We start from the raw sequence: 72,089 nt of genomic DNA on the forward strand, positions 1-72,089 counted from the left end.
GCAACTCGATCTTGGAGTTTTTCTACGTCACCTATCTTCAGATCTTTTGAACAAATGCCCCTAAAGAAATTACTTAATTCAATCAATGGCTTAAGTACATTCACTGGCAGGAGATTCCGCAAGGCAATAGGAAGGAGTTGTTGCATTAAAATATGGCAGTCATGACTCTTCAACCCATGCATTGTGCGTTGCTTCAGATCAACACAACTTGAGATATTTGAAGCATATCCGTCTGGAACTTTCACATCTTTTAACACTTGTAAGAGGATGTCTTTTTGTGTGTTACTCAATGTGAAACATGCAGGAGGAAGATAATATTTTCCATTAGCCTTTTTCTTAGGATGCAAAGCTTTTCGGATCCCCATCTCTTGTAAATCTAAACGGGAGTTTAAATTATCTTTTCCTTTTCCATCAACATTCAATAATGTCCAAAATATATTGTCAAAGACATTCTTTTCAATATGCATCGTATCAAGATTATGACGAATCATATTGTCTTTCCAGTATTCCAACTCAAAAAATATGCTCTTTTTGTTCCATATATTTTGCACCAAATTATCAACATCATCCCATTTCCTTTTACGAGATTTGGCCAATAGATCTTTACCAAACTTGTTTTTAACATTATTCAATTGCTTAAGAATCTCAATTCCCGTCAACCGTTTAGGTGCTCCATCTAACTCCACAAGGCCATTGAATGCCACTTTATCTTTTCAAAACTTGTGTCCATGAGATAACCATCGTCTATGAGACATGAAGCAATATTTTCGCCCATTTTTCAACCTTGTATGTTTAGTTTTGGTAAGACAACATGGACAAGCATATCTAGTTTTCACACCATATCCTGATAAGTTACCTAACCCTGGAAAATCACTAATTGTCCAAAGCAATGTTGCACGCATTTGAAACATGTGATTGTTTGATATGTCATAAGTGGCAACACCAACCCTCAATTCTTTTAACTCATCAACTAAGGGTTGTAGATAGACATCAATATCATTACCTGGTGCACGAGGACCATCAATAATAGTTGATAATATCATATATGGTTGTTTCATGCACAACCATGGTGGCAAATTATATGGAATCAAGATAACAGGCCATGTGCTATGTGAGATAGACATAGACTTAAATGGACTAAAGCCATCTGAAGCCAATCCAAGTCTAACATTTCGAGGATCTCGAGCAAAATCTGTATGTGCTTCATCAAATTTCCTCCAAGCAATACTGTCTGCAGGATGTCGCATTACTCCATCTCTAGTGCGACCTTCAGCATGCCATCTCATTTGAGTAGATGTTTTAGCTGACATAAATAGTCTTCGAAGTCGTGGTATTAATGGAAAATATCTAAACACCTTTGATGGAATTTTTGATGTTTCTGAACTAGAATTAACTGATGCCCCTTTGAACTGTTTGTATCTTGGAGCTTTGCAAAACTTACAAGACGTTCTATCTTTCGTCTCATTCCAATAAATCATACAATCATTTGGACATGCATGTATCTTTTTATATTCAAGTCCTAAATCTTTAATAATCTTCTTTGAATCATAAAAGGACTTGGGCAATGTTTCACCTTCTGGAAGCACATCTTTTAACAACTCTAATAGCATGGAAAATGATTTGTTACTCCATCCATTGAGACACGTTAAGTGTAATAGACGAACAAGGAACGAAAGTAGTGAATACTTGCTTCCAGGATATAACTCACGTTCAGCTTCTTTCAGTAAGCGAAAGAATTCTTCAGTCTTCTTATCAAAACCCATGTTATGTTGATTTGACCCATCAAATCCTTTAGCACTAGTGTCCATATCAACAAAAGATGTAGGAGGAATTCCAAATGCTTCATGTAACATGTCTTGCATCTCATCACCTTTATCTAACTGATTGACCAATTTTGATGAAAATAGCTCCTCACCATGATAAATCCAACTAGTGTAACTAGTTAGAAATCCATCAACCACAATATGTTCAACAATCAAATCTTTTTGAACAAATTTCATATTACGACACTTTCGACATGGACACAATATTGCAGATGCATCTGGCCTATCTAATGATGCAAAATGAAGAAACTCTTTGGCTCCATTCTTATATAAAGGATCAAGCCTATTCAATATATTTATCCAACTTTTATCCATTAAGTATATAACCTATACATATAGCAAACAAGAATTATACCCTCATACTATTAAAGACTAATATCTCCATACTATTAAAGAAAACAACAAAACACATACTAACCTGCAAAGTCCACACAAAGAGTCCTGAAATTGATATCAATGTTCTTCCACTACGGTTGCTTTCTTTGTAATCTTCAAACTGCAAATCAATAGTTAAATTTCAACAAATCACTATAATGTATGAAGGCTAGTCATGTGAAATTATCAGTACTTGAGGTAATATACTCACCTCAAGTAAATCAAGTAGTAAAAGAGAAGAGGAAGAGAGACAAAAGGTGAATCTAACGGAACAATGAAGACAAAGGTAATGGTACACCATTACAGGTTCTTCTCCAAGACTTATACATGATGCATCTAAATTGCTGGATAAAAGAAGTCAACTAGGCAGAGTGACCAAGCTGACTTAACAAATAAGACGTCTTGCATTATATGTTGGAATTTACTTGGTTCTTGTTGTTTCAATATATAAACGACAAAGCTTTTAAAAACTGAAATGAAACAAATAATGTCATACCATAACTAGGTATCACTTTTCCTAGGTTTGTTGGGAGTACAATACTTACCTGCAATTATAGGTTTGTTGTTCATACAAGAAACTGTTCATATGACTGTCAAACTAAAACTTTCACATTCTTCCTAGATTTGCTGAAGTCTAATATAGAATATGCCAGAAGAGAGATTCAATTATTGTTTTGTTTAAACTGTAGCCAATAGCCTTGTGGTGTTCATTTTTGCATATTGGAGTGAACATCAAGTTTCTATTGCCCCTTTAATAATTCGACAGATCATGTATTCCTATGTAACTATATGAATATCAATTATTGTCATTTTTGCAGAGAATTCCCAATTGAGCATGGGATGACATTGCAGTTCATTTACAGCAGCAAGCAGTTCAAGACAAAGGAGGTTTGGCAGCTGGAACTGCAACTACCAACGTACATCGTAACGCGTATTTCAAGAAGACAATGAAGGCAATGCAAACCCCTTAGGAAAGATAACCATTAGCTTAATGGCATCCTAATATCTTACTCTTCGGATGCCATTAAGAAAAGATAACCATTCTTAAAGCATGTCTCTAGCACACATAGCAGCAAATGGAAAAGAACAGAATACCTTAATGTAATTTCTAAGTTATAAACATGAAAAGAAACTACTTAATAAACATGAATGTTTTTCAGTGAACTTCAACACTAGGTTCCTATTGATATGATTTTTATGTTAATCTAGTTCTAAATTTAATAGAATAGGCAAAAAATAATAATTTTTCTTGACACTAGTAAACTTATAGCCATTAAGTAACACAAAGAAGAAAAACAATTTGACACCAAGCTAATTCAAGGACCTATTCAAAACTGAATACATGAAGAGTATACAAACTATAAAGGAAGCAGACTGTATATGGTACCAAAAATCTCTACAACGTCGAGTTTTAGAACACTGAATCTAAATCCGCGATATCAACAAGAAACTAATTTTTCGGCATATAACAAAAAGCAACTATAGCTATTAATTTGGACAGAGAACTAAAGAAAAACAAGATAATATTAATGCAGAAGTAAGACGAGCAGTAAAGATTAAACATATGCTCGACAAGTGAGTAGTTCTTTTTCTGATATTGTTAGCTTCCTTAACCCTTTACATGTTGATGCTAATGGTAGCCATCAAGATCACAACACGTGAAAATTAATATCCAGAACCAAAAGAAAACATGAAAGCTTTAAAAATAATACGAAAAGAGAGGAGTCGAGAAGAGCAGTTTCTGAACTCCAGTGGTTTTTCTTTCTTTGCTTTTCACATGCAAAGGCTGCTTATGATAGAGCATCGAACAATTTAACCAGTACGTTAGGATTACCTGTGATGGAGATGGCTACCATGAATTTCTTTTCTTGAGCAATGTGTTGAAAGCCTGAGGCGATCTGACTTTAAGCAGGATTATGGTTTTTTTTTTTTTTAAAAGTTTCTTATTACTAATAGGAGGGAATATTTTATCGTAGTAGAAAAATTAGAGGGAAAAGTTAATAGCATGAAAAATTAGAGAAAAAAGTTAATAAATTTTCTTTTATTTTAATAAACTTAAGATGAAAATTTTATTTTTAAGCCAATTATTTCAACTTAAACTATAAACTTTCACTTAGAAGCTGGAAAAAATATATAAAATCCAATTACTATAACTCAAACTATAAAGTTGCTCTAGGACTACATAAAATCCACTTACTTCCACTTAAACTTATGATTATGGGCTCACACTAAGCTATATATATATATAGGATGGCAATATTGAGCAGTAACATCAAGTAAATGACTAAGATAAAGAACATATTGAAATCAGGATAGAGAATTTTATATTTAGACAAAGATAGGAGGGGGCTAATTATCAACTTAATACCACAATTAATAAGGACAATTAAGCTTCAGAATCCATGCTCAACTAGATCACTGTAACATGCAAAATATACTAAAGATGTAGTACAAATGATAATCACGAAGAACAGGATTCATATAGGGAAAGAAACTACACATGTTGAATACTAAATTGGACACATATATAAGAAAATATTAACATAAGGAATCTGATTTAATACCAGACATATCAAAGGCTTCATTACAACACCATCAAGAATACTATAGAAGTGTACTGCCAACACTCTCATACTCTAACAAAATAATGAGCAACATATGACAGCAGAGGACATGTATAATACATTTCTCTCCTAAAACAAGATATGAACAGTTGTTTGAACATTCTTTAAAGAATACAAACTCAAAATTCAACTTATATTCAAAATCTGTTGAATGTTCAACTGCATAACTCATTCGGCACCCTCTAAACACAACGAAAGCATGAATACTATTTCAACAATATAAGAACAGAACAATATCATGATGAACCAGTGAAACAAGCTAAACCATGAGGCAGGCATAGTGACCATGAGTTATGAAGAGTACAATGCGAACAGAGAAATAATTTCAAAATAGACACTAAGTGATATTAGAAACGAAACTTACAGTACCAATCTCAATGAAAATAAGATGAAGATTAAGAATGAAAGTTAGACTTAAACACATCACGCAAGAGAATCTTAGAACCAATCAAATAACACATCATTATCAAACATTTAGTGCAAACTGAATCAAGAAAAGAGCTAAGAGTGCTTTACCTCGTTATGAGCAGTGACTGAGACAATGACAAGCTGAAATAAGCTATTCCACTACAACCGACTTCACTGGTGACCTCGAACTCAAATGAACCTTGGCTAGTGATGGACGGAAAGAGCGAAACTAACACCATGGCTTGCGCTGACGAACAATGACAGCAGGCATAACCTTCTTCCTGAGAACTGGCTTACCCTTCTTCACAGTAGCCATTACCATATCTCCAACACAAGTTGAAGGCAACCTGTTAAGCCTTCCCTTGATCCCTTTCACGGAAATGATGTACAGGTTCTTCGCACCAGTGTTATCGGCGCTGTTCACCGTCGCTGCCACCGGCAGACCCACTGACATTCTAAACTTGTTCCTGGCGGAACCTCATTGTCCTCGTTTCGACATCCCAGACAATGTTGTTCTTCACGACCCTAAAAAATTTGAAGCCCTATAGTCGAGATTGAGAGAGATGACAGTTAGAAAAGGAAAGAAGCAGGGCAGTGGTGAGAGTACGCAACCAATCAGAGTTCAACCAAAGAGAAATAAAGCTATATCTCAGTAATGATGAAGGCCTTTATTTGGAATATTAGATTACTGAAGTCACAACAAGCTTTTCAAAGGGTTCAAATGTTGCATAAGGTTCACCACTTCACTTTTGTTGCATTAATTGAGCCTTTTATGTTACAATTGTATATGCTAAGTGTGATGCTATGCAAAGGTTGAACTTGTGGAAGGATCTATATCAGGTTGCAGATGGTATAGATAGGCCTTGGTTGATTGGGGGTGATTTTAATATAGTTTTAAACGAGGAAGAAAAGATAGGAGGGTTACCCGTCTTAGATACTTCCAAGGGTAATCCTGGTCCTAGTTCTACTACTTTTTGTGTGAGAGATTATAATGGTACTCTAGTAGGGGCTAAGGGTGTGAAGTTGGTTGATTCTTCTAACTTGATGGCTGAGGCAATTGCAATTAGAGAGGGTCTGCAATACTGTTTAGACAAACATTTTCAACAAATTATTATTGAGGCTGACTCTTTGTCAATGGTTAATATTCTTAATGGAGAGTGGGAGTCACCTTGGAGCGTGACAATGGAGGTCAACTCCATCAATAGAATCAGAAATTCTATATCAGTAAGAGTACAACACTCCTTCAGGAAGGGAAATACTTTTGCTGATTTTTTTGCTAACCTAGTTTTTGTTTTTGCAGGTAATTATGAGTTCAATTCTTTCCATGAAGTCCCAACAACAGCCAAGAAATAATAAATTTAGAAAAATGTAACACTCCATACATAAGAATCAAGCAGACAGATTCGCCAGGTACTAATTTGATTATCTAGTTCACAAAGTACTACACAACAATACGATATACAGGTACCGATAAGAAGCATGAAGGAGTTTACAATTGATGCTTAACTTTAGCAAACTTTTAATGTTTGAAGCTATTTCGGTTGGTTAACCGTACCACGCACCTGGTGAGAGCATAGGGGTGTCCAAAGTGGTACGAAATCAAGACTCCGAAGTTCTTAGTGGTGTATTCGATTGTTGATAGCTCCTATCTGCATCCTCCACAGATCCAATCCAAATTTTTTGCAAACCCATAAATCATATAAGCAACAATGAGTTAGTTTTCCAATTCAAAGGTCTAAATTTAGATGGTGGTATTTAACTCTTTGTGGGATTCAACCCATCAAAGATTAGACTAGAGAAAAGGAGTTCTAGTTCATATATAATGCTTTTCAAGTCTTACCTGGAGCATTTTATAACAGCACCCAAGAGCAGCATTTTCTCAGATTGGGTGGTCTCCATAGATTCCGATCTCCGGAGTCAAGTTTGAGTGTGGAAACAGCTGAAATGGTGGAGATACGACATTGAAAAGTTGATATCCGGCGAGCGACTGGTGCTTGGAGATCATCAATGGCGGTGGCATAGAGATGGAAGAAGATGACTTTCCATTTCCTTCTTTAGTTGCCTAATTTGGTTTTGCCTTTCTCTTTCAACTTTTTGTTTTGTTTTATTTTGTTTTGATGATATATTCTCTTTTTGATTTAAATAAATGAGGTTTAAAGGGCCTCACTTTTAATTATAAAAAGAAGGGAAGAAGTGTGATTTTTTTATTTTTAAATGGGGTAGTTTCTTTTTTATTTTTTCTAAATTTATTTTAAATTAGTAATATAAAAAAAAACTGATTATCAAAAAAATTATAAAATAATTTTAAAATTGTGGATCTTCATACGTTAAATGGGGTTTTTTTTTTCATTTTTTAAAATATATTAAATTATATCCATATAGCAAACCTTACTTAATAATATAAAGAAAAAACTTCTAATCCAAAATAAATAAATTAAAAGAACCCACAACTATTAAATAATTAATTTAAAATTTGAATTTCAAATATTAACTAATCTTATCCCTAAAAAAACGTCTAAACTTACATTTTAAAATACCAATAATATTTTATTTGAATTAGTTTTGATTTTTTTAAAAAAAATCAAAAAATTACGAAACGGAATCGACAAATTATAAACATATTTTTTATAAATATATAACATAATATATAATCATTAGGAATAATTCTAAATATCTTACATATGATTTTATGACAAAATTTATTTTTTAAAAAATTATTTTATAAAAAACAAAAAAATATCAAAAAAAAAAATTTCAAACATGTATGTATTCCTTGTTTCTTTCACTAATCTTCTTTGTTTGTGCAGTGCAATCATCAATCAGATTCCATCATCACGTAGAATACATGATTAATTAAATAAAAGTATGATAAGAAATAAATAGAGTTGTGAAAGCAAGAAACTAAATTTTTATCTATATTAAAAGATGAGTAATAGAAGGACATAAGTGAACAAATATTTTTTAAAAAAACACATGACAAAATGTTAACACAATAACACTACATATGAACAAGAAAATGAAAAGGTAGTAAATAAAAATTTCAATGTAAATCGATAAATATTTAAATTTGATATAAGAAATTGTTTAGAAATATGAAAAATATCATGCTTATACTAATAAGATCATGTAATTGATATCATACTATATATAATGGAAATAATAATAAAAATAATAATCAATGAGAAGCTATCTAGCAATATTTTAAAATAAAAATAAAATACAAAATTTTCATGTGGATATTTTAGTTTTAAAGGTAATACTCAAATAATTATATCTAAGAGAATAAATTCAGAATCACAATTTAGTAATGATATTATTTGAGTTACAAATGAAATACAAAATGAAAAAAGTTTTACCAAATACCAAATACCTAACTGAAATTTAAAATTTTGATATTTGATATCTACTTTTAACTACCAATTTTCGAGTTACTGAATTCGAAATTTAGAAATTTCGAACCTCCACCCCAACACTGATTATACAATATAGCTTGCCAAAAGTTAGGATTGGCAAAACTAAGCCCATTCGCCCAACCCGTTTAAGTTTGGATGGGTTATTGATCCGCTTATTTATTAGGTTAACTCATTTCAATCCATTAAAATTTAGGTGATATGTAACAAATATTGAATCAACAGAAATCTTGTCAAAATATCCTTAAAGAACTTTTTTAAAAAATTGATATGTTATATATAGCCATTATAAAGAAAAATAACAATTTTATTAGGTACTAAAATATTGTAAAAAGAACAATAAAATAAGTAAATCATAGTAAAATTTGGGTTGGATTGAGTTTTGACCCGTTCTATAACTCATTACCGGACTTGACTCAAGCAAATTTGATTTGGGTTGGGTCTTGACCCGTTTGTTATCTTTACCCATTAAAAGATTCTACAATTGGGACTCGCCTGTACAACCTTAATTATTTGTTGTTTTTATGATAAATATATTTTTCTATTAAAAATTTACATTCAAAGGTTTCTGCTCAATCAGTTTAGCTAAGTCGCTTATTTTCAATTCTCCATTCTTATGCGTTTTTCTGATTTATGACTTGGAATTTCACCCATGGTAACCTTAAGTCTCCTTGTTTGGTGGGAAAAAGTGTTGGGACTTTTGATGTTTTTGGGAAATGGAGATCAAAAAAGGTTTTTTCTTGGCCTTTGAGGAAGAGGTGGTGCGGGTTATCGTCAGGTAGGTCAGGAGCGATGAGTCCGCCGAGAAGTGGGTCACCCATCACCTCTTTGCTTCGGACACTACTACATTTTAGGCCTAAGGTCACACTAAATCTGGACAACACTTGTAAAGTGTTGCCTAAAATATTTTTTGGTACGCTTTTAAAGCGTTGCCTTAATTTTTAGTTTTTGGCCACGATAACAATAGCAACACTTTTAAAGCATGCTCTTTAGTGGTATTGGCTACATTTATCAGTGTTGTCATATCATGATATAATTGGTGATACTTATTTACACATATGACTACACTTTTAAAGTGTGCTATTTTTATAATTCTAAAAACAACATTTTACAAGTGTAGCATTATAGTTTTTTCTAAAATTATCACTAAAATATTGTATTCCCTCCAATATATTTAACACTCCCTCCAATTTCTAATTGGCCAAAAAAAGAATTCATAAAGAAATAAAAAAGCTCACCACTATACGTTCTTGCCCCAGATCAAAATAGAAGCTGCTAAACCCTATTTCCCTCTCCTTCACATTTCCACCCATAAATTGTATCTTTGTCGAGAAAAAAGTTACAATTGTAAAAAAAATCCGTACAGAAAAAAGAAATCTTCAGCTTCTTCAAGAAGAAGACATGGATTGAAATGGCTAACAGAGACGCAGTTCCAAAAATTTTACCCAAAGGTGAGGAAAAAGATCCTCTTTTTCGACACCCCAAATTCTCAATTACTAGTTGTTTGTTGTTGGTTTTTCATTTTCTTGGATTAGTATTGAAAGAATTTATTTGGGGTTTATGTTAATGCAGTGAATCTTGATTGATCATGATGAGTACCAATCTTTCTTGGGTGTTTTTCATCAGTTTAATACATGTTCATATGAGCTGATTGTTTAGATTCTTGATCACTGCTAATGAATTTCTGGAGAGTTGTTAAAGCTGTATTTCCCCCTTCTTTCTACAGATCTTGTTGTTACTGTACGTTTCTCTCTTCTTTGATGACGGATGGTAATTTCCGTACTTCTTCTAGGCCTTCATTTGGGAAACTGAAGAAACAGTTCGAAGAACTCCGACATCGTTTGGAGGAGTTGGGGAGTCTATGGTAGCGGATATGGGTTGTGGTGAAATATTTATCTGAAAGCTTGTAAATATCTCCAAAATTGTCTATTTTCACACCGATTGAGTGATGTTGCTGGTGAGGTGAGCACATGAGGAACTTCACACTTCAAAGATTGTAAATATCACACAACTTTAACAATTTTGAACTCAAACCATTTGAAAGGGCTAAGATAAAATTTCATGGAAAATGGGGTGTCTAAGCTTCAAAGGGATGTTTCCTTTGCAATCTCATGAAATAGCACTAGAAAGTTTGAGTTAAAGTTTCATTGGATTCTAATTTCATTTACTTCGAAAGTCCTCGTGAGAATCCTTGGTGGTGGAATTATCTCCAGCAACTCGAGTTCAAGTTCGCTGCCCAAAAGGAGGTAGAATACTTTTAACTTTAGTTCGTTTAATTTATGTTAGTTTTGAGTTTGCATTGTTCATCACCTTATTGGTTATTATGTGTTAAGATTGAGTGGTGTGGTAACAAAGTTTGCATTTATCGTGTGGGAAGTTTAGTCTACATGAAAGAGCTCTTAATTCTTTTGCTTGAGTGCTAGTTGATCATCTTTCCTCTATTCTGCTTCCAATGCCTACATTCATCTGTTCGCATCTCATATTTAAGTTATATGACTATTCATCTCATTGAATGTCACTGTTCGACCCTTGAGATAAGCTTATGTTTTAGAGTCGTTTGATGGATATTTTATACTGCCTTGCTTCAAGCAGTTGGTTGGAAAGTTGTGTTGATCGAGTGCTATAGTTTTTGAAGAGCTACTTGCTGAAGAACACGATTTCACAATTTCTTGTTGAAGACGCTTCACAGATGAACACGCCTCACTAAAATGCTTCATCACATTGAAAGGATTTTGATGGAATAGGGTTTATCAGGTAAGAAATTCTATAGTCAAAATTTTAGCTTTAGAGTTTTGATATTCTTGTGTATGGGTGTTTGTGGGAAGTTGATAAATACGTGTCTGCATTTGTTGAAAGCATATGGTTTGATTCTTTTCAACTTTTTCTTCCTGAAAGCAATTTTTCTTGGACTTATTTAGTTGGGTATTGAATTATTGTCTTAACACGTGTACTGTCATTAACTTGAAGCAAGCAACGTATACCATTTCATATGCAAAACAACAATAATCGAGTCTCTATGTCCTCTGTTTCAGATCCATCTTTCCCACTCTTCCTCCATGCAAAGAATCATCAATTGCTTCAAACTCTTGCAACCATGGTATTCGATTCTTCAAAAATTGGGATAAAATTTACATGAATAACATAGAAAAGTAAGAACGACAAGCATAAGAAAAGATATAAGTTTGAGTTCACACATGTAGTCTATTTATATTCTTCAACATCTGGTACATCTATTTATTCGTCAGAGATTTCTAAAGAAGGAACTTTCTTTTCTACAATCTTGACTTCTCTAATTTCAAAATTCCTGGAAAAGTTGAGGCATTTAATATCAGATGGTAATAGACTTTAATGAAGAAGTGATTATTCAAGTTACTAACTTAAATCAAACTAAATTTAGAGAGTGAAATTTTAGTATGGGCTAGTAGACATGCTATGTTCCCTATGTTTCATCTCAAATCTATATTAAGTGAGCTTATTATTTGATATACTGATGATATATAATGTCTTGGGTCCTATTCAGATTTGGAATGAAACGTGGCTGGCTGGATTCTTTTTCCAACCATGCAACCACGAGTTATTTGTCAAGCACACTCTTAACATGGAAATGGCCATCGTCATGGCAAGGGTATGATTGCAATAACTTCTTCTGTTTCCAGTTATGGTTACCTTTTGATCCACTTCATTGCCTTGTAAATTTACATGAAGCTGGCGTGGACTGGATCATTCATCTTGATACTGATGAGCTAATGCATCCAGTTGGAACTAGTGAGTATTCTTTACGGAGACTTCTGGCAGATATACCTGAAGATGTTGACATGGTCGTATTTCCTAACTATGTAAGTCATATTTGAGATTGCTCTAGGTTGTCTTCTAACTCTGTCTAAGCATGTAATTACATGCACGAATAGTCAAAAAACATGCATTTACTTCGTTTTCATATTCTGCTGTCTTTTTTCTTGTTAATATCTTCTCTAATGATGACAAATATTTCAGGAGAGCAGTGTTGAGAGAGATGATGTGAAGGAACCTTTTAGTGAAGTAAGATATCTTTTCACTGTAACCTTTTTTCTTATCTTTCAAGTTCTAGAGTTAAATTCAATCATTTGTCTAGGAATAGGTTTAGATTTTCTTGAAATAAATTTGGATAATTCTATTACCCAATACTTGAGAATGGAGCAACAGCTAGTAGTCAAAGAGTCATCTCTTTCCACACGAATGAAAATGAAGGTTGCGTTGGAGTTAGACACTATGGAGGCAAGAAAGTAAAATTGTATCTTGCAAATATAAGTAGCTTGAGTGTTAGACCTTACTCTTTGTTTGTAGCAGCCAGAATTTCTTCGAGAAAGTTTGCGTAGTTTGTAATTTATTTTAATTATGCAACTAAAGTTCTTTTAGACTATTTACCAGTAATACATATGTATCATGTGGTAGGTCTCGATGTTCAAGAAGAATTATGACCATCTCACAAAAGAAATGTACTTTGGAAACTACAAGGAAGCAACTCGTGGTAATCCTAACTACTTTTTGACTTATGAAAATGGTAAATCAGCTGCTCGAGTTCAAGGTCATCTGCGTTCTAATGGTGCTCATAGATGGCACAACTACATGAAAAGCCCAAAGTATGCTTGTTCTGCATGTTACTTGTTTTCCTTTTATCTCTATTTCGTTTCTTATTTATTCCCAGTCCTTCAAAAGGTATTTTGCGTGGTTCCTTCGATTTTATGCTTGTCTTGGTGTCTTCAGTAGAGTGTCTTGGTTTTGTTGGAGTTGAGTTTCCTCTTTTTCCATGCTTTGTTTGGTGCGACTGCTATCCTGATTTACTGGACCCCTCTTTGGAGTAGAGTGTATTGATCTTGTGTGATTGCGACTGCTACCTGTCTTGGTGGCTGCAGTAGAGTGTATTGATCTTGTGTGATTGTGGCTCTGTTTTGCTAGAATTTGCTGTGTCATCTTCCCCTTTTTCCACCTTGATTTCAGCTTGATTGTTGGTACCCTGCCCCATAGGGGAAGTAAAAGCAAAAAAAGATATCTACTTTGACGTTTATGAGAATTTCACCAATTCCAGTTCTGCCTGGGTTCCCAAGAGAATATCTTGGGATATTTCTCTATCTAAATTTGTAGGAATTCTAGGAGCTCTAAGATAGATTAAAGCTTCATCTGAAAGTTCCATGCTACACCAAAAGTAAAACAAAGTTGAATTGTTGCAGCTGAATTGTTGAGCTCTAAGATAGATTAAATTAGAATTCTAGGAGCTCTAAGTTGCTTTTGTAACTCTGTTGCAGCTGAATTGATTTTCTTGTTGAATTGTTGGGCGTCTTATGAACCGCAATGGTATCTACTGCTACGTCGATTTATTGGGGGATGTAGAATTTAACACTCCTTAGCTGTAAAGTGGGACACTCTTTTAGGACTCGAGTACTTGCACTGAATTATCTCAGGATCAATCTCTGAGATTAGTCCTAGTAGAAGTGTCTGCTGAAATAAAATGTGAAATAGCTCTGCATTTTCCTATGTAGTAAGATAAAGATTTCTAGTTATGAGTATTTAATCATTTGGAGGTCAATCATCAGTAATTTCAGCTCATTTGGAAAGAAAATAACATAACAATTACATTTAATCTTAGACTTGGCAGCAACTCATATACACTATACCCATGAAGATACCCTTCTCACTTGTTTTAGAGAAGACTGCAATATTGCTTCCCTTTCATATTACCACTCTCTCAACTTCCACTTGCCAGTACTAGATAACCAAATAAATTTATTATAGTGATTTTTTTGTGATCGAAGTGACTTGATTGTATAAATATCTTTTACGATGTTAAGTAAATGTGCTGGTAAACTGAGTCTAAGGTGTGTGTGGTATTCCACACTTTTTCCTTTAGGATGATGGAGGCAAAAAAAGTAGTCAGAGACATGACGTTCAGGTCTCTTTTTTGGGTTATAGTAACTTTATACTTTTATTATACAAGACCCTTCACTCCAATAGAACTTCTAACTTTTATAACTGCTGCAATTTGATTTGTTGTACATGGTTTGTTTTGATTGTTAATTTCTTTTTAAATGTATAGGGAAATGGAGGCGATCAAATTTGAAGGTTCGCCACAAGTCAATTTGATCTCATTGAAGTGGAAGTGGAAGTGGAAGATGAGCTTCGTCCTAATGGTGCTCATAGATGGCACAACTACATGAAAAGCCCAAAGCATTCTTGTTCTGCATGTTACTTGTTTTTCTTTTATTTCTATTTCGTTTCTTATTTATTCCTAGTCCTCCAAAAGGTATTTTGTGTGGTTCTTTCTATGCTTGTCTTGGTGTCTTCAGTAGAGTGCCTGGGTTTCCAAGAGAATATTTTGGGATTTTTCTCTATCTAAATCTGTAGGAATTCTAGGAGCTCTAAGATAGATTAAAGCTTCATCTGAAAGTTCCATGCTACACCAAAAGTAAAACAAAGTTGAATTGTTGCAGCTGAATTGTTGAGCTCTAAGATTGAAGTAGAATTCTAGGAGCTCTAAGATTGGAGCTCTAAGTTGCTTTTGAAACTCTGTTGCAGCTGAATTCTTTTTGCTTGTTGAATTGTTGGGCATCTGTATTGATCTTTGAATTACACATCCACTTTCATGAAATCTGAATAATGTTCTAGCTGCTGGGAGGAATCTGGAACCTGCAATCTGAAATTGTAATATGTAATCTGCAATAACCTGAAATCTGTAATCTGCAATAATACTTTGATTCTATGCTTGTCTGGGTGTTTGCAGTAGAGCGTCTTGGGTTATTGTAACTTTATACTTTTTCCTTTAGGAAGATGGAGGAAAAAAAGAAGCAAAAAGAGACATGAAGTTCATGTCTCTTTTTTGGGTTATAGTAACTTTATACTTTTATTATACAAGACCCTTCACTCCAACAAAACTTCCAACTTCTATAACTGCTACAATTTGATTTGTTGTACATGGTTTGTTTTGATTGTTAGTTTCTTTTTAAATGTGTAGGGAAATGGAGGTGATCAAATTTGAAGGATCGCCACAAGTCAATTTGATCTCATTGAAGTGGAAGTGGATAGTGAAGAGTTTTTGAACTATTGTAAAAATTTGAATACATTATATTTGATTTTGTGAAATATATTCATTGCTAGAATATATGTTGAACTATTGTAAGAGTACTTTTTGAACTATTGTGTACACATATTTAGAATATTGCTTTATAAGTATGTGTATGTACACAGGACATACTATCTTTTGAAGTTTATTGCAAATCTATATATTTGAATTACTTATTAGCTAATTTAATGTTTGAGATTATTTATTGCAAAACAATATTAGTGTTTTTTAATTAGAAATTGTGGCATATAAATATTTTATAGCCAAAATAATATATTACCACACTTAAAAGTGTAGCCAAAGGACTGTAAATTGTGGTATGCACATGGGCAAGGACTACACTTCAAAGTGTTGTCATACATAAGATAGAAAAGGCAACACTTTAAAATCGTGGGCAATAAGGAAGCAAAGGCCACACTTGGCTTAGCTTATGGATTATAAATTTTAGCATGTACATAAGAAAACTTACACTTAATGAGTGTTGTTGTAGATGAGATATAAAAGGCGACACTTTTAAAGTGTGACCAATAACAGCAGTTCAGGTACTTTAATGGTCGGGTTTTAATTTATATATAGTGACTCTGGTAGTCGGCGAATGCCAACTGCTGCAGTCGACAAGTATTTTTCGACACTTAGTCTGCCGACTACTCAAAAGTAGTTGGAAAACTACATTTTCCGACCAATTTTGAAGTCGGCAAACAACGAAATTCTAGTAGTGTAATATATTCGATATTTGTTTTAAATGTCGCTATTTTAGCAACACTTTTGCTAAAAGTCACTAAAATCAATGACATTTTACAACAAATGTCACTATTTTAGTGACATTTTTTCTAAATGTCACTAAAATCAATGACATTTTGCAGTAAATGTCATAACATATTCGACGTTTTTATTAAATGTCACTATTTAAGCGATATTTTTTTAAAATGTCACTAAAACCATGACATTTTGTAATAAATGTCGTATTATATTCGACATTTGTAGCAAATGTCATCATTTAAATGACATTTTTGCTAAATGTCGCTAAAAACAACGACATTTTTCAATAAATGTCATTATTTTAGTGACATTTTACAACAAATGTCACTATTTTAGTGACATTTTTTCTAAATGTCACTAAAATCAATGACATTTTGCAGTAAATGTCATAACATATTCGACATTTATATTAAATGTCACTATTTAAGCGATATTTTTTCTAAATGTCACTAAAACCAATGACATTTTGTAATAAATGTCATATTATATTCGACATTTGTAGCAAATGTCATCATTTAAATGACATTTTCGCTAAATGTCGCTAAAAACAACGACATTTTGCAATAAATGTCACTAAAATCAATGACATTTTGCAGTAAATGTCATAATATATTCAACATTTATATTAAATGTCACTATTTAAGTGATATTTTTTCTAAATGTCACTAAAACCAATGACATTTTGTAATAAATGTCATATTATATTCGACATTTGTAGCAAAATGTCATCATTTAAATGACATTTTCGCTAAATGTCGCCAAAAACAACGACATTTTGCAAGAAATGTCATTATCATAGTGACATTTTGGACCAAATGTCATTATATTTACGATATTTGATACCAAATGTCATTATTTTTACGACATTTGACATCAAATGTCATTGTTTTATGACGTTTTGTTTGTAAATGTAGTGAAATTCTTTATTTTCCGACATTCGTTTCAAATGTCACCAAATTAATGTCGTCGTATGTACATTTTCTTGTAGTGAGGGCCCAGGCTCAACAAGTGTATTTCATAGCCAACCCAAATCCATCTCCCTCACCATGGCCTCATATTGTGTGTTGGGAACCTCTGGCACCTCGAGCACATCATTAATGGGTGTTTAGGGGGATGCAACTCCTCGAATGCGGATAGTAGGGTGAGGGTCATCCCAACAGATGGTAGGTAGGATGACATAGAACTCCCTCATCCATGTGGAACGCGCAGCAGGGGAAGCCTCTATTAGTAGGGCCCATCCAAACTCCACTAGCCGGGCATAAAAAGCGGGTGCTTTCTCTTCTAGGGTCAACAAGTGAAAACCCCTCTGGCATAGGAATTTGGTGTTCTGGTGGTCATGATGCCTCTCCCGACTTGCAGCATCGGGAAATCGGACGAAAAACAAGTTTTCCTCATTTATCCCAGTCATAGTAGACAAGCCTGCAAAATTTATGAAAGGTACACGTTAGGACTCTATGGAATTAGTAAACACCTGGCTAAGGAAAAAAGAAAGATTTATAACTAAAGTGGCAAGGGGCTACTGCCCCACTGAATCCCGCCACAGCGGCCCAAATCCTGCCAGAGCTGGATGAAGGAGGCCACCACAACAAGATAAAGGCCGCCAGAGTGGCCTTCATCTAGGAAGAACTCCAGGCGCGATCATGGCGCCCTTCGCCCCATAAACCTCATTTTCATAGAATTTCAGCAGATCAGAGTCTATAAAGTACCATAGTACCTATATATGCAATTATTTTAGCAAAATAACCCCTAAATGATGTCCAAATTCGAGTTTTACATCAAGAAAACCTTTCAACTTCCCCCGCCCATTTCTGTGTTGTTTCAACCGTATTTTCATAAAATTCTTACGCTCAGAATGTTGTAGAGATGTTGTGAACGTAAGGGAAGTTTCCATGCTACGTTTTACTAACAAATCAAGCATCCTATGTTCAAAAATGTTGAATAACTACCCCAAAGCCCTTCTAATCTATTGTCTAATGTCATGCAACCGTAGTTAAGTAAGTATTGAAGTAAAAAGTGTATGGAATGATAACATTACCTTGAAATCAATGTTCGGAGTGAAGTGATTTAGAGGGTTTTGAGAATTTTTGAATGAGAAAGGGAGGAAATGGGGAAACCATTCCCCTTTCCCCCCTTTACTGTCACGCCCCAAAGCTACCCCAGGACATGGACACGGGATCTAGGATCACGAGTGACCCCAAGCTAACCCTGCTGGCATATCACAATCATACTAAAGTAAACTGAAGTAAAAAAATACTGTGCGAAAGCTAAATCATCATGTAAGCCAAAATGATGGGGAATTCCCATTACTATCTGAATAAATAAACTGTGCGTTTAATGAAACTGAAAAGTCAAACTCAAAAGTTAAAACTGAATCTAACTATATCTAAAAACAAAACTCTAACTGACTAGAAGTGCTGGGACATGCCCCCAGCTAAATCTAGCAAAACTGAAACTAAAGACTAAAAATAGAAAGGAAACATGTTTGTCGTCCTCGGAGAATGAGGGCTCATCATTGATGCTACTAAGCTAAAGAACGGGAACTGATCTATGCGTGATATGGAAGCTGAGGACCTGAACCTACATCATGAGAAGATGTAGCTTAGAGTATGTGTCAATACTTGAAAGGTACTGAGCATGCAAGATAGAGTAAAGCTGAACAATAAGCATACTTGAAAGGTACTGAGCATGCAAGATAGAGTAAAGCTGAACAATAAGCATAACTGAACCAAAGCATATATCTCAGGAATAAAAACAGATAAGCATGATACTAAACTAAGAATGCTGAACATGAAGAATTATTCATAAAACCTAATGAAATGAGTATGCATGAACAAATGTATGCCATGATTCAACACTTGATGGTATGATTATGAATATGTACATTATGAGTGTGAATATGATTGTGGTGGTATTGTTTGGATCGGGTGTCACGTTTCAACACATACATTGGATCGGGTGTCACGTTTTGACACACACATTGGATCGGGTGTCACGTTTTGGCACACTAATTGGGATCGGGTGTTACGTTCTGGCACACTAACAGTTTGGGTATGGGTTCCATGAGAGGACCATCTGTGATAGTTGTGTTATGTCATGTCTACTTGATATGGAAGTTAGGACATAATATGATGCCCTGAATGATAGTTGATCTATGCTTTCTATAGATGTATGTTAATAAGTTGTGTTGGATCGTTAAATATATCTCGTTACTGCATGAACTATAATGGTCAGGTCAAATCAAAAGGTGGTATAGTAAGTGGAGGCTGAGTTTCCAGGGTTGCTATATATTCATACTTTAGGAAGGTGGTTTGTATCCCTAAGTTGAGAATTGGGGTGGTGTTATGTCTTAATTAAATGGTAGGTATTACCTGGGGAGGGGATTGGTATTGAAACGGCTAACAAGCCTTGATAGCACGTGCTATGGAGTTAAGGGTTAAGTGGTGATATGGAGAATTAAGTGTACGTCGCGAGTGGTTTTCCTAACTAGTAGTGGTTGTATTCGGGAACTCTTCTAAGAGGTAAAATGTTTAAGTTACAATGAATAAAGGAATGAGTAAAAGTGTTAGAGCCAAGTGTACTAGTATATGCTGAATTATTCAGGAATGGAAAGGATAGGAGGATGTGAAGGTGGAGGAATGAATAGTCTTATTGCATGTTTCCTACTAGTCGTTTTTTTATATTATGTGTTGGGCATTGGGTTGTCCGATGATGCCTACCATTAAGTGTGGTTCTACTGATACTACTCTTGCTATGCCTTTTTGGCATTGTCTAGTTGCAAGGTCAGTGATGTTTCATAGGTGAAGACGAAGACAATCTCTAATAGCTTCTATTTTTCCTTCCATGTGGTGGGAGCTGCGTCATTTGTTATTATGTTATATGCATTGTAAATCTTTAAAGCTCTTGTACCTCTTTAGACTAGATCCCTGAGGGTGGCAATTACTTTACAAGTCTTAACTCGAATTGTTGGCAAAGCTCTTTAAGTTATAAAAATCTTATGAATGTTATTTATTCTCCAATTTTCTTAGTCTTTCACATGTTTTAAACTATTTGGAAATTGAGGGTTCTCCTACTTAGGTGTTAGAGTAGGTGCCCGCATGGCCTAGTGGGTTGGGTTATGACAATAGGATTTCTCATTGATTAGATGTAGTTGAGATAGTTAAAATCAGGAAGAGAGCGAATATACAATTTAAAAGAACTTAGACGGAAAAATCAACAGAAAAAGGTCGGGGGTAGGCGACCCTGGCACACTGAGTGGTGTGGGTTGCTAACCCCTAAACTACAGAGTACCATATCTGGTGCACTGCTGGTGTGGCGCACCATCCCCCCCGGTGCATCGGTGGCGCATCGCCCCAAGCCTTGCCCAGAAAACCCGACGACTTCTCCTCTTCAATTTTTGGCCCTAATTTGCCGAGAATCAATTGATTTCTCTCAAAATCTTTTAGTTTCATATAACTGATATACCGTGAGTTTACGGTATTCTTAATATATTTCACATAAGAGTTGTGTGTGTCTAGAACCATTTTGTATTGGTATTAATGTGTTTTTATCGTGTTTGCAGGAAATTAGTTCGGACGTGGGAGTTAGGAGATAGCTGAAGAAATGTTGTAGAAAAAGCCACCTACAGACGTGACTTACGGATTGTAGGTCCAGTCACGGTCCGTAGGTGAAGGGCGTAGATCGATGGGCAAGGCCTGGAGGAAAATCAGGGAATTCTTGACTAAGTGTTGAACCACAGTTACAAGTGACGGACCGTAGATCGACCTACGGTCCGTCTTGCAGTTCCGTCAAATACTTCAGAGAAGGTGGTTCCAATACCTGATTTCAGAAGTCTAAGTATGAAACTACGAAGGATGATCTACGGACCGTGAATGGAGTCACGGTCTGTCCTGCTGATCCGTCGATTGTGGTTGAGAGATTGGAGATTTGTGAAGTTGAAAATTGCCTAAGTCCCAAACCACGGAAGGGACCTACAGACCGTAGGTCAGTCCACGGTCCGTAGGTCAGTCTCGTCAATTACAACCGCGTCCAAAAACTTTATTTCATTATTTCATTTCGTTTTTAGTTGGGACTTGTTTTTCTATATATAGGGCATGTAAACATCATTTTTGGGGGTTAGACCTTACTACTTTTATTCTAGTTTTTGGCTTTGAGAATTAACTTGCAATATTAGCAATTCTTGATTTCCTAAGTTAGTTTTGAAGATTTTGACTTTGAAATTCAAGTTGAGATTCTGGGTTTATTCTTCTCATTACGTGAGTTCATGATTTCTTCTTCTAAAACTATGAATTGTGTTCTTGCTATTATGGGTAACTAAATCCACAACTAGGGTTGTGGGAGCCATGAATGATTAACAAAGTATGAATAGTAACTAAGTAATTATTGAATAGTGTTATTGCATGCATTCATAATTCTTTCGTTTAGAAGTCTTGTTAGCGGTTGCAAACGGTAGAACTCGCATTAGTGCTAATTGCCGGACCAAGGAGGTAGTTAATAAGAAAAGAATTATCAACATAGATTTAGTGTGATACTATCTAATAGTCTAATGTCAATTGGTGCGAGGGTGAAAACTAAGCAATACATTGATGTGATGTCTAATATGAGGAAAATGTAAGGGTTAGTAATTTATACACACGTAGCCGGACCAAGGTGCGGGGTGAAATTCTCTAGTTACCGGAGCAAGAAATTAGAGATACCTAACCTATCACTTTGCATGTAATACACTAGGAAAGGATTATTATTACTAGGATTACTGCGTTATGAACTTATGGGGAACAGGTACACCCTAGTTACTTTATCTCATTGATAACAACAAAGTTCGAATCCTGCTCACTTGTTACTTAACTACAATCAATCATTTGTTTCACAAATCCCCCTCCCCCCCTTTACTTGTTTCTGAAATACATTGGCTAAACGATTATAATTGTAAGTTGAATTTAAGTCTAAACTATATACCTCGTGGGATCGACCCCAACCTCCAAGTTGGGTTCTTTACTTGATAACGATCACTTATACTTCTTTAGGGAGGTGTAATTTGAGCATATCAAATTTTGGCACCGCTGCCGGGGATTAAGGCTTTTAGATTAAGTTTAACTACATTATTGAACTTTAGTCAAATATTTCCTAATTTTACTTTTTTCTTTTGTTTTTGTTTCTCTCAGAATCCTACTCTAGTGTATACCAAGTACACGGAGTCAAGGTGAACCACTTTCTCCTTATGATCCAAAATTGAACAGAACTTTGCGAAGAATGAATAATCAAGGAGTCCAGTCAATCTTATCGGAGGATATTTAGGTGATGGGGTTGAGTTGCATCCTTCGAGGGTTGGTGATTAGAATACTCAAGTTCAAGGTGAGAATCTACTGGGAGATGCATTGAGGGTACATGACCTACCAGGACCAAGACTGCGTGATAACTATACAGTCAACTTTAATGCCGCAGAATCTGAAGGACCACTTGTTCTACACCCTCTACCTTCGGGCATACATTCGTGGTGACTAGCAGTTTGATGTAGATGCTTACAACGAGGGGTTTTTTCTTTGGTTTGGTATCGGAGGATCCATATGCGCACATAGCCAAGCTGAGGAGTGTTTGCAAAAGTTGTGTAGGTCGACTGGACTTGGACATGAATGTAATTGGATTGAGAGTATTCCCTCTATCATTGACTGGCGATGTTTCTGTGTGGTTTACTAAGCTTCCATATAACTCAATCTACACATGGGACCAAATAACTGATGTGTTCCTGGCAAAATATTTTCCAGTGTCAAAGAGGCTGAACCACAAAGATAAACTCAACAACTTCGTAGCACTACCTGGAGAGTCTGTGAGTAGTTCTTGGGACATGTTCACTACTTTCATAAGAGGTGTCCCGAATCATCGTATTGATGATGAATCGCTGAAGGAATACTTCTACCGAGGTCAGGATGACAATAGTAAAGTAGTGCTTGATACTATCACTGGAGGTTCATATGGTGAGTGCACTTTTGAGCAGATTGCAGTGAAACCGGAGAAGATTTCCCAGAACAATAAAGCTTGGAGCACTAGAAGGTCGGATACAGGGAGAAACATGTTTGCAGTTCAAACTACAACTAATAAATCTGCCGATTAGATTCATGAGGAAATGGCTCAGATGAGGACCGAACTTGGGTTGGTGTTGAAGCATGTGAGTGGAGGTACTGAAAAGGTAAATGCTGTCAATTATTTGACTAGAAATCCACCACCGGTTGAGGAGTGTTACTATGAACAGGATACCTATGCGGTGAATAATCAGACGGGGGGTTTCCGTGCCAATGCCTAAGGTTCCAATACGGATAATTGGCGCCAAGGTCAAGGAAACCAAGGTCAGAACTATGGCAACTACAATCGAGAGGGTCAATATATCTGGGATAGGAACACAATCGTGAGAACAATACAACCGGAACAACTATGGCAACAAAATCGACCGAGTTGGGCCTTATGTCCCTCCTCAAAATTGGGAATCTGGTAATAGGGAAACTGGAGGTAATATGTAACGTATTGAGGATATGATGCAGAAGATGATGAAGAGGTTTGATTCTACTGATGAGAATGTGAAGGAGATGTGAAATGACTTGTCTGGTATTGGTAAAAAATTTGATGCCCATGCAGTGTCAATCAAGCATCTTGAGAAACAGATGACTCAGTTGTCTACTACAGTAAACCCACATCAACCTGGCACACTTCCTAGCAACACCATCCATAATCCCAAGAATGATGGGCATTGTATGACAGTCACTACTCGAGGGGGTAAGCAAGCCATTGATCTATCTATGCCATCTGGGGTTGAAGTTGAGGCTAGTAAAAATGATGATGTGATTGAGGTAAATGAAGAGCCCGAGAATGCAACAGAGAAGGAAGTGGAGATAACTCAGAAAGTTGTTCCCATGCCTAGACCTCCACCTCCTTTCCCACAGAGGTTAGTGAAGAAGACTGAAGAAGGCAAATACAATAGGTTTATTAGTATGTTGAAGCATCTTTCCATCAATGTGCCGTTGATAAAAGCTTTGGAGCAAATGCCTGGGTATGCAAAGTTTATGAAGGACTTGGAAACTAAAAGCGGGACGTGAGTTTTGAAGATGATGATAAGTTGCAACATTGTAGTGCTATTGCTACAAGGTCCCTTGTGCAGAATAAGGAGGAACCTGGGGCTTTCACTATTCTTTGCACCATTGGGTTGCTACATTTTGCAAAGGCGTTGTGCGATTTGGGTGCTAGTATCAATCTGATGCCATTGGCTATTTGCAAGAAGTTGGGGTTAGTGGATCCAAAACCGACTGGGATGCGACTGCTTATGGCCGATAGAACTGTGAAGAAGCCCATTGGTGTGCTCCAAGATGTATTAGTGAAAGTGAAGTCTTTTATCTTTCCGGTGGATTTTGTGATACTTGATTGTGATGTTGACTTTGAGGTTCCCATTATCCTTGGGAGACCATTCCTAGCCACTGGGCGTGCCTTGGTTGATATGGAGAAAGGGCAGATGAAGTTCCAATTGAACAATGAAGAGGCAACTTTCAATATCTCTAGGTCCATGAAGCAGAGTAGTGAGCTCAAATCGGTATCTATGGTGACACATATTGTAGAGAGTGGTTCTGAGGTGTCTGTTGAAGAAAGGTTGGGTGTTGATGCACTAGCAGTGGTAATGATGAACTTTGAGAGTGATGGTATTGAAGACTATGATGAATTGGTCACCGCACTTGATAAATTTGAATTCCATTCAAAACCAAAGAGATTGGAGTTAGACATGAAGAATCGCGACTCTCCACCTGCTAGACCATCTATTGAAGAGGCTAAAAAATTGGAGCTTAAGGCTCTACCATCACATTTGAGGTATGTATTCTTGGAAAGAGATGGTACTTTACCGGTCATCATTGCAACATATTTGAATGTGACACAAGTTGAGGCATTGGTGTCCGTGTTGAAGAGGTTCAAGCGAGCTATTGGGTGGACTATTGCGGACATTATTGGGATTCCTCTTGGTATTTGTTTTCATAAAATTCAACTCATACCGGATCACAAGCCTAGTATTGAGCACCAGAGAAGACTAAATCTGCCTATGCAAGAGGTAGTTAAGAAGGAAATCATCAAGTGGTTAGATGTTGAAGTTATTTATCCCATTGCAGATTGTAGTTGGGTGTGTCCTGTTCAGTGTGTGCCAAAGAAATGTGGGATTACTGTGGTGCCTAATGAGAGAAACGAGCTTGTCCCGATGCGGCCCGTGACTGGATGGATATTCTGCATGGACTACCAAAAATTAAATACTTGGATAGAAAATGACCACTTTCCTATGCCATTCATGGATCAGATGTTGGACCAACTTGCGGGTAAAGGTTGGTATTGTTTCCTTGATGGGTATTCCGGCTATAATAAGATTTCTATAGCTCCGGAAGAACAAGAGAAGGCCACCTTCACTTTCCCTTATGGGACTTTCGCCTTCAAACAAATGCCATTTGGGTTGTGTAATGCTCCTGCGACCTTCCAACATTGTATGATGTCGATATTTTTTGATATGGTAGAGGACACTATTGAGGTATTTATGGAGGATTTCTCTGTGTTAGGTGACTCTTTTGATCGTTGTTTGGACCATTTGGCTAAGGTGCTTAAAAGGAGTGAAGAGTGCAATCTTGTGCTCAATTGGGAGAAGTGCCACTTCATGGTGAAATAAGGGATAGTTCTGGGTCATCAGATTTCTTAGAAGGGTATTGAGGTTGATAGAGCAAAAGTTGAGGTAATAGAAAAGCTTCCACCACCTATCTATGTTAAAGGTGTTAGAAGTTTTCTTGGGCATGCAGGTTTCTATAGGAGGTTCATCAAGGATTTCTTCAAAATTTCACATCCATTGTGCAAATTGCTCGAAAAGGAGTATAAGTTTGATTTTGATGATGCGTGTCTAAGAGCATTTGGGGAGTTAAAGGGGAAGTTATTACTGCACCTATCATTATTTCAACGGATTGGGGACAACCGTTTGAGGTAATGTGTGATGCGAGTGAAGTGGCGCTTGGTGTGGTATTGGGACAGAGGTGAGAGAAAATTCTTCATCCTATTTACTATGCTAGCAAAGCTCTAAATATGTCTCAAAAGAACTATACAATGACTAAATAGGAGCTTCTAACAGTGGTTTTCGCATTCGAGAAATTTCGATCCTACTTGCTTGGTACTAAGGTCATAGTGCATAATGACCATCTGCATTGAGGTAGTTGATGGCTAAGAAGGATGCAAAACCGAGGTTGATTAGATGGATGTTGTTGCTACAAGAGTTCGACTTTGTGGTTAAAGATAGAAAAGGGACAAAAAATCAGGTTGCCGATCACTTGTCCAGATTGGAGGAAGAAGCTATGCTCAAGCTTGGTGATAGGGCTGAAATCAATGATGCTTTTCTAGATGAACATGTATTGGCTTCTTCTCATGATCTGATTCCTTGGTTCGCAGACTTTGCTAACTATTTGGCAAGTGATCTGGTGCCATCAGATTTGTCTTTTCACCAAAGGAAAAAGTTTATGCATGATGTGAAGAAGTTCTTTTGGGATGAGCCTTACTTGTATCGTAATTATGCTGATGGGATTATTAGTCGCTGTGTGCCTGAAGTTGAGATGTTGAGTATAATAAAGGCGTGCCATGCATCGCCTATTGGTGGCATCATAGTGGTATTCAGACTGCGCATAAAATTTTGCAGTGTGGGTATTACTGGCCTACCATCCACCAAGATGCTCATGATTTCGCCTAGTCTTGTGACCGTTGCCAAAGAGAAGGAGGAATTTCAAAGAGGCAAGAACTTCCTATGAATCCTATATTGGTGATAGAGTTGGTTGATGTATGGGGCATTGATTTTATGGGTCCATTTGTGAGTTCACATGGGATAAAGTATATTCTTGTTGCGGTTGATTATGTGTCGCAGTGGGTGGATGCAATTGCGCTTCCCAACAATGAAGGTAAAAGTGTCACCGCATTCTTGAAAAAGAATATCTTCCCCAGATTTGGTACACCTAGGGCGATTATCAACAATGGAGGTTCCCATTTTTTTAATAAGTTGTTCAAGGCGTTACTTGAGAAATATAGCGTCCGCCATAATGTAACCACTCATTACCATCCGCAATCTAGTGGGCAAGTTGAAGTGTCCAACAGAGAGATCAAGCAGATTTTGGCAAAGACTGTGAATGCTAATAGAATGGATTGGCCAAGGAAGCTTGATGATGCTCTATAGGCCTATCGCACCGCATTCAAGACTCCCATAGGTATGTTCCCCTACCAACTTGTTTATGGGAAGTCTTGCCATTTGCCGGTAGAGCTAGAGCATAAGGCTATGCGGGCACTAAAGAAGCTAAATTTGGATTAGGGCGCCGCGTCGAATCAGAGAATGAGTGACTTAAATGTTCTTGATGAGTTTCGCCTAAGAGCTTATGAAAGTTCAGCCTTGTATAGGGAGAAGATGAAGAAGCATCATGATTAAAGGATTGAAAAGCGGGAATTTGTTGTGGGTTATCTTGTGCTTCTATTCAACTCTAGGTTGTGCTTGTTTCCGGGCAAGCTCAAGTCCAAGTGGACCGGGCCATTCTTAGTCACGCAAGTACTCCCACATGGAGCGGTCGAGCTTAAGAACAGTGAGGGAACAAGGTTCAAGGTAAACGGGCAAAGAATCAAGGTCTATCTGAGAAACATGAAAAGTGTGCAAGAAGTTGTTGATGCCTACTATCTTGATGAAGTTTGAGTAATCAAGAGGTCTGCGTCATGGCGCGATGTTAAATCAAGCGTTTCTTGGGAGGCAACCCAAGATGTACAATCTTGCCAACTACAGGTTTTCTTTTTGGTTTAGTAGTTTTCTTTGTTTATTTGCTTTTCTGTATTTCTTTAGATAGGTGCTTTATTTTTTTGGTTAATGTTGGCTAGATATAACATAAGGTCCGTGTCTAAAATGTGTCCAGAAAATGTAAAAAGAAAGGCCTAATGGTTGCTACTTGTGCAGGGATGAAAAGCACAATCTGCAGAAAATGTCTGGTGCAGAGGTCTACGGAGACCATCGATGGTCCGTAAGTCCAACTACAGACCGTAAATGGTAGCCGTAGACCCCAGGTAAGTTTTCCAAATTTTTTCTAAGTGTGTAAGTGACCTACGGACCCCATCTACGGGTCATAGGTCAACCCACGGACCGTAGACGGGGTCTCGTGGGTCCAAACCCTAGTTCTACCTGACCTGACCCGAACCTCTTTTAAATAAAACCCCCCATTGTTTAAACATTCCCCCCATTACCAAATTTCACCCAAACCATTTTTTGTAAGGTCTCCTCTCCCAAAACACTCCATATTACCACCATATCTCATTAATCACCCCACCTTTATTCCCCCATATTCCCAATTCACTATCCTTTCTCCCAAATTCCTTCATTTCCCATTTCCTAGAGGTTCCGGTGCAAAAAGGCTAAGTAGAAGTTGTTGGACGTCTAGAGTCATCACACCATCACCCATTTCCTTTGCTTGTAAGGTAATCAACTTTCCAGTCACTTTGAATTCCGGTTCATTGTTGTTATAGAAAGTCAGGAAGTGGATCTTGACCTTGGGTTGTTGATTGTATGATATTGTATGTTAAACTGAAATTAGAAATACCCTTGGGACGATAGATTGTGATTGTGTTGTCTTTGTAATATGTTAAATTATTGAAATAAGAGTCTAAATGCAAGTTTCGACTTAGGGTTTCTAGTCTCGTAGGTAATATCATCTATAAAACAATTGAGTAATTGGAACCGTTGGGATGACGAACTAGATAAATTGTGTTGAAATACATGATTAGACTAAGATCAATTGTTTGAATTGGTAAAAAAAATTGGTTTCAAATAGAAGCATGTCTAATACCTGGCACAGACCTGATCCACGAGACCCCGTCTATGAACCGTAAGTCAATCTACGAACCATAGATCAGGTCTGTGGTCTGTGGAACATAAGCAAGTACACTAAGTGTGGAACCATAGAGGTGGACTACGGTTCGTAGGTCAATCTACAGACCAGTCTGCATATCCGTGGTTCACATCAGAGCCTAACTTTTTGGGACTTCTGACCTACGGAGGGGATCCACAGACCGTAGGTGGCCACTGAAGCCACTGTCTGAATTTTTCTTTAGGTTTTCATCTGGTTCGTTCTTTGTTCTAAATTTTTTTGAGTGTGTTTTTAGGTTATTTTAGTACTAATTCTTCCTCCACAGGTACCATGGCCCCGAAGAAAGCTCTACCCGTTAAGGGTAGATCCAAATCAACGACACCAACCCATCGGCTAATCAACGAGGATACTGATGTTGAGAAAGACCCCAAATATGTCCCCTCACTAGGAGGACATCACCCACAACACCTCGGGCTACTCGGAATCAATCCAAGAAGGTGGTTCCCGATGCAGTCACTGCCTCCCAGTCTGATGAGGAGGATACACCGATCGTATCACCAGCTGGGTCTCCTTCTGGTTTTGAGTCCACCTTTGCTGCAGGGTCTGCTTCTGGATCCCCCACAAGCTTGAGTTCACATGGCCGAGCTGCCTCGTCTGATGAGGCTACTAGTTCAGGGGGGTTGCAGTTCCACCAAACACCGATCGTGCTCCTGTTGCTGAGGATCCAAATAGGTGGTGCATTGAGGGTCAATGGTAGATATAGAGGGATGCCTCGATGTTAACTGAAAAGAGGAAGAAGTGCCGGCTGATCACTGATGAGCACATAGTTCTCACGGGGAGCCTACACACCATACCTCACATCTACCGGCTCTATCAAAATCACAAATGCGAGTGGATGGATCGGAGCCCTGGGACCTATAGCGAGGAGATAGTGAGAGAATTCTATGCCTCATATGTTGCCACACTCCGTGGTTCTATCGACAAGAGGTCCAAGCCCACAACCCAGGACCCTTTCACTTCCACTCTAGTTCGAGACTTTTCGGTGGACATATCACAGATCACCATCAGTTGCTTCCTCTATGGTCCGAGCACCAAGTGGGCACTCAACACCGCCGAATTTGACTACCGGTGGGATATTGTGAGGAGTGTTCCAATAGAATGTAGAGCAGTGGGAGGCCGTATTACTTTGGCTGGCCAGACACATAGCTATGGATGGAGAGCGTGCAGAGTGGGTCAGCACACCGCGCTTTGGTATTCGAAAGGCCACCCTCAATTTGGTGGCCAAGTTTTTCTGGATTTTTGTGCGGCGGAAAATAATGCGCTTACTTGTGCGGAACAGGGTTGCGGCCTTGGTAGCTGAGTTTGAGATCAACTTTGCCCACATGCTGTTGGCGGAGATCCATGAGAGGGCATTCAGGACCACCACCACTTTACCCTTCCCGTGTAGGATCTTCCAGTTGTGCAGGGATTCTGGGGTGCCTATCAAGGATTGTGACACTTTGGTACATGCGACTAGGACCCTTGATATCAACCTTATTTGGGATGAGACCAACTAGCTACCCCGCGACGTGGTCCACAAAATGCGGTGCCGTCATTAGAAGCATATTTAGTGGTTGATGTGAAGCAGATGCAGGGTGAGGACCCTACCCTTCCAGCCCACACTGATGATTCCCCGACCTCCCCATCTCCGACCGCCAGTCGGGCCCCTAGCTCATCCAGAACCACCCCATCTTCATGAGCTATTGTTGTGCCCTTTGTTCGAGTTTAGAAATTGGAGGCCCAGATGGCCACACTGCTCCAACATGTGAGACTATGGATGCAGCGGTCCATAGTAGAGTCCGAGGTTAGGATGGAGACCATGATGGACCAGAAGGTCCAGGCCGTTCATAAGCGTCTAGATGCCTTCGAGTTGAGAGTCCTCGAGCGAACAACCCCTGCTATAGATCTATCCTCTTTCTGGACCGAGTTAGACAGTCTCCTGGCCGATCTTGATACCATCCTTGCCCCACCCACAGATGAGACAGAGTCTGCACCTACTGCATTAGCTGATGATACACTAGTTGATGCTTTATTCAGAGATGACGTAACATAGACCGAGCCCACCCATGCTCATGTGAAGAGGCACCGCTCTAGTCACATTTCTGACACTATTGAGGATGCTCAAGCAAAGAAGCGGGAGTGCCAGCAGAATGAGTAGGCTAGGAGAGCCTCTATTGTAGATGAGGAATTGCGCCAGCAGAAGGTTCGTGAGAGTGCTCTTGGAGCCTCAAATTCTAAGCCCATCACTGAGGCTATGACTGCTGTGGGAGACGATTTTAGCACCACCGATGGTGCAGTTAGAGTGACTGATAGCACTAATAATGGTGCTATGGTAGATGATGTGGGCACTACTGAAGGTGACCCAAGTGTTGTTCCAGCGGGTTTCGGAAAACTGGACGCACCCGCTTATTGAGTTCTTTGGTGCTATGCGCCATAGGTTTGCTTCACCCGATCCTTTATTCTTTACCTTTTGTGCATTGGGGACAATTGCACAATAATTTGTTGGTGGTGGGGTAAATGGATTGTGAGTGATAGGGTGAAGTCTGAGTAACCCAACTCATAATCCTCTCTTTGGGGTTTTCTTGCCTGTGTTCTTTTTCCCTAAGAGACTGTTTTTAATTTCTGTTGAACCATCATGTGTTAGGAGTGTATGTGTAGAAGCATGAGAAAGAATGAAGCATGATGGAATAATTCTAAATGAAAAATGATACCCGTCTAAAAGTTGTGATATGTGCTAAAATCTGTAGGCTAGAATGAGTTGAATGTGTTGGCTCTCAGTATGACATGATAAAGAACCAACTTGATCTCATGACTTAAGCTAAAACTTGAACCGGGTAGTCTGATAATCTGATAATGAAACTATGTACCAAGAGTGTATAAGAATGGTTGATTGTTCAAATAGTTTTGTGCCGATCTAGAGCTTGCCCCGTTGGTCCTGCTATGATAATCTAGGTTAGACGTTAGGAAGTGATCATAGGCCATTGTTTAAATTAGTCCACTTAAGCCTAAAATGATCTAACCAAATGGTAGCATTATTCCCTTTTGATCCAGCTATTTGAGCCTAAAATTGACCAATTCTTTTGATACACCTAGCTCACCTTCCCTTAAGAACATTGTCTTGGCCCCGGTCCCTCCTTGGACATGTGCACCTCGACTTAGGCCAAAAGCCTAAGTTGAGGGTGGCTAAGCCCAAAATTTACCTTGATCTTGGCCCTGTTCCGACATCGGACATCGTGCACCTCAACTAATGCAAAATGCATAAGTTGAGGGTGGCTATGAAAAAGGAAACCAAATGAAAAAAAGGGTATGAAAAGAGTTTCGTGTTGAAAAGAGGAAAAAGTATGAAAGAGGATGTGACTTTGTTCAAAAGAAGCAAAAGAAAAGTGTGAAAATAAATAAAAGAAAAGAAAGTAAAAGAAAAAGAAGAAAATGAGAAATGAGTCAAAAAGTCAAAAGTCGCATCCTTGGTTGAAGAGAGTTAAGGGAAAGACATTGAGATGAAAAGTTGCCAAAAATAGGTCAAGGAAGAGGTAAATAGCCAATGTAATGTCAAGGAGGGCAGAAAGTCACTACAAAGTACCTTAATGTGACACACCTAACCCTGAGCCGACGTTACAAGCTAAGAAAAGTTCTATAGTGATCCTAACAACTAGTTTGGAGAGTCTAAGCAGTGAAAATAAGGGCAAGCCTATGGTATTGAGCACTAACTGTACTTGAGAGCGTGAGCGTTGAATAAATCCTTGTACTCAAAATCATATTCAATGTGTGAAAAAAGGATTTAGTTTGAAGTAAGGGCACTAGTTACATTGTCAGAAAGTTGGTACCTTGGTGATAACAAAACAGTGTATGTTGTGTGTTGATTAGTCGATCTTTGTCATATTTTGATCCGCATGAGTTAGCTTGTTGAGTCTAAGAGAAAAGATTTGCACTCAAAAAGAGAGTTGGGATAGAGAGCCATGTGATTGCTTGTGGTTGAATTCTTGCTTGTATACAAGTGTCGTTTAGAGTCTTAGTTCGGCGCTTGAGGACAAACAACAAATTTAAGTTGTGGGTGTTGATATACCGTGAGTTTACGGTATTTTTAATACATTTCACTTAAGAGTTGTGTGTGTCTAGAGCCATTTTTTATTGGGATTAATGTGTTTTTATCGTGTTTGCAAGAAATAAGTTCGGACATGGGAGTTAGGAGACAGCTGAAGAAATGTTACAGAAAAAGCCACCTACGGACGTGACTTACGGACCGTAGGTGAAGGGCGTAGATCGATGGGAAAAACCTGGAGGAAAATCAGGGAATTCTTAACTAAGTGTGGAACCACAGTTACAAGTGACGGGCCGTAGATCGACCTACAGGCCATCCTGCAGTTCCATCAAATGCTTCAGAGAAGGTCGTTCTAGTACCTGATTTCAAAAGTCTAAGTATGAAACTATGAAGGAGGATCTACAGACTGTGAATCGAGTCACCATCTGTCCTGCTGATCCGGCGACTGTGGCTGAGAGATTGGAGATTTGTGAAGTTGAAAATTGCCTAAGTCCCAAACCACGGAAGGGACCTATGGATCGTAGGTCAGTCCACGGTCCGTTGGTCAGTCTCGTCAATTACAACCGCGTCCAGAAACTTTATTTCCTTATTTTGTTTCCTTTTTAGTTGTGACTTTTTTTTCTATATATAGGGCATGTAAACCTCATTTTTGGAGGTTAGACTATATTACTTTCATTCTAGTTTTTGGCTTTGGAGATTAACTTGAAATTTTAGCTATTCTTGATTTCCTACATTCGTTTTGAAGATTTTGACTTTGAAATTCAAGTTGAGATTCTGGGTTTATTCTTCTCATTACGTAAGTTCATGATTTCTTCTTCTAAAACTATGAAATGTGTTCTTTCTATTATGGATAACTAAATCCACAACTAGGATTGTGGGAACCATGAGCGATTAACAAAGTATGAATAGTAATTCTTGAATAGTGTTATTGCATGCATTGATAATTCTTTCGTTTAGAAGTCTTTTAAGCGGTTGCAAACGTTAGAACTCGCCTTGTTGCTACTTGCCGGACCAAGAAGGTAGTTAATAAAAAAAGAATTATCAACATAGATTTAGTGTGATACTATCTAATAGTCTACTGTCAATTGGTGCGAGGGTGAAAACTAAGCCATACATTGATGTGATGTCTACTATGAGGTAAAGGTAAGGGTTAGTAAATTATACACACGTAGCCGGACCAAGGTGCGGGGTGAAATTCTCTAGTTGCCGGACCAAGGAATTAGAGATACCTAACTTAACACTTTTCATGTAATACACTAGGAAATGATTACTATTACTAGGATTACCGCGTTATGAGCTTATGGGGAACACGTACACCCTAGTTACTTTCTCTCATTGATAACAACAAAGTTCGAATCCTGCTCACTTTTTACTTAACTACAATCAAGCATTTGTTTCACAAATCCCCCCCCCCCCCACTTACTTGTTTCGGAAATACGTTGGCTAAACGAATATAATTTTAAGTTGAGTTTAAGTCTAAACCATATTCCTCGTGGGATCGATCCCAACCTCCAAGTTGTGTTCTTTACTTGATAACGATCGCTTATACTTCTTTAGGGAGGTGTAATTTGAGCGTATCAATAACCAACATAAGTGACTGAAAAACTACTAAAAACAAATCTCAAACTCATAATATTCACCTCAAGAACTCATCAAATCCCACTATTAAAGATTCAAAAAAGAAACTTCAATAAACTCATCAAGAATCTCAATATATGGATTGGCATGGATGAAAATAACTCAAAAAACACATGTTTGGAGTGAGGGTAAACAAACCCATCACTATGAAAGCTTACATACCTTGTAAAAATCAAATCCTTGGCGAAATTCCTCGAAGATTACAAGTATCTTGAACTTCTCCCTTTTCTCCTTTTGAACTTCTCTCTAAACCCCTAAGCGTGTTTAGGATTGTGTAAACAGATCTAAATCAGTTTACACCCCTAAAATATTACTAAAAATAAGTTAGGCTAGTGGGGTAAGGAAAAGACCAAATTACCCCTCCCTAATTCGGATGGATTTCCTTAATCGGACAGGCTGAAATCAAACGTTCATATAACCCTCATCCGAACTCAAAATTTAGGAAACTCGGTGGCGTTGGAAAGAGGACTCAAATATCTTTCATTTGATATCTCATGGGCCACCTAACTCATCCTGTACTGAAGTTATGGTCGTTTGAAGTTGACTCAAAACTCACAATTTAAGACTAACTTGCAAAATTCTCAACTTCACTCTTTCCAATTTAGTTCTTTCACAAATTTAGCTCCTTCTAAAACCGGGGTGTTACATTTTGGGGTAAGATTCCTTCATAATAATGACTCTATTAGTTCTATTTTATACATATATGCAAAAAAAGTATGCTAATTTTAGAGGTCCACAAAATATATTGATTTGTAGACTTTATTAGGTCCAATTATCAAATGTTGCTTAATTTTGAATTTTGAAGTATCAATTTATTTATTGCGATGATTAGTGTTAACCTCTAGTTGCTTTATCTTCAAATTACACTTTAAGAAATATATTTTTTTAACTAGCAATTAATGAAGTTAATGCTGAAAATCAATTTGTTGGTCTTCCAATAAGTAAATAATTCTTTAAAAAAATTACTTGAAAAATAACTCTCAGAGTCACCTATTAAGATCAACTTTGTTTCATTAAGTAAAGGTAAAAACTTGTATATGATCTTTTGAAGTGTTATTATGATTAAATTTATCAGTGCTTTTAATAACAAAGTGATGATATTTTAAAAGTTCAAGGATGAATTTTATTTTATTTTGAACTATATATAATGTTATTGATTGAGGATAAGACAGTGCATTCAAGTTTCATTGCACCAAAAGGAGAAGACATCAATTAAAGTTCTAATGCACCATAATGATAATAGTTTGATTTCAAGTCCCATCATATTTTGGCCTAAAACATCTTTATATGGATAAGACAATGGTCTAAAGTCACATTGCAATATATTGATGATATAATGATTACTGAGTAAATCAATATGCTCTTGATAAAAAATGTGAAGCCCGTCTCATTGAATATGGCTCCATTTTTTGAAGTCAATGTGATAGCAATAGATTAAAATTCTTAAAGATGACAAGATAATTTTATGATTAAACATATGAATATGGACGGGAAGAGGCAAAATAATAATAGTCATCATTGTGATAATTATTTTAAAAAAATAATATTATGAGTTCTTAAAATGGTGCATCAAAGAGTGAAGGTAATTTTTGTCATCAAATTTGATATGAGAGGTATTGGGCATGCGATTGTTGTGCAAACTAATTTCATTTTATAAATCCTTCATCAAAATAAAGAAATATAATGTGGTGGTGCACTTGTCATTTCAAAAGTGATGTTGAGGTCTGTCATATAAATATGATTTTTTTTAGAGCATGGCAATGAACTTCTAATGAAAATTATGAAGCATGCACATATGATTATAGTCAATTCTTTTAAGAGAATCCGACTTGTGCTATACATCTTGAATGATCAATCATTCTTGAAAATGAATGTGTCAAGAAATGGTGAAAATTTTGAATAATGATCTGCTCATGTATAATTGAATAAATGTCACAATTCATCTCTACAGTATGTTTGAGAGAAAGAAAGAAAGAAATTTTATTTTGGTATAAATGGTCATTGGTCAAGTACTTTTAATACATCACTAATATTGTAGTATGCTTTATTATGAACAACCAAAAGGGAAAAAGAAAAAAATAATTCTTGACCGCACAAATTTATCATTGATATGTACCTCTATACGTCAAATATATTTTTACAGGTATTGAAAAAGAAAAATAAGAAGATATTAATTGAAAAAGTACATTAAGAAACAAGCTTTGCCTATAATGATTTTGACTATGATAATGATACAATAAGTTTCTCCTTGAAGAAAATGTTCACCACATAGACAATGTTATGAAATGTGTGGTAGTATCTAAAGTTTTGTAGAGCATCAGTGAAGTAATGTGCTACTATCCAAAGAAATAAAATTACTTATGATATTGAAATTGTAGTAAGTCTCGAAAGAAACTTTTAAATTTTTTTTAAAAATAATCAAAGAAAAAATTTATATTGAGACTGTAAAATATGAAAAGATTCAAGATCTTTATATTTCTACAATCAAAATAGGTTATAAATATTTACTATTAACATGCCTGCACGATGCACGAATTATATTCAAGAAAGTAATTATAATTTACGTCATAAATAAAGATCGAACATTAATTATACATTTGTCTATATGAAAAATAATTTATTTAAATTAGTATATCAATGAATGAAATTTTTAAAAAGCAATTTTTAGCACTTCTATAAAAAATTGAAGATTTTATGTCTGAATTTATGGTCAACATTATAAATTTTGACTGTTAAAACTAAATTGTACTATGTAAATTGGGGTAGGGAAAGTAATTATCTATGCAAGAAGAAAAATTCAACCAAGTACTATCTATGCAAATAACTCTACTTAAAATTTAATGCTAGAAATATGATGAGATTGTCAAAATTTTAAAAGTTATTTGACTTAAGAAAAAAATTTCATTACCCTATATTATGATACTTCTTGTTTTTTTTTATAAACTTTGCATTTTATTTTCTCAAAATAAGGGAATGGTATGAGAAATTTTGATCATGAATTTATGATAGTGAGTAAAGCAGCTTAAATATTGATACAAAGAATATCTTTTAACCAAACAAATAGGTTTCTTAATATGCAAACGGTATATAGACAATTATTTTATACTAGGTAAATTACCCATGCTTCGCAAGGGATTGGACTTTTTTATTAAGCTTACATATGATCATTCTGTAATATTCGTATTTTCGATACATACACTACATTGTCAAGAACATTTTATCTTAAGGTAAAGCGTTCCTCCGAAATCTTAAGGTGCTATATTTTTTTAATTTTCATTTTTGTTATACAAAAATTATGAGTCATAGAGATTTTAAGTATAATACAGAAGTCTAAGAAAATCTCCCTGGAAATAGTTGGTCAGAAGTAATGAAAATTTTCAAATTCCAAGAAGTTATAAAGAATATCATCAGATGTTAAAAAAGTGACCAAAAAGCGTTGAACAACAACACTCCCAAGTAAAGTGGAACATCACGTCCATACAAGATCATAATTAACTAAATTCAAATGGACGACCTTGGACTCCTTTCTTATGAACTGTAACACCTCACTTTTTGAAAGAACTAGAAATACTAAGAATTGGAAAGAAGCCATTTTTTTTTGGAAATAATCAAATTTGGAAAGTTTGACAAAGTTAAGCTAAGTATGAGTTTTGGGACGACTTCAAATGACCATAAATCCTAGCTCAAAATGAGTTAGGTGTGCTACCAAATACTGTAGGAAATATCTTTGAATTATCTTTCCAACGCCATCGAATTTGCTCAATTTCGAGTTCGTATGAAGGAGGTGTCCATTCGAAGTTGGGCTGTTTATATAAGGAAAGTCAAAACCGGATTTTAGAAGGGTATTATGGTCTTTTCACTACCCAATTAATTAAATTCATTTTTGGTAATTAAGTTGGGGACAAAACTGATTGGATTCAGTTTACGCTTCATAAAAATAAGTTAGGGTTTTGAGAGAAGAGAAAAGAAGAGGAGAAAACAGGAGAGGATCAAGGCGCTTGTCAAAGTTCTTGAGTTTTTTTGCGGATTTTCGTCATTGGTTTGATCCCTAAGAGGTATGTAAGCTTCCATAGTTTTGGGTTTGTTCACCCACACGCCAATCATGTTAATTTCAACATTAAATTCGTTCTAGAAAGATGAAGGTTTGATGTTCTTGAATTGTATTCTTTAAATTGGCTTCCGTTTTTGAGTTAAGATGAGATTGATGAGTTCTTGAGGAAATCGAATCGATTTTAGAGTTTTCTTTGATTAGATTTTGGGTACATATATTGGGTATCTGAATCTAAAGAGAAATTGAGAAAAAGAATCGAATCTAGGCGAATTGGGGTTAGAAAACGAGGAAGAAAAAAATCGGACAAGGAATAGGTACCAGGTCCGTGACGCGGACCTGTTCCTTCAGTGTGAAAATTTTCACTCCGCATCGCGGAGAGATCGCGGACATCACTGTTTCAAAAATTATTTTGACCAAACATTTTAATTCATCTCTGCGTCACGGACTTGCTCCCCATACATTGTTTTTCAACCGTTTCTCATGTTTAACTATCTAAAAACACTCCTAAACATCACGAGATCTTTCTTATCACAAATCACAACTTTGAATTCATAAATCAAATTCAAGGTAGAGCTAAGAGTCAAGTTTTGAGAGTTCTTTCAAACATTTTTGAGAAAGTCCCTTTGAGTCCTTTTGAGGAGTCTTCTACAATTTGTAATAACTTATTTTAAGACTCGATTAAGTGAGTATGAGAATGAGGAGAAAGTATTTATGAGTCTACTTTATCATCACGAGATCCTTCATATCATGAATCATAACTCTTGAATTCATATTTCACATTCAAGAGAAAGTTAATTATAGTAGAGTTCAAGAAAGTCTTTGAGTTCAATTGTGAATCCTTTGAGATCAACTATCGATTTGAGCTAAGTTTTGAGGAAGTAAGTATAAGAATGAGAAGAGTCGGATACATGAGTTCCATATTGTTATGTAGACCCTCGAGTCGAGTCGTTCATACCTATAAATTCCTCATGAACTTCAAAAATTGAGTACATTTGAGAGAAGTAGTATATTCAGGTTCTAAGTCTTGAGTATTGAGTTCCTAACTCTTCTTAAATTATATTCCTAATCATGTAACTATTACATATTACCCATGAAGTCCTTGAGATGAGTAGTTCATGCCCATAATTCTGCATGAACCATATGAGTCGAGAAATCTTAAGATGAAGAGTATCATTGAGTCCTTGATTTGAGTTGTTTATGGCCATAATTCCGCATGAACCTTATGAGTTGAGAATTCTTAAAATGAGTAGTATCATTGAAGTTCTTGAGTTCCCAGTATCGAGTTCTTTGCATGGTTATTGAAAACCTTGAATTGAGTCGTTCACGTCCATCATTCGGCATGAAACTTATTTTGAGAAGTCTTTTACAACTTTTTCTAAACTTATTTTAAGACTTGAGCACTTGAGTTGAGAAAGAGTAGAGTCGAGTTTATTTTCCTAAAAATGATATATGGGAACTATGTATTCCCAATAGTAAATGTTTTCACATTTAAAAGAAGAGGAAACTGAGATTTCCAAAAGAGTTTTAACGCAGGTGAGTAACATCTCTTTTTAGAAAATAGATTTTGAGTAATAATATGAAACCAGAGAAAGTTACGTTTTTAAACATATGAGCTGAGTATATTTTGGGAGTAGTATTGAGCACCGTTATGGGGGAGAGTTGATACAACTCACAGCACCATAAACCATGTAGCCGACGTGGGTAGAATGGATCATACTTTTTAGATGATTCCTTAGTATTTTTTAGCACAGACTAGTGGATCCACTTAGTTTAGAGGTCTTATACCTTGGCAAAGTATAGGACAATTCTGGCAGCGTGGGCGAGACGATGTATCATCACATAGCTCATAATGATAGTTGTTGATTAGAGAAACTCCCCAGAGTTATATTGTATTTTTATATACACACTGAGTATTATTGTATTTTCCAATACATTGAGTTGCTATCTACAGTTTTACAACTTTCCATATATATTGGATCTTTTACTATTGCTTTATCCTTTAGTATCATGAGTTGAGTATTTTGAGTTGAGTATCTTGAGTTGAGTATCTTGAGTTAAGTACCTTCGAGTTGAGTATCTTGAGTTGATCTGTGCTTCATTGTGTCAAGTAACTTATTATTGAGTTTCACTGAGTTGAGAACCTTATTACTGAGTTGAGTATCTTATCCTTGAGTACTTCTGAGTTGAGTAAGTTTGAGTAGTTTCGAGTATCCTTGAGTATTCCTTGAGTTGAGTAAGTTTGAAAAGAGATAAGTATGTTTCCTTTTTATCATTTTCAAGCTTATGTTATGCTTTAGAATTCCCCTTACATGCTCGTACATTCCACGTACTGAGCTATTTGGCGTACATCGTTTCATGATGAAGATACAAGTATTCAGGGTCATTAACAGGAGCTTCTTGATACCACATGGAGTTCGAGTTAGCTATGGTAAGCCTCCTTGCTTCCGGAGGGTTCCACTTTTACTTCCAGTTATATCAGTTGTTAGGAGGTCGTGGGTCTTGTTCCAACATCTATCTTTGTCATTTAGAGGCTTCATAGATAGACTGTAGAGTTTTAGAAGTTTGTTCATTTATTTTATTAAATGTTTTAAAGACTTAAGTTGCCTATTTTATGGCTTTGTAATTGAGTTCCATAAATTTTTATTCAGTTTTTAAGGTTTGTATGCTTGAGTTAGTCTTCCGCTTGTAGTTTGCCAGGATGAGGGTTCGCTTGGGAACCAACAATGGTTCTCGAGTGCCGGCCACGTCCAGGGTGTAGGCTTGGGTCGTGACATGAACCTCCATCAATCTCTTTTTTATTAATGTATGCCATATCAAGTATATGCTAAAAATTACCTAAAAATTGTTATTATCATAAATGTTTTTTTGTCATTGTCTCTATATAGTCATTACTATTTTTAAGGTTTCATATCACCGGCCCCAAGTTTTTTGAATTAAACCATAGTTATTGTTATGGTTATAGTATGTAGTTACAAATAATTAATGCAATTGTAAACCAAGCAGTAGGTGGCATCTGAATGTTCACAACGGGATATTCTTAACCAAAATTTTGACACATAACATATTAAAATCTCACAGTATAATTTTGTGAGCACTTGAACTCACAAATATCCAAAAATAATAATAAAGACGAGCTTACTTTCCTAACAATCAAGAAGAAAAAGACATGTTGCTTAATATATTTTTCAAAAAGATAGTCTTTCGGATTGTATCCAAATTTACAGTTCACAAATTTAATTGAAGAAGCCAAAAGAAAGAGTTATTACTTCTTTATCAAAAAATGAAAAAACTTGATCAAAAGAATAAGTTATCACTTAAAAAAAAGATCTTTAATGACAATTAATAGCTTAATTGTCGCAAAATATATATTTACAGAGGCAATTGGTCCCTAAAGTCTATAGCAACATTGAATCTAATGACAATTAATTAATGTCAGTAAAGACTGTAGCACTGTTCGTGAACCTTCATATTTATTGCCAGTAAATATTATTTTTGTTATAGTGTATTTTGGACATTTGTTATTTTCACGAAAACTTGATATCTTATTATGCCCAACAATAAGAGAAGAAGAAATATGACAAATTTGTTAACTTACGATAAAAGATGTGGACTAATTGTCTCGATAAAATATTTTAGGAATAGTGCAATAGCATACAAAATATTCGTACCTAAGAAAAAACCATCAAAATAATATACTAACTGTGGTAAGCAAGAGAGCAATCATTTTGGTTCTTTTTACAAACTTCATTCATTGGTTCTGTATGAGTTATCAGATATTTGTTGTTGTGTGCTATCAAATATAGCACAACCCATAACCAATTTTCCCAAAAAGTATATGAAGAAAATATGTAGAAAGGGACAAAGGAGAAGATAAATTTTCAATCATCCTCACTGGAATTTTGAACATAATTCAGAAAAAGTCACCAAAATAGCAAAAAGAAATTGCAATAGATACATGAATCACTATGACTTATAATATAAAATTAAGCTTCATGAAATAGGATCAAGAAAACTTTGAGGAATGAAACACACTTCATAAGAAGCTTAATTAATGTATTTGAATTCGAAAAAAACATACAAATAATAGGTGCAAAATAAAAGATTTGTTTACTAAAGAACCATTGTAATGAATTCAACCATCAACAATTTTAGCAGCATTAAGAGTTGTGCACTGAGAGGTCCAAGAGTAGTAATGCCGCATTGCAATTGAAATCAATTTTCTTTGTTTATATGAAGAAACCTATAGAAAGGGACAAAAGAGAAGATCAATTGTCGATCATCCTTGCTGAAACTTTAACAGAGTTAGAAAAAATCACAACCTTTCATAAAAGTCACAATTTTTATAATAGTCGCAAGTCTTCATAAAAGTCACAACTTTTCATGAAAAGGGAAGGCTAGTTTTGGAAATAAATAAATTTAAAAGGAAATCCTGGTTTGTGATGGCGCCATATAGGCGGGCCTAGGGTTCTCTTTTATATAAATATATGATATGATAAATCTATGATTACTTAATAAAAAAACAATTTAGTATAGGGTCATTATGTGTCATTGAAATTAAAGTCATGTCAGACAGAAGGATGAGCCAAATGAAGAATGGAAACAATTTACTATAAGCAACCTTTATTCCTGCAGATTTTCCTTTCTTCATAAGTTTATCAATCAGTAATACAATCTTTTAAAATTTAATATAAAATTTGGTGTAGTCGATGAGTCAAATAAAAATGACACATAAATTACTTCTATAAATTATTTACATTATCTAATAACTTCTATCCTCTTGTTTCTTTATTTTTTTTCAAAATTTTAAGAATATTTGTAATGATTGTGTGTTCTTTTTAACTAGATGAAAATCATGAATATAGTTTTAATTTTTGGCTCTTGTATGCCCATATTTTATTATTCACAGATGTCGTTTGTAGATTATATTGGGTATATTATTGTAATTTTAACAAATAATTTAAGTTCAACTAATAATTAAACCTTTTTTAGAACTAATTTTTTTTTAGTTTCAATTGTCTCATGATATTTTACGTATAATTTAAAAATATTTGATTCGTTTCAATATTTTTTTGATTTTTATATAAAATATTTTAATTTTTTTTGTCTTTCTGTTATTTGTACTCAACGTTTTTAGTATTACATATTTATTTGTATATCATTATAAATATTTCATTAATATTAACACGTACTCAACATTTTGAGTATTATATATTTACTTTATCTTATTGGTTAAATTATTTAATGAATAAATAACCTCACACCAAGTATAATAAATACAGTTTTTTCCACAAACAACAATCAAATATTCTCTTATACGTAGATGTTAGAGAAATAATGAAATGAAACAATTAATAATCATCTATTTTTTTTTACAACTGAGATAATTGTAACGATCTGTTTCGGTTATTAAGACTAGGCAAATGATGAAAGAATTTGAGCCAGAAAAATTTTCGGGTAGTGACTTGAAATTTTAGGCTAGGTCAATCTCAGACGAAATCCGAACTATATGAAAGCTAGGTCCATCCAAGAATGGGTGGGATGTAATGTAGAGGATAGGTTGATATTTTCTTGTATCCAAGACATTAAGGGATTCACAAGGCTTTACAGAATCAAATTCGAATGAGTAAAACTCTCAAAATCGAACTTGGCATGAAGGGAATATTTTGGGACATCAAGGAAAGAAGATATATTGTGAAAACTGGACTTTTCAGGGATTTCCGAGTCATTGAAGTTTACATAGTCTTCTATAGCGATAGGCTTCCACTATAGCCGCCATGATTAAGCGCCATAGCGGGGATAAAACTGCTATAGCGGGGATAAAACCGTTATAGCAGGGCTCATGCCATTATAGTGGGTAAGAGTCTCTATAGCAGGGTAAGTCGGGATGTTATGCAAAAAGGATTCAAAACCTCCTATTTTATGTACTATTTTTCTTGAGATTGAGAGGGGTGACTTTGTGTTGTTTGTACTTGATTTTCCACATAATTAGTCGATAAAGATAAGTTTGTTACTCCCCAATCTTGTAATTTGATTCTTAAGCTTTAGAATCTAAGATATAACTTTTGGGGGAGGGTTTTGACTTGATTCAATGATGGAAAAAGTTTTGGGTTAGTTAGAATGATCATAAATTGGCATGGGTAAAATTTGGTTTTTAATCTGGGTATATTTAAGCCATTTTTATTGATTGTTGTGTTTATTTATTATTTTAGACAAAAAACAAACCAAGACACTAAAAAGGAGAGTGCTCGAGTTCTTTATAGCGTCCAAGCTTGATTCGAGGTAGATAATGGTTGCATGTTTTCCAATTTATGCATATATGCATGCCTATTGCTTTAAAGTATCATTGTGGAATGCGTGTTGGGAAAATATAGGGAGAATATAAAGTGACTTCATGTTGATAATCTCATGCAACAAACTTGTTTACTTGTGGTTTCAAGTGGTATTGTTCATTGTGATTGTGATTATGCATGATTGTTGATTGGCTCGGGTACCACACCGGCAGAGGAATAGGTTGACCCGGATACCACGCCTAATATAAATACTAATTCTAGTTGGCTCGAGTACCGCATCGATACACTAATAATTTATTTGTGGGTTCCTTAAAAGAACCGAGTATGTGGATTATTGTTCCATGAGTGAACTGAATTTACTTTTTTTATAATGTGATGTATGTATGTTGCATCCTTGAACAGTCCGGGTTATTTAAAAAGTGATTTGGACTCAGGTATGACTTGTAGGTGATCATGTGAGACATGTTTCATACGTATGTTAACTCAAGAAGAGGACTCGGGGTCAACCTTAGAGTTGCTCAAATTCTTGCTCACATGATCACTTATTCATTATCTTGTGCATGTACCCTTTTTATAAGGTTTGTTAGCTTCTTTTTTTCCTACTCTTCAGTTATTTATTTATTTATTATTATTATTATTAGTATTTACTTTAAATATTCATATTCATGACTCATATCTAATTACTTATTCAATTGTTGCACTCTTAATATTCATAACTCTCATATTTTCATATTCATAACCTTCAAATATTTAATCTAAAACATTAAGTTAACTTTTGGTATTCCTTCATTTTATCTATATAAATTCATTTTTTTGTTTCATGAAATCCTTACCCAAGGTTAGCATTTTCATTTAGTAAATGGTTGGATACGGGAGAAGGAGTCTATAAGAATTCAGAAAATTAAGTACTAATTTGTATTAATTTTTTCATCTATATTATTATTGATCAAAGACTTAAGAAAGATGTACACACTATATTTTTTCTTTCTCTATTTTTTTTTGTTTGTTTTTTCTCAATTAAACTTCTTGATCTAGTTTCCATTGAATGTTTTATTGTCGTAAGTCTATACTCTTATAAATTTGGGCTTAAATTAGCCATTTGTGACTTTATTAAACGTTTACTAACTATAAACCAAAGTTCAAAAGTTACAGTTTGTTGCTTAAAAAGAATTAATTTGAAACATCAAAATACACCCTTAATTTGGTATTTTTTGGTCATAGTGTTAAAGATTTATTTGTAGTTATTGCATTTTATTACTCATTATATACAAGTTTTCATAGAATTTTAGTCATTCTAGCATATGTATGAAAATTCACATAGAAACTAGTCCAGTGAATAACTATACAGTTTAATTTATTTAACTATCCGACAAATCAACAATTAATTGTATTTTCCTCTTTAACAACTAATAATACATTATCAGTTCACACTTTTGTCGTTTTTCCTAAAACCTCCACTTTAGTAATTACTAAGTGTCAAAAAATATAATAATGACAAAGTTTAGTCTATTTTATGGTTTGTGTTTGTTCCTAAGAATCACCCTATTGCGATAATCTAAAATAATTAATTAACTACATGGTGTTGTTCTTCCTTTACATATATAAATACAGTAGTCTTTGCGAACGTGTGTTGCACGTTTAACCCAAACGATAATGTACTTATTTCATCTTCTACACAACTAATAAAATTTAAAAGTTCATAAATTAATATGTGCAATATAAAAAATTTGTTGTAATGAAATAAGAGATTCTTACCAAATAAATATAACGAATCATCGAACTTATCACATATAATTATAATTATAAAAAAAATCACCATCTTGAAAGGAGGAAGAAGAACTTTGGATTTTTAGTTTGTTTGAATACTTCTTTATAAGGGAAAGCGCTCCTATCTAGGGTGTTTCTCCCTTGTATTTTTCGGTGGAAATTCATTCTAAATTGAGGCAAATCAGCTTTTTTTTTTATATGAGGAAGATGAACTTTGTTAGTTTATTTGAAAAACTTTCTTACAAGGGAAGCGGTCCTAACCAGAGTGTGTGTTTCTACAATCTCTTTTAGGAAAGTGGTTCATTTAGTTCGATTGACAAATCACATTTCATATGCAAGAAAAAAAATGTTTTGATTATTTGTTTACTTGAAAACATAGAAAGCACTTCCGATAAAAATGTTTCTCCATTCTCTTTAAGGGAGACAATTTATTTGGGTCCGATCGATAATTCACCTTCCTTATAGGAGGAAAGGACCTTTGAATTCCTAGTTTATTTAAAAACTTACTAACATGGGAAAGTGCTCCCGGCCAAATTGTTTATAAAATTCCTTTTTAGGGTGGGGATTCATTTTTGTTTAATTAGAAAATTACCTTTATTAAAGCAATCTTGATCATAGTGTTCCTCTTTTCTCGAGCTCAAACCAGAAATATTTGAATAAAAGTTTAGGGGTTACATCCAATCAGGATCCATTTGGTATATATATGATAATACAAACTCAATTAATTTAGATTTATCTTGTGTATAGTCCATTGATGAGGAAGAACTCTTGATTAGAGGTTACTCATTCTTAGAGTTCAAATACGAGACTTCTACATAAGAGTGGATGAATAAATTCAGACTTAGTGCTTTATATATTTTTTAAGAAATTGTTTTGATACTTTTTTTGTTTGCTTATCTTCCATTTTACCAAGTTTGTATAGATTGAAATTGTCACGATCCAGACCGTCGTGATTGGCACCCACACTAACTCTCCAGTGGGAGAACCACTACTACAACTCAAACCAAGCAACTAAACCAAAACTAGGGCATTTAAGTACACGAAAGCAGGAAAATACTAAGGAAAGAAATAGAATTCCCATAAACTCTAACAAAAGTCTAACAATAATAAACTAACAATGCGGAAGTGATGCCTAGAAACTGAAGGTCAATGTACCAAAACATCTAACAATGAACCAAGTCTAAACAGGAAGGGATATAACCCCAACTAATGTACGATTAACTAATAGAACTTTCTAAGTCCGAAATGTGGACATAGACGAAAGGAGAACTCATGGAAGCCGAGAAGAATTGGCTTACCCTCGAATTCCAATGACGATCACTGATCTCCTAAGCGAGGTCTGTCAGTAGCTGCTTGAATATGCCATGCACGCAATAAAAATAAGAGCAAGTACAGTATCAGTACACAACCATAGTGTACTGGTAGGATCACACGGTTATCCCACTAAGTACAACATACATAAGTCATCACAACAATATAATCACATGCATATAACGAACATATACAATATTATCAACATTTACTAACAATGAACATCTTCAAATTTCTCAAGATACACAGTTATATCAAATCATTGGTCCTTTCATGGAACCCAAATCCAAACAGTTAGCATACTGGAACGTGGTACCCGATCCAATGATTATGCCAGAACGTGGCAACCGATCCCATAATTATGCTGAAACGTGGAAACCTATCCAAGTTAGTTATGCCGAAATGTGGCAACCGATCCATTTAACACACCACAATCACAATCACAAGTATATCCTCAAGAACATACAATTAAGTCATGATTTCATGGTAACCATCATTCATCTATCTCATTTACAACAAGTGTGATCAATAATACAACATTCATACATATACATGTATCATAATGAAGCAAGAACAAACATACATCACACAATCATAAAATCACAACCATCACCTACCTCAAAACAAGCTTGAAACCCTAAGAAACTTAATCCTTCTCTTTTCGAATTCGTTCTGCTAGTTCTTGGTCTACAAACAATCAATATAGTACGGCAATCAATAAACATTCACTAATTACCCGAATTGCTAACAAATTTATGAACCCTAGATCATACCCATGATCCCAAGTATCCAAAATAGGGCTGTTTCCACCATAGAATCTCGATCAAAATCCTCCCCCATCATTAATTACCCATTTTATTACGTTCTACGGATCAAAAAATGGATTCGGGGAGTAAAAAGCTTACCTTTAGCCTCAAGAATGGTGGAAAACTGTCAAGAGTCGAATGGGGTTCGTTTCTTAGCTCTAAAAATTGAAAAGTGCAAAATAAGGTCATTTAGGGGTTTATTTAAGACTTTAAGTCGTGTCTGGCCCGCCACAATGGCCCTCACTTCGCTACAACGACACTACCAGAGCGACCGAAACCCCCGCCAAAGCGGCTTGCACGAAACAGTAAGCTATTTAAATAATTTGAAAATCCCCATTACACAACACACCTCTAACCAACGACGCTCAGAAAATACCCTTAACGCTAAGATTGATTTCGAGAGTTCTACTCGCCCGAATTCAATTCCATAAAGTCGTACGGGTTCCTTAATGACTTCTCTAACTACTCATGTTATCAAAATCATAAATGAGTCAACCGATTGTTACCACATTTCCCTACACCTCAATGACTCTGATTTCGTCCAAATATGGACTAGGTTGGGAAAATCCAATTACTATGAAAAAGTTTTCTGGTCCCAAATTTTCCCCTATTAGCATTTCTATAACAACGGAAAAGATCGTTACAATTGATACCAAATTACCCAATAATCGTCTCCAAGTGACAAAATTTAGGAAAAATAGGCTAAGGCAAGAATGAAGTAGTACCTGAATCGACGAACAATTGGGGATACTTGTCTCGCATGTCCCTCTTGGTCTCCCGAGTAGCTTTCTCAATTGGACGATGCTTCCATTGAACTTTCACGGACTTAATCTCCTTGGTCCTCAACTTGCGCACATCACGATCAAGAATTGCAATTGGTTCCTCATCATATTGGAGGTCTTTGTCTAAAACAATTGAGTCCCACTTAATGATGTAATCCCCGTCACCATGATGCCTCTTCAACATGGACACATGAAATACCGGATGAACACCCGATAGATTTGGAGGTATAGCCAATCTATACGCTACCGGTTCCACACATTCAAGAACCTTAAAGTGACTAATGTATCTAGGACTTAGCTTACCTTTCTTACCAAATTTCATCACCCCTTTCATGGGTGATACATTAAGAAGAACATTTTCACTGGTTTGAAATGCCATGTCTCTTACCTTATGATCTGCATACTTCTTCTGTCTACTCTGGGCTGCTAGAAGCTTAGCTTGAATAATCCTCACCTTATCTTGAGCATCCTTTACTAAATAAACCCCCAATGGTTTCACATCTCCAGCCTAAAACCATCTTATGGGTGATCTACATCCCCTCCCATATAATGCCTCAAATGGTGCCACATTAATACTGGAGTGATAACTATTATTATAGGAGAACTCACACAAAGGTATGAATTTATCCCAATGCCCTCCAAAATCAATCACACATGCCCTAAACATGTCTTCTAACACTTGGATAGTCCTCTTTGACTGTCCGTCTGTCTGTGGATGGAAGGTTGTACTAAAAGTGAGTTGTGTGCCCAATTCAATATGTAATTTCCTCCAAAACTTGGATGTGAATTGGGTACCACGGTCTGAGTTGATAAAGAGGGGCACCCCATGCAACCTCACTATCTTTTTCACATAAACTTTAGCCAATTGTTCAACATTAAAATATGTTCTTACTAGAAAAAAATGGGCTGACTTGGTCAATCTATCAACCAATACCCAAATAGAATCAAACTTTTCCAAAGTCTTGGGAAGACCAACCACAAAATCCATGGCTATTATTTCCCACTTCCATTTCGGAATTGGCATTCTTTGAGCAAACCTGCAGGCCTTTGATGTTCATACTTTACTTGTTGAAAATTTTGACACTTCGCCAAAAACTCCGCTATATCCTTCTTCATGCTTGACCACCAATAAATTCGCTTCAAATCTCGGTACATCTTGGTCACACTCGGATGGATAGAATATCGCGAACCATGAGACTCTGCCAAAAATTTCTCAATCAAGTCATCTACTCTAGGGACATATATTCGGTCTTTAAAATTGAGTACACCATCCGCATCAAGAGTGGTCTCTTGTGCCTTACCAATCACAATCTTCTTTCTAAGCTCCTCCAAATTTTCATCTTCAAATTGTTTTGCCTTGATCTCATCAATGAATATGGCCCTCACTTCAATGCTAGCTAACACCCCACCTCTTTCTGAGATGCTCAACTACATGAACTTAGACTCTAAGGTCTGAATTTCCTTAGCCAAAGGTCGCTTGGTTACACTCAAGCAAGCTAAACTACCCATACTCATCACCTTTCGACTCAAAGCGCCTGCCACTACATTAGCCTTACCCGGATGGTATTGAATGGTGATATCATAATCTTAAAGTAACTCCATCCACCTTCGCTATCTCAAATTCAGATCCTTTTGAGTGAACACATGCTACAAACTGTGATGATCAGTAAACACTTCACACTTAGCACCATAGAGGTAATGCCGCCAGATCTTAAGAGCAAACACTACCGCTGCCAACTCCAAATCATGTGTTGGACGATTCCTCTCATGCACCTTCAAGTAACGCGAGGCATAAGCTATAACATTCTTATCCTGCATCAAAACCGCACCCAAACCAAAATGTGAAGCATCACAATAAAAAGTAAAATCTTTACCTTCAACCGATAATGCTAGAATAGGCGCGGTCATCAAAAGACTCTTGAGCATTTGAAAGCTCTCCTCACATTTTCCAGTCCATTCAAATGGTGTCTCCTTTTTGGCCAAATTAGTCAAGTGAGTGGCAATAGAAGAAAAGTTCTTCACAAATCGACGATAATAGCTAGCAAGCCCCACAAAACTCCTAACTTCCGTCACAGAGCTTGGCCAAACCCAATTCTTAACCGCCTCAATATTCTGAGGATCCATTACCCCTTCTTTCAGAACTACATGCCCCAAAAATGGAACAGAAGTCAACCAAAATTCACACTTAGAAAATTTAACATACAACCTTTGTTTCCTAAGAACACCCAGAACAACACGAAAATGGTCGGCATGCTCTTCCTCACTTTTCGAGTAGACCAAAATATCATCAATAAAGACTATAAAAAATGAATCAAGAAACGGCTTAAACACCCCATTCATCAAACTCATGAACGTTGCAGGCGCATTAGTCAAACCAAAGGAAATAACTAGGAATTCATAGTGCCCATAACGAGTCCTAAACTCTGTCTTGGGTACATCCTCAAGACTAATTTCTAATTGATGGTAACCATACCTTAGATCAATCTTAGAGAAAACCGATGCACGTTGCAATTGGTCAAAAAGATCATCTATTCGAGGCAAATGATACTTGTTTCGAATAGTAACCCTATTCAATTGCCGGTAATCTATACACATTGTCATACTACCATCATTTTTCTTAACAAACAAAACTGGGGCACCCCATGGGGAAGCACTAGGTCGAATAAATCTCTTATCAAGAAGCTCTTGGATTTGAGCCTTAAGCTCTCTTAATTCCGCCAGAGCCATACGATATGGAGGAATATAAATGGAGCGCGTACCAGGCTCTAAATCAATGCAAAAATCTATATCTCTATCCGGAGGCATACTAGGTAAGTAACTAGGAAACACTTCTCTAAATTATGACACCACAGGAATAGACCTAATGGATGGAGCCTCAATCTCAACATCCTTAATATGAGCCAAATAAGCAAACAACCCTGCCCTATCAATTTCTTAGCCCGAATGAAGGATATGATCTTAGTTCGCTTAGGCTTGTACACCCCTTCCCACTCTAATTTTTCCCTTCCCGAAATTTCTAGAGTTATAGACTTAGTTTTACATTTAAGTACGACATAATAGGGGGACAACAAAGTCATGCCTAAGATTATGTCAGAGTCAGTCATATCCAAAATCACCAAATCAGCCCAAGTCTGAAAACCCATAAACAAAATAAGACAAGCACGATAGACATGGGTAACTATTACTGACTCTCCAACTGGGGTAGAAACATGGATAGGGTTATCAAGTACATCACAAATCATATCAAACTCTGAAGCAAATAGCACAGATACATAAGAATAAGTAGAACCCGAATCAAATAACACATTAGCCATCTGTCACAAACAAGAATAGTACATGTGATCACCACGTCAGATGCCTCTGCCTCATTCTTTCCCGGAAAGGCAAAACACCGATCCCTATCATCTTGACGAACCACTTTCTTGCCTGGTTGCACATTTCCTCTGCCTGCATTACCATTTTCTCTACTTCCATGGCCTCACTGATTACCTCCTCCCCCACATTGTGGACGCCCTAGACCATTATTACCATTTCCCGCGGGTACCACTACTCTAGTCTACTGCTGCACGGACTCAAACACACGTGGGTGGGGACAATCTCTTCTCATATGCCAAGGTTCTCCACAGTTCTAACAAGTACGATAAAAAGATGGTCTACCGCCCGTCGAAGGCGCGACTCCCTAGCTATCCTAAAAATTATGAGATGGAGTTTTCGAGTAACTACCTACAGAGGTGGGCATATCTGACTGAATTGGCTTTGGTGCAAGCGTTGTCCTTCCAGACCCCTTGGAATAAGAACCTTGAAAGTTACCCAAGTTCTTGGCCCTTTTTGCCCATGACTTAGATTGACCGTGTCGCCTCACCCTCTCCACTTTCTTAACATAGTCTGTTACCTCATTGATGCTCCTCCCGCAGAAGTCAAATGAGCAGATAATACTTGCAACTCAGAATTTAGTCCCTAATAAATAACCAGATTCTCTCTCCCTCAGTCGTCACCAATTGAGTAGCATATCTAGAAAAAACATGGAACTTAGCCTCATAAACAGCCACAGTCATACCACCTTGTTCCAAAGCCATGAACTCATCCTTCTTACGATCCCTCAAAGTCCTAGGCACATACTTTTCTAGAAACAGAGCATGGAATTGGGTCCAAGTAATTGGAGGTAAAGTTGAAGATCTACATTCCATGTAAGCTCTCCACCAATGTTTAGCCTCACCTTGAAGTTGAAAGGACAAAAACTCAACCCCATGTTGATGGACAATTTCTAACTAATGAAGCCTCTCTAGCAATCTAAGATGAACTCATAAGCATCCTAATTCTCAGAACCACGAAACACAGGAGGCTTTAGCTTCAGGAACTTAGTCAACATTTCGTACTCATTACCATTTATAACAGAACTCAACAAAGGACGGAAGAAAGCATCATTACCTCTAGTCCCACCCACCTTGGGTGCAGTGCTAGCAATAGGAGGATTAGTAGGAGCTTGAGTTGCTTGAGCAGAAGGAAGCACTCCAGGACCAACCAACCCCTTCAAGAATGACATAATATGTCGAGCTAACACTGGGTCTATTGGGGGAACATCGGTAGTCTCAGCCTGCTCCTCTTTCTCTTGTCCCACAGCCTCAGCATTCTCAATATCAACATTCTCTTCTTCAATCTCTTCATGATGCGCAAGAGGGTTGTCATTCACAGAAGCATTCTTAATAAGAACTCCATTCCCAACAGGTGCTACTCTTCCATGACCTCTACCCCTAGCTCTTCCTTTACCCTTGCCTCGACGACGACCTCTTATTGTAGATTCCTCAGTTGGAGCATTGACGGGAGCTACGGGCGTGATGCCGTTGAATCTAGTGTTAACCATCTATGGACAGAAGAGTGAAAGAGGTTGGATACCAATTTGAATCGCCATATACGTAGAATCAAGTCATAGCACGAAAGGAGACAAGAGAAAACAAACATATTTCCTAAAGTCCTATAGCCTTTCGAAGAAAAGTAAAGGCGTCCCCGTACCATTCTGCAAGACTCTACTAGAATCGTTATGGTACATCGAGATCAACAAATCTAGGCACTGATACCTACTTTGTCATGACCCAGACCCTCGTGACTGGCACCCACACTAACTCTTCGGTGGGAGAACCACTACTACAACTCAAACCAAGCAACTAAAATAAAACTAAGGCATTTAAGTACACAAAAGTAGGAAAATACTAAGGAAATAAATAGAGTTCCCATAAACTCTAACAAAAGTCTAAAAATAATAAACTAACAATGCGGAAGTAATGCCTAAAACCTGAAAGTCAATGTACCAAAACATCTAACAATGAACCAAGTCTAAACATGAAGGGATACAACCCCAACTATTGTACTAATAACTAATATAATAGTCTATGTCCAAAATGTGGAGATAGACGAAAAGAGAACTCATGGCAGCCCAAAAGAATTGTCTCACCCTTGAATTTGAATGATAATCACTGATCACCTAAGCGAGGTCTGCAGTAGCCGCTTGAAGATGCCCTGTACTCAACAAAAATAAGAGCAAGTGCAGTATCAGAACACAACCACAGTGTACTGGTAGGATCACACATCTATCCCACTAAATAAAACATACATAAGTCATCGCAACAATATAATCACATGGATATAACAAACATATACAATATTATTGTAATGACCCTAAAAATGAACTAGTGAAACTAGAGCCTAACGTGTGTGCGTTTGTGTTTGTCATGAGTTTAGAAGTGGTTTTATGTTGTCCCGAGTCAAGGTTAAATGGTTTAGGGGTTAAACGTCAAGGTACGAATCCCCTTGGACCACCCTAGGGGTCCTTGAGAAGGACCCTAATTCTAACCCCCAAGACCCTTGAAACCTCAAGGAAGCCCCAAACTTGCTGGACCACGGAAGGGGACCATGCCCGTGGGTCAAGGCCCCCAAGTGCAAGCCACAACCACAATTGACGGATGAGCAGTACTGTATGTCAACCCATCCACGGTCCATGGATGGGGGTCCATCAATTGGACCTGGTTTGCTGTTAAGTGACACTGCCAAGCTAGGGGTGAATTGGTAAATTCACCCCAAGTCCTAATTAGTGTGGGGTCGATTATTTTAAATATTTTAAGTATTTTAAGGTATTTTAAGAGTATTAAAACACTCATTTAGATTTCATCTCTCAAATCAAAACCCTTCCCTCCTAAAAGTTCTCTCTAGAAACTCCATTGGAGATCAAGGTCAAGATCAAGCTAGGGTTGGGGATTTTAAGGTGTTTCTTCTTTAATTTTCATGGGGAATCAATATCAAGGTATGGTGATCCTTTATATAGGGTTAGTTTTCACCCTAGATTCAATTTCAAAGAAGTTTCAAAGTTTTCAAGTTAATGAAAAACCCTAGGTTTTACTCAATCTTATGGAATCTTGCATCAAACATTTTCAAATGATAAATTATGATTATACTGATGTTTAATTGATGATTTAAGATGAAAATACTCTATGAAATCATGATTTCTCTCAATTTCTAAATTGTGCCTTTATGAAGTGGGTTTGTTGATCATGAATGAATGTTGATAGATTTATGACTAGATTAATTTAGATTGTTGAATTGTATCATCATCAATGCCTAATTATGGTGAATTGATGGTAAATTGAGGATTTGTGATCATATCCTTGAATGGGCAAGTTTGACCTAATTACTTGTTGAAGTAGAATTGTGTTAGGGATATTGATCCACTTGAAAGGTGGAGGTGTTTACTTACTATGTATATTGTGATCATGGCCTTGAAGGCATAGTTTGAGGAATTGAAGTATTATCATGATATTGTATATGTGAATGTATAATGTGAAGGATTTCTATGTGATGTCAATGATAGAATGATGATCATGTTTAGAAACTAATTGTGTTAGGATTGAATGTTATCTCTCTATTAACACTCAAGAATGTTGATGGTGTCATGTGAAAGTTTCTATAAGGTAATGTTGTATTCTTGAATTGGTAGGTTTGTGCATCCTTTTCTTGTATTGGTGAATGTGATCATGAATGAAGTATCTTGAATTAGTAGGCTTAGACATCCTTTAATTTTATAATGAATGTTTCATGTCTTAATGTCTTGGATTGGTAGACCTAATGTTGGTAGCCTTTCATAAATGAATGAATGAATGTTTGGAATTGGGAGAATTATATTGGTAGCTTTTCTATAAATGTCTAATGAAGTATTCTAGGCAAGACCTTGGATTGGTAGACTTAATGTTAGTGGCCTTTCAGAAGTAATGTAGGTGCTAGTATGAATGTAACACTTTAGACCGGTAAACCTAATGCTAATGGCCTTTTCTTGTGTTTGTGTTAAACCTTGAAGCGGTAGACCTAATGGTGGTGGCTTCCTTCTTGTGAGAAATGATGGACTTAAAGATAGTAGACCTAATGGTGGTGGCTCTCTCTAGGAAAGTCAATGAGCTATCCTTAAAGTACTTTGAAACGGTAGGCCTATTGGTGGTGGCCCTTTCTTGGGAAAAGTACTTTGGGTCTGTAGGCCTAATGTTGGTGGCCCACAGTAGTACACTAATGTTAATGAAACTACTCTATGGGAATGTAGTCTAAGCACCGAGAGGATATGGTTAGATGGAGGTTCTCCTAATGTTAGGTCGGATCTCAATGAACATCTTTCATGTACCATAACTATGTGCCCACATAGGTCCTAGCTACTGTATCCACCTAAGTTAGATGAATCGGTCTTCCTTCGTCAAGAAGATCACCTCTTTTGAGTGTGGGGCAGAACATCGGATTCCATGTCTAGCTTGCATGGTCTTTGTCGGTTAAAAGCTTATTTCCATCACGTGAGATGTGCACTCTAGTTACTTGATAGGTACTACAAAGTGTTGGTAGTTGTATGGGATGCTATCTATATATTGCATGAGTAGGCTTTGAAGGGGCTATAATGAGTTCTCTAAGTCTTAATGACTAAATGTATGAAGTCCTCTAAATGCATGAATGTGTCCAAAATGAACCTAATGAAGAATGTTGGCTTAAATGCTTAGATGTAAAGATGCATGCTATACTTGGATTGTATTCTAAGCTACTTTCTTGTCATCACTTATTGTATATGAATGTGCCTTGTCTATGGTGACTTCAAAGGAGTACCTAGTGTGAGTAGTACTATGGGATGCTACATTCACATTGCACAAGTATGACTTAGAGTTGTCTTAGATGTTGGTCTTAATTTGATGATGTGATTCATGCAATGCTTATGTCTCTTAAATGCTTTATTGTGTAAAGGTGGAAAGGATGAATGGTAAGTTTACTTTTGGTGACCTTAAGTGGTACCTTAGTGTGGGTGGTGGTATGGGACTCTACCTATACATTGCACAAGGTATAGCTGGAGGGTTACTTGATGTGGAGGCTCAAAGTAGAGGTAAAGGGTTATATGTGATCTTGTTCTAATGTGAGATGGTGACTTGCATGTTGGTTGTGACTTATATTATGCCTTTTTTATTCAATGTTCATGAAGGTTTACTAAATGGTATAAAAGCATGATTATCAACAAAATGTCTCTTTTTTAAGCATGTTTTTGCAGGGTCATCACACTTAGTACATTTTTCGGTGCTAACCCATATTCTTTTTAAACTACAAGTGTAGGTTCCGGCAAGTGATTGATTCTAGCTAGGATTGAAATGCTTGGATAAAATTTTCCTCCAAGACTTGGTATGTCCTCATAGATCAAGGACAAAGACTTCTATTGTTTCTAGTTCTTTCTTATTTTGGGACTATTGTTAAGATTCGATTGTAAAGGGACGTCACCCTATATTGTTAAAGTTTGTATAAGATGGCCATGTGAGACTTAGTTTTCTGCTGTGTTTTTTGAAAGATTTCTATGAGTATTGAAGCTTTTGAATCATATGGTTTTAAATAAAAAGTTTTAATTCCATACAATTTATATTGTCTATGCAATGAATGAGCTATGAGTCTTGTATTAGACCCTTTCGGGGTTGAGTACGCCGTGTTGCGACTAGGGGGTGCTCTCAAGTCGTGGAAAACTTGGTATTAGAGCATTAGATTTTGGAAATGGTTTTTAGGATCAATGTCTCACAAGCCACGTCTTGTAGAGTCTTGTTCATCGGTGTGAGTCATGACACATCTATGGGCGAGAGGCTATAGGGAGTTAGAAAGTTACACTTCTTTCATATTCTTGAAGTCGTACCTTAGAGTTTACCTCTATAAGTGTCCTTTTCCTAATCCTTCTCTTGTGTTTATAGGATATGAATACAAGAAGGATACCTGCAAGGAGAGTGGAAGAGGAAGTAGTGAATGAGGGAGTTCCTCCCTAAGGTGATCAAGGTCCTCAAGGTGACCAAGTGCCTTAAGAAAATGAAGTTTCGGTGGTTCCCCCGGACATGACTAATGAAGAGATTAGGACGGCTTTTCTAACCCTAGCCCGAGCTATGACAACTCAAGTGAATAGAGATGTGGGGCCTAGGGTGAATGCTAATGAGAGTACCATGACCTTAAGATTGAGAAACTTTGTGAGGATGAATCCCCCTATCTTTCTTGGTTCTAGAGTGGGAGAAGATCCCCAAGAATTCTTGGATCAAGTTTATAAGATAGTCAATGCTATGGGAGTATCTTCTAGGGAGAAGGCGGAGTTGGCTTCCTACCAATTTAAAGATGTGGCCCAAGTGTGGTTCACTCAATGGAAAGCCAATAGGCTGGTTGAAGCGGGTCCTATAGAATAGGAGGAGTTTAAGGGAGCTTTCCTTAGTAAGTACTTTCCCCGTGAGAAGAGGGAGGTAAAGGTGGAGGAGTTTATAAACCTTAGGCAAGGTAATATGAGTGTGGAGGAGTATTCCTTGAAGTTTATCCTATTGTCTAAGTATGCTCCATCTTTGGTGTCTAACCCTAGAGATGAGATGAGTAGGTTTTTTACCGGTGTATCTGACCTAGTTATGGAAGAATGCTGTACGACGATGCTCCATGATGATACAAATATCTCTATACTTGTTGTGTATGCTCAATCTATTGCGGAGTCCAAACATAAGAGGGTGAATAAGGATTTGAGGAGAGGTAGATCCAATGAGCAAGGTCAACCCAGGTTCAAGAAGAGAGCTCCTAACCAAGATTCTTCAAGTGATCCTAGGTTAACCAAGATAGAGGTAGTGGACCTCTATTTGCTAAACCTACTTGTCACAATTATGGAAAGAAGCATCATGAGAAGTGTATGGCCGGTACTAGTGAGTGCTATGGTTGTGGAAAGAATGATCACCAAGTGAAAAATTGTCCTACTCTTATGGCTAGAGGAAGGGAGGCCAAACAAGCTTCCCTTAATGGCCCAAATCTTAATGCTCCAAAGAAGAACCGTTTCTATGTGCTTCAAGCTAACAAGGACAAGGGAGCTAATCCGGATGAAGGTACCGGTAAGTTATAGTTCCTTTTTGTGGTGATGAGATCCTTATGTTGTTTCATGATAGCCTTAGTTGGCTTTTCTCCTAAGTAGGGGATGGTATGTTGAATAGTAAGGTTGTTGAGAGTGTTGATATCCTTATATCTTCCCTTCTATTCCTATTCAAGCTTGAGACCTAGAGTTCCTTGTAGCTTGTTTCATGTTTTGGAGTCTTGTGTGAATTTGAGTTTCCATAGTCTCTTTATGTTGTGCATGTTCTAGTAGAATTCTTGTTTAAATGAGAAAAATAAGTTTTCAAATTGTGCTCCTCATGTTAATATGCATCTATGATGAGTTGCCTAAATACTTCATGAGTTAACTTGTTGAGCATGCCTAAATGTGTTGTTATGAAGAAGTTACATAATGTGCTTTTATGAGAAAATTGCATAATGTGCTAAATGATGTTATGATTGAGCATGATGTGATTTGGAGAAGGAAGTTCCTCCAATGAAATGAGAAATGTGAAGTTATGATGCATAATGAGATTGTAGATGTAGTTCCTACCTTATTGTTGTGTTTTGAGCTTATTGATGTGGAGTTGATGTTTCCTCATAGTTGTGTGCATTTATATTGATGCTGCATGCATGATTGTGGGCTGCTAGTCTTGAGTCGTTACCCATTGATGTGTTTAAAGTGTCATTCGAGGAAAATGTTCTTAAGTGGGGGATAATGTAACGACCCTAAAAACGAAAAAGTGAAACTAGAGGCCAACGTGTGTGCGTTTGTGTTTGTCATGAGTTTTGAAGTGGTTTTATGTTGTCCCGAGTCAAGTTTGAATGGTTTAGGGGTTAAACGTCAAGGTACGACTCCCCTTGGACAACCCTAGGGGTCCTTGAGGAGGATCTTAAGTCTAACCCCCAAGATCCCTTGAAACCTCAAGGCTGCCCCAAACTTGGTGGACCACAGAAGGGGACCACGCCCCGTAGGTCCATCCACGGCCCATGGATGGCCTTCGTGGGTCAAGGCCCCCAAGTGCAAGGCATAGCCACCATTGACGGATGACCAATATGGTCCGTCAACCCATCCACGGTCCGTGGATGGGGGTCCGTCAATTGGACCTGGTTTGCTGTCAAGTGACACGACCAAGCTAGGGGTGAATTGGTAAATTCACCCCAAGTCCTTATCAGTGTGGGTAGATTATTTTAAGATTATTAAAACATTAAAATACTCATTTAGATTTCATCTCCCAAATCAAAACCCTACCCTCCAAAAAGTTCTCTCTAGAAACTCCATTGGAGATCAAGGTCAAGATCAATCTAGGGTTGGGGATTTCAAGGTGTTTCTTCTTCAATTTTCGTGGGGAATCAATAACAAGTATGGTGATCCTTCATCTAGGGTTAGTTTTCACCCTAGAGTCAATTTCAAAGAAGTTTCAAAGTTTTCAAGTTCATGAAAAACTTTAGGTTTTACTCAATCTCATGGAATCTTGCATCAAACGTTTTCAAATGATAAATTATGATTATATTGATGTTTAATTGATGATTTAAGATGAAAATACTCTATGAACCCATGATTTCTCTCAATTCCAAAATTGTGCCTTATGAAATGGGTTTGTTGATTATGAATGAATGTTGATGGATTTATGCCTAGATTGATTTAGATTGTTGAATTTTATCATCATATATGCCTAATTATGGTGAATTGAGGATTTGTGATATTTGCCTTGAATGGGAAAGTTTGACCTAATTACTTGTTGAAGTCGAATTGTGTTAGGGATGTTGATCCACTTGAAAGGTGGAGGTGTTTACTTACTATGTATATTGTGATCATGGTGTTGAAGGCATAGTTTGGAAATTGAAGTATTATCATGATATTGTATATGTGAATGTATAATGTGAAGGATTTCCATGTGATTTCAATGATAGAATGATGATCATGTTTAGAAGCTAATTGTGTTACGATTGAATGTAGTCTCTCTATTAAGACTCATGAATGTTGATGGTGGCATGTGGATAGTTCTATAAGGTAATGTTGTATATCTTGAATTGGTAGACTTGTGCATCATTTTCTTGTATTGATGAATGTTATCATGAATGAAGTATATTGAATTGGTAGGCTTAGACATCATTTTCTTATATAATGAATGTGTCATGTCTTAATGTCTTGGATTGGTAGACCTAATGTTGGTAGCCTTTCATAAATGAATGAATGAATGTTTAGAATTGGTAGACCTAATGTTGGTAGCCTCTTTATAAATGTCTAGTGAAGTATTCTAGGCTAAACCTTGGATTGGTAGACTTAATGTTAGTGGCCTTTCATGAGGAGTCTAGGTGTTAATATGAATGTAACACCTTGGACTGGTAGACCTAATGTTGGTGGCCTTTCCTTGTGTGTGTTTTAAACCTTGAAGCGGTAGACCTAATGGTGGTGGCCTCCTTCTTGTGTGAAATGATGGACTTAGAGATGGTTGACTTAATGGTGGTGGCTCTCTCTAGGAAAGTCAATGAGTTATCCTTAATGTATCTTGAAATGGTAGGCCTATTGGTGGTGGCCCTTTCATGGGAAAATTACTTTGGGTCGGTAGGCATAATGTTGGTGGCCATCTCTAGAACAGTAATGTTAATGAAACTACTCAATGGGAATGTAGGCTAAGCACAGAGAGGATATGGTTAGATAAATGTTCTCCCAATGTTAGGTCGGATCTCAATGAACTTCTTTCATATCCCATAACTATGTGCCCACATAGGTCCTAGCTAATGTATCCACCTAAGCTAGATGAACCGGTCTTCCTTCGGCAAGGAGATCACCTCTTTTGAGTGTGGGGCAGAACACCAGATTCCATGTCTAGCTTGCATGGTCTTTGTTGGTTAAACGCTTATTCTCATCACGTGAGATGTGCACTCTAGTTATTTGATAGGTACTACAAAGTGTTGGTAGTTGTATGGGATGCTATCTATACATTGCACGAGTAGGATTTGAAGGGGCTATAATGAGTTCTCTAAGTCTTAATGACTAAATGTATGAAGTTCTCTAAATGCATGAATGTGTCCTAAATGAACCTAATGAAGAATGTTGGCTTAAATGCTTAAATATAAAGATGCATGCTATACTTGGATTGTATTCTAAGCTACTTCCTTGTCATGACTTATTGTATATGAATGTGCCTTGACTATGGTGACTTCAAAGGAGTACCTAGTGTGAGAAGTATGGGATGCTACTTGCACATTGCACAAGTATGACTTAGAGTTGTCTTAGATGTTGGTCTTAATGTGATGATGTGATTCATGTAATGTTTATGTCTCTTAAATGCTTTATTGTGTAAAGGTGGAAAGGATGAATGGTAAGTTCACTTTTGGTGACCTTAAGGTGGTACCTTAGTATGGGTGGTGGTATGGGACGCTACCCATACATTGCACAAGGTATAGCTGGAGGGTTACTTGAAGAGTAGGCTCAAGGTAAAGGTAAAGGGTTATATGTGATCTTGTTCTAATGTGAAATGGTGGCTTGTATGTTGGTTGCGACTTATATTATGCCTCTTTTATTCAATGTTCATGAACTTTTACTAAATGGCATAAAAGAATGACTTTCAATAAAATGTCCCCTTTTTAAGCATGTTTTTGCACGGTCATCATACTTGGTACATTTTTGTGTGCTAACCCATATTTCTCTTATTTTTACTACAAGTGTAGGTTCCGGTAAGTGATTGATTCTAGCTAGGATTGAAGTGCTTGATAGAGTTTTCCTCCAAGACTTGGTATGTCCTCATAGATCGAGGACAAAGACTTTTATTATTTCAAGTTCTTTCTTATTTTGAGACTATTGTTAAGATTCGATTGTAAAGGGTCGTGACCCTATATTGTTAAAGTTTGTCTAAGATGGCCATGTGAGACTTAGTCTTCCGCTGTGTCTTTTGAAAGATTTCTATAAGTATTGAAGGTTTTGAATCGTAAGGTTTTAAATAAAAAGTTTGAATTCCGTACTATTTCTATTGTCTATGTAATGAATGAGCTGTGAGGCTTGTATTAGACCCCTTCGGGGTCGAGTAAGCCATGTTACGACTAGGGGGTGCTCTCGGGTCGTGACAATTATCAACATTTACTAACAACGAAAAAACTTCACATTTCTCGAGATACACAATTATATCAAATCATTGGTCGTCTCATGGAACCCAAACCCAAATAGTTAGCATACTGAAACGTGGTACCCGATCCAATGATTATGCCGGAACGTGGCAACCGATCCCATAATTATGCCAAAATGTAGCAACCGATCCAAGTTAGTTATGCCGGAATGTGGCAACCGATCAATTCAACACATCACAATCACAATAACAAGTATATCCTCAAGATCATACAATTAAGTCATGATTTCATGGTAACCATCATTCATCTATCTCATTTACAACAAGTGTGATCAATAATGCAACATTCATATACATACATGTATCATAATGAAGCAAGAACAAACATACATCACACAATCATAGAATCACAACCATCACCTACCTCGAAACAAGCTTGAAATCCTAAGAAACTTGATCCTTCCCTTTCCGGATTTGTTCCGCTTGTTCTTGGTCTACAAACAATCAATATAATACAGGAATCAATAAACAATAACTAATTACCCGAATAACTAACAATTCTATGAACCATATATCATACCCATGATCCCAAGTATCCAAAATAGTGTTGTTTCCACCATAGAATCTAGATCAAAACCCTCCCCCATCATTAATTACCCATTCTATTACGTTCTACGAATCGAAAAATGGATTCGGGGAGTGAAAAGCTTACCTTTAGCCTCAAGAATGGCGGAAAACTATCAAGAGTCGCATGGGGTTCGTTCCTTAGCTCTAAAAATAAAAAAATACAAAATAAGGTCGTTTAGGGGTTTATTTACGAATTTAAGTCGCGTCTGGCCCGCCACAACGGCCCTCACCCCGCTACAGCGGCATCGCCAGAGCGACCAATACCCTCGCCAAAGTGGATTGAACAAAATAGTGAGCTATTTAAAGAATTCCAAAATCCCCATTTCACAACACACCTCTAACCAACGCTGCTTAGAACATACCCTTCACGCTAAGATCGATTCCAGGAGTTCTACTTGCCTGAATTCAATTCCGTAAAATTGTGCGGGTTCCTTAACGACTTATCTAACTACTCATGTAATCAAAATCATAAATGAGTACCCAATTGTTACCAGATTTCCCTACACCTCAATGACTCCGATTTTTTCCAAATCTGGACTAGGTTGGAAAAATCCAATTACTACAAAACGTTTTCTGGTCCCAAATTTTCCCCCTTTGGCATTTCTATAACGACGGAAACAGGTCGTTACATAAATTAATTTTAAATTCTTAATTGTATACTTACTATGAGTCATGTCATCTGTATTATTTGTATGAGACACACGTGCAACATACGTGTCGAGACACTTGTATATATATGGCAAATGCATCTTGTAAATTTTGTCGATAAGTTATTTTCTACTTCAACATTATATTATTCAATTTGCAGGTTACCTTGTGTCAAGGAAGCCACATTTCAAGTTAGATTATAAACAAGGTCACTTTCAATTTGATTCAAGAGCAAATGGTCATGTCATTTTCCATTCAATGATTGAAGAATCACATTCAAGGGGTCAAGTGTACAGAGATAATGAGTTGCACTCAGTTAATTTCACAAAGCCTTTAATAAAGAAACTAGATAAGCCCTTCATTTTTTAAAATGTTGAAGCAGATGACTATCAAAATATGGACTTGGAATTGAAGCTTTAAAATATAGTCAAAGGATCGAGCTCATACCAAAAATATTTGAGTAAAAGTTTAGGGATTGCATCCAATCAGGCCCCATTTGGTATGTATATAATAATACAAATCGAATTAATTTAGATTTATCTTGCATATAGTCTATTGATGGGGGAAGAATCTTGATTAGAGGTTACTTATTCTTAGGGTTCAAACTTGAATCTTTTATATAAGAGTTGATGATTCTCATTCATCTCAATGCTCATTGGTGGAATGTAATATATATATATATATATATATATATATATGCACACACAAACACAAAATATTAGATAATTTTAGACTTTTCTTGATGGTTACATCTCTGCTTTAGTGCTTTATAGATTTTGTAAGAAATTGTTTTGATACTTTTTTGTTTGCTTATCTTCCATTTTACAAAGTTTGTATAGATTGAAATTAATTTTAAACGCTTAATTTTATACTTACTATGATTATTGTCATCTATACTATTTGTATTAGACACACGTGCAACGGACGTGTCTAGATTCTAGTGTATATATATATATATATATATAGCAAATGCATCTTGTAAATTTTGTCGATAAGTTATTTTTTTCTTTAAGATTATATTATTTAATTTACAGGTTACCTTGTATGAAGAACAAAACATTTCAAGTTAGATTCTGCACAAGGTTACTCTCAATTTGCTTCAAGAGCAAATGGTCATGCTATTTTTCATCCAATGATTGAAGAATCACATTCAAGGGATCTAACGTATAGAGATAAGGAGTTGGACCTAGTTATTTTCATAGAGCCTTTAATCAAGAAAATAGATAAGCCCTTTATTTTTTAAAAATGTTAAAGTAGATGACGATCAAAATATGGACTTGGATCGATTTTCACATTCCGGCATAATTATGGGATCGATTGCCACGTTTCGGCATAATCATTGGAATGTGTACCATGTTCCGGTATGCTAACTGTTTGGGTTTGGGTTCCATGAGAAGACCAATGATTAGAAATAATTGTGTATCTGGAGAAATGTGAAGTTGTTCATTGTTCGTAAATGTTGATGATATTGTATATGTTCGATATATGCATGTGATTATATTGTTGTGATGACTTATGCATGTTGCACTTATTGGGATAGCCGCGTGATCCTACCAGTACACTGTGGTTGTGTACTGATACTGCACTTCCTCTATTTTTTATTGAATACATGACATCTTTAAGCGGCTACGGACAGACCTCGCTTAGGAGATCAGTGATCATTCGAATTCAAGGGTGAGCCAATTCTTCCAGGATGCCATGGGTTCTCTTTCGTCTATGTCCACCATTTCTGGACTTAGACTATGTTCTAGTTAGTTGATTAGTTTATTAGATTTGGGTTGCATCCCTTCTTGTTTAGACTTGGTTCATTGTTAGATGTTTTGGTACATTGACTTTCAGGTTCTAGGTTATTCTTCCGCATTATTGGTTTATTATTGTTAGACTTTTGTTAGAGTTTATGAGAACTCTATTTATTTCCTAAGTATTTTACTTGCTTCCATAACTTAAATGTCTTAGTTTTGGTTGAGTTGTTTGGTTTGGGTTGTAGTAGTGGTTTTCCCACCGAAGAGTTAGTGTGGCTGCCAATCACGACGGTCTGAGTTGTGACAAAGTTGGTATCAGATCCTAGGTTTGTTGATCTCCATGTACCAAAATGATTCTAGTAGAGTCTCGCAGAACGGTACGAGGATGCCTTTACTTTTCTTCGAGAGGCTATAGGACTTTAGAAAATCTCTCTGTTTTCACTTGCCTCCTTTCGTGCTATGATTTGATTCCAATATGTATCTGGCGATTCAAATTGGTAGCTAACCTCCTTCACTCTTCTGTCCGCAGATGGTTAACACTAGATTCAACGACGTTAGGCCCATAGCTCCCGTCAATGCTCCAGCTGAGGAATCTGCAGTGAGAGGTCGTGGTTGAGGCAAGGGCAGAGGAAGAGCTAGGGGTAGAGGCCGTGGAGGAGTAACACCTACTGGAATAGAGCTCTTATTGAGAATGATCCTGTGAATGATAACCCTCCTGCGCATCATAAAGAGATTGAAAAGGAGAATGTTAATATTAAGAATGTTGAGGATTTGGGATAAGAGGAAGAGATGCAGGCTGAGACTACCGATGTTCCTCCCATAGACCCATTGTTAGCTCAACATCAGTCTTGAAGGGGTTGATTGGTCCTGGAATGCTTTCTTTTGCTCAAGCTACTCAAGCTCCTACTAATCCTCCTGTTGCTAGCACAGTGCCCAATGTGGGTGGGACTAGAGGTAATGGTGCTTTCTTCCATCCTTTGTTGGGTCCTGTTATGACTGGTAATGAACATGAAATGTTGACTATGTTTTCAAACTAAAGCCTCCTGTGTTTCTTGGTTCTGAGAATGAGGATGCTTATGAGTTCATCTTAGATTGCTATGAGAGGTTTCATAAGTTGGGAATTGTCCATCAGCATGGGGTTGAGTTTGTGTCCTTTCAACTTCAAGGTAAGGCTAAACAGTGGTGGAGAACTTACATGGAATGTAGATCTTCAACTTTACCTCCACTTACTTGGACCCAATTTCACGCTCTGTTTCTAGAGAAGTATGTGCCTAGGACTTTGAGGGATCACAAGAAGGATAAGTTCATGGCCTTGGAGTAGGGTGGTCTGTGGCTGCTTATGAGGCCAAGTTCCATGCATTGTCTAGATATGCTACTCAATTGGTGTCGACTGAGGAAGAGAGAATCTGGTTATTTATCAGGGGACTAAATTCTGAGTTGCAAATATTATATGTTCATATGACTTCTGCAGGGAGGATCTTTAATGAGATAACATACTATGTTAAGAAAGTGGAGGGGGTGAGGCGAGACGGTCAAGCTAAGACATTGGCAAAAAGGGCCAAGAACTCGGGTAACTTTCAAGTTTCTTATTCCAAGGGGTCCGAAAGGCCAACGCTTGCAGCCAAGCCAATTCAATCAGCTATGCTCGCCTCTGTAGGAAGTTACTCAGAAACTCCATCTCATAATTTTTAGGATAGCTAAGGAGTCGCGCCTTCGACGGGCGACATACCATCTTTTGATCGTACTTGTTACAATTGTGGAGAACCTGGGCATATGAGGAGAGATTGTCCCCACCCACGTGTGTTTGAGTTCGCGTAGCACTAGACTAGAGCAGTGGTACCCGTGGGAAATGGCAATAATGGTAGAGGACGTCCACAAGGTGGGTGAGGAGGTAATTAATGAGGTCGTGGAGGTAGAGGAAATGGTAATGCAGGCAGTGGTAACGCGCTACCAGGAAGGGAATTGGTTAGTCAAAATGATAGGGCTCAGTGTTATGCCTTTCCGGGAAAGAATGAGGCAGAGGCGTATGACGTGGTGATCACATGTACTATTCTTGTTTGTGACCAGATGGCTAATGTGTTATTTGATCCGGGTTCTACTTATTCTTATGTATCTGTGCGACTTGCCTCAGAGTTTGATATGATTTGTGATATACTTAATGCCCCTATCCATGTTTCTACCCCAGTTGGAGAGTCGCTCATAGTTACCCATGTCTATTGTGCTTTTCCTATTTTTTATGGGTTTTCAGACTTGGGCTGATTTGGTGATTTTGGATATGACTGACTTTGACATAATCTTAGGTATTACTTGGTTGTCCCCCTATTATGCCGTACTTAATTGTAATACTAAGTCTCTAACTCTAGAAATTCTGGGAAGGGAAAAATTAGAGTGGGAAGGGGTGTACAAGCCTAAGAGAACTAAGATCATATCCTCCATTCGGGCTAGGAAATTGATAGGGCAGGGTTGTTTGGCTTATTTGTCTCATATTAGGGATGTTGAGATTGAGACTCCATCTATTGAGTCTATTCATGTGGTGTCAGAATTTATAGAAGTGTTTTCTCATGATTTGCCTGGTATGCCTTCTGATAGATATATAGATTTTTGCATTGATTTAGATCCTGGTACGTGTCCCATTTCTATCCCTCCATATCGCATGGCTCCGACAAAATTAAGAGAGCTTAAGGCTCAAATCCAAGAACTGCTTGTTAAAGGATTTATTCATCTTAGTGCTTCCCCATAGGGTGCTCTAGTTTTGTTTGTTAAGAAAAAGGATGGTAGTATGAGAATGTGTATAGATTACCGACAATTGAATAGGGTTACTATTCAAAACACATACCCTTTGCCTCAAACAGATAATCTTTTTGACCAAGTGCAAGGTACATCAGTTTTCTCTAAGATTGATCTAAGATTTGGTTACCATCAATTGAAAATTAGGCCCGAGGATGTGCCCAAGATGGCATTTACAACTCGCTATGGGCGCTATGAGTTTTTGGTTATGTCGTTTGGTTTGACTAATGCGCCTGCAACTTTCATGAGTTTGATGAATGGGGTGTTCAAACTGTTCCTTGATTCGTTTGTTATAGAGTTTATTAATGATATTTTGGTCTATTCGAAATGTGAGAAAGAGCATGCCGACCATCTTCGTAGTGTTTTAGGTGTTCTTAGGAAGCAAAAGCTATATGCTAAGTTTTCTAAGTTTAAATTTTGGTTGAAATCGGTTGCATTTTTGGGGCATGTAGTTTCAAAAGAAGGGGTAATGGTAGATCCCCAAAAGATTGAGGCGGTTAATAATTGGGTTAGGCCTACCTCTATGAAGAAAGTTAGGAGTTTTGTTGGGCTCGCTAGCTACTATCGTCGATTTGTGAAAATTTTTGCTTCCATTACCACTCACTTGACTAACTTGACCAAAAATGAGGTACCCTTTGAATGGACCGAAAAGTGTGATGAGAGCTTTCACAAGCTCAAGACACTCTTGATCACCGCGCCCATTCTAGCATTACCGGTTGAAGGTAAGAATTTCATTGGTTATTGTGATGCTTCAAATTCTGGTTTGGGTGCTGTGTTGATACAGGATAAGAATGTTATAGCTTATGCCTCGCTTCAATTGAAGGTGCATGAGAGGAATTATCCAACACATGATTTAGAGTTGGCAGCGGTAGTGTTTTGTCTTAAGATATGGTGGCATTACCTCTAAGGTGTTAAGTGTGAAGTGTTTACTGATTATCGTAGTTTGCAACATGAGTTTACTCAAAAGGATCTGAATTTGAGACAGCGAAGGTGGATGGAGTTACTTAAGGATTATGATGTGACCATTCAATATCATCGGGGCAAGGCTAATGTGGTGGAAGACTCTTTGAGTCAAAAGCGGTGAGTATGGGTAGTTTAGCTTGCTTGAATGTATCCAAGCGACCTTTGGCTAAAGAAATTCAGACCTTAGAGTCTAAGTTCATGCAGTTGGGCATCTCAGAAAGAGGTGGGGTGTTAGCTAGTATTGAGGTAAGGGCCACTTTCTTGGAGAAGATCAAGGCCAAACAATTTGAGGATGAGAATTCGGAGGAACTTAGAAAGAAGACTGCGATTGGTAAGGCACAAGAGACCACTTTTGATGCAGATGGAGTACTCAATTTTAAAGGGAGAATATATGTTCCTAAAGTAGATGACTTGATTGAGAAATTGTTGGCAGAGTCTCATGGTTCGTGATATTCTATTCATCCGGGTGTGACCAAGATGTATACAGATCTTAAGCGAATTTATTGGTGGCCGGGCATGAAGAAAGACATAGCGGAGTTTGTGGTGAAGTGTAAAAATTGTCAACAAGTGAAGTATGAACATCAAAGGCCTGGAGGTTTACTTCAAAGAATGCCAATTCCGGAATGGAAGTGAGAAAGAAAAGCCATGGATTTTGTGGTTGATCTTCCCAAGACTTTGGGGAAGTTTGATTCTATTTGGGTAGTGGTTGATAGATTGACTAAGTCAACCCGTTTTATTTCGATAAGAATAGATTATAATGCTGAATAATTGGCTAAAGTTTATGGGAAAGAGAT

The 72,089-nt window shown here is 36.7% G+C and overlaps 1 pseudogene; it reads left to right on the forward strand.

The window, feature by feature from the left end:
- Positions 1–23,003: 23,003 nt before the first annotated feature.
- Positions 23,004–30,149, forward strand: LOC125812392 (uncharacterized; annotated as a pseudogene).
- The last annotated feature ends 41,940 nt before the right edge of the window (positions 30,150–72,089 follow it).

Source organism: Solanum verrucosum, unplaced genomic scaffold (assembly GCF_900185275.1).
Source record: "Solanum verrucosum unplaced genomic scaffold, falcon-dt-bn FXZP01000209.1, whole genome shotgun sequence".
In the NCBI taxonomy this organism is placed as follows: Eukaryota; Viridiplantae; Streptophyta; class Magnoliopsida; order Solanales; family Solanaceae; genus Solanum; species Solanum verrucosum.